The sequence below is a fragment of the Artibeus jamaicensis genome, unplaced genomic scaffold (assembly GCF_021234435.1).
Source record: "Artibeus jamaicensis isolate MK-2021 breed Jamaican fruit bat unplaced genomic scaffold, CSHL_Jam_final scaffold_660, whole genome shotgun sequence".
Lineage (NCBI taxonomy): Eukaryota > Metazoa > Chordata > Mammalia > Chiroptera > Phyllostomidae > Artibeus > Artibeus jamaicensis.
Window position 1 is genome coordinate 6468351 of NW_026522052.1, and position 70036 is coordinate 6538386.

Below are 70036 nucleotides of genomic sequence, written 5' to 3' on the forward strand. Positions count from 1 at the left end.
CTGGCTGCCTGAGGGGGTGTGTACTTACGAACCAGCCCCCAGGGAGGCCTCTCTCCCTACAAGGCAGCTAGCTATTCACAACAGGGCACCGTCTGCACTGGAGTCTTCTGACAGCATATCCATGCTCCTATGTTCCACACCTCGGTAAGAACGGCTAACTCTCCCGTCCCTGGGAGGGAAATGCTTCCATGGGTGTCAAGACACTTCTTCTCCCTCCAGAGTGTAAAACGCTCAGACTAATATAAAGAGGCCCTTCCATGAAGTCTGACCAGATTGCTTCAATCACACTATACCATTCTTTCCCTCGGTTTTGAAAACCCACGGAGGGAAAAAACCATTCACTCCGCAGACATAAATGAGCGCCTCCGAGGAGCCAGGCCTGAGCTGGGGTACAGTGATGAGCAAAGACCACCTGTCTTTCTTGATGACATGGCCCCTTGACTTCTCTGCTTGGCTGGCTGCTTTCCCCCTGCCGCAGCTCATATAACCCCCCCAAACACCCCTTCGAGAACTCCCCAAGCCCCCTAGATTGTTGATATTGTCCCTCTGGGTCACCCCAAGCAGGAGAATATTTTAAATTAATAAGTAAAACTCAGAGGATTGCGGACAGCACCAGAGAACCTGTCAGCAGGCAGCGTGACTCCTCCAAGGCCTCAGGACCCCTTGTGCCAGCAGGTGTGAGCACACACACTCATCACACACCACACACACAACTTCACCAATCACTTCCCCACCCCAAGGAAAGTCCTACTTCCTCCTTTCTTCCGGGAACAAAGCTCCTCCCCCTTCCTAGGGTACCCAGCCCCACAGCTGGGGCACCCTCTCCCCACCCTTCCTGGCAGAGCCCCAGGCCCTGGTCTCAGAAGCTGCAGGTAAGAGCAGAAACTCAGCCCCCATTCCTAGCCTGGTTGCAAGGGCTACACTGAGGGGAATTTAAACCCAGTTTCGTGCAACTGAGGCTAGGAAGGGGAGCCCACCGACTCCAGAAAGATCAAACATACCTAAAAAGAAATAAAGTATTTTACTCATACACACAAATACACACTCTGAACTCCACCCCGAGAGCAGGCAAAACAATTCAGATCGTAGACCTGCCAGTCTTCCAGGGTCCCTCTGACCCAGGTGTCCGGAAGTGTGTGTCCCTAGGAGCCCACAGCGTCCCGCTGGCCCCACCCAGAGGCAGTGTCACAGCTGTTCCTGGGTCAGAGAGGCAGAGGAAGCAGATCTTCAGGAAGAAGCCTCCGCCCAGACTAGGGCTGCAGGGGAGAAGCTCTGCTCCTCAAGCCTCTGCTCCCTGGCCTTGCAGGTATCCTCCCGCCCCCACCCCTGTCCTGGCTTCAGAGGCCGGCAGAGGCGACAGGCTCTGCAGGCGGGTCCTCCATCTCCAGAGTCCTGCAGATTCTGCTCAGTCTGGGCTCTGTGGGTATAGGTCCCGATCCTGTTCTCAGCCCGAAGGGGTGCACGTTGGGGTGGCTGGTGGCTGGTCCCTGCCTCTACACCCCGGTCTGCTCTTTAATCCAGTCCCGCAGTACAGGGATCCTCGTGTACACGCCTGGCTTGTCCCTCTGGGCGCAGCCATCGCCCCAGCTCACCACGCCGGCCTGGAAGATCCTCCCGTCTGCCTCCACGCTGGACAGGGGGCCCCCAGAGTCGCCCTGAGGGGAGACAAGGCTTAGATACCCCGCCCACCTCCCCAGGCCCCGCCCTGGCCCAGGTCCCCAGCACGCACCTGGCAGGCATCCACGCCCCCGCTCAGGTAGCCCACGCACATCATGCGTGGCGTGATCTGCTGTGGCAACAGCTTCTCGCAGGTCGTTTGGTTGATGACGCGGATCTCACCCTTCTGCAGGACCAGCACCACAGTCCCTGGGGGGAGGGCAGCACGCGCTGGCCTGGGCAAGCCAGCTCTGGGCGGCCAGGCCGCACGGGGGCAGCACCCCCGCCCCCAGGGGTCCCCACAGCAATGACTGGACCAGCAAAGCTCTGCAGACACCCGAAGACCAAGGCTGACAAATGTCTAGAGAAGGGACAGCGCATCCCCTGGACAGAGGTGGCAGCTAAACGAGATCGAGTGTCCACCACGGGAAGAGCACGGGAGAGTAAGAAGGCCTGCAGACTGCCCAGGGGGTTTGTCAAATGCCCTAGAGCCCACCCGAAGTCGGGATATTTTCCTTCTTCCTTCCACAGTCTACGAATTCTCAGCAGTGTACTAAGAAATCACTGGAGAGCCGGGTGTTCCGGTACGACATTTACCAACTAATGGCTTTCACATGGAGGGAGGAGAGGGGGCGGCTGGTTCCCACCACCTGCGGAGGCAGGTGCAGCTCGACCGGCCTCTAAATCGGTGTCTCCACAACAGTGTCCCTACGCTCACTGACTACCATTTGGAAGGTGTCTTTATCTTCATTTGACGGGTGAAAAAACAGGCTCAGAGTTTAAGCCCCGCGCCAGAGCCACTCAGCCCAGCGGCACAGCCGGGCCTTCCACCCAAGGCCCGGCCTCCAAATCCCCACTTTTGCCAGAAGCCACATCCGCCAGGGTGGGGACACGGCGCAGCCCAGCTCACCTCCCTCGTAGGTGTGGCCCCAGCCGGTGACCCAGATGGCCTTGCCCACGGGGAAGACGTGCGTGGAGGAGGGCAGGCAGATGGGCCGCACGGTGTTGCTGTACTCCACGGGCTGCTCCAGCTCCAGCACCGCGATGTCGTAGTCGTAGGTGAAGTCGTTGAAGGACGGGTGGCTGATGATGCGCTTCAGCCCACGCTCCTGCACCCCCTCGGCGCTGCGCTGGCTCTGGTCGTGCAGCCCCAGGAAGGCCGTCCACAGGCTGGGGTCCGAGTACCTGCGGAGGGGGGCGGGCACTGAGCCGCAGGCGCGCACGGATCCCGCGGCCTCGGCCCCCGCTGGAAACTGCCCGGTGACCTCGGCACCTCACTCACCCCCATTCCCTCCTTGTTTCCCTTTGTCAATCCATTTTTATCTGATCACCAAAAAGTACCTTATAATATCTTATTAATCTGATCTTTCAAGGAAGAAATAACACAGAACTCAATCCTTTTCTAACACAGCAGCATATATTCTAAGTATCAAAGGAAATGAAAAAGACATTGAACTTGATCTGTGGGGTTGATTGCTGGTAGCAGCATCCATGCAGCAATTCTGAAAGTGCCCCCTGTTTGTTGGAGGACTGAACACAGGAGGACTGAACACAGGAGGACAAAACACTGGCGTTGGGGGCCGATATCTGCTGTGGGAAAAGGGGGCTCCAAGTAAGGAGGGGCGTCCAAGCCAGAGCCCTGTGCTGCTGCAGTGCGGAGGGAGCAGTAAAGGCTGTCTGTCCAACACAAAGGCCTAAAGCAACAAACAGCCCCGATACCGCCCAAATTGGTTTCTAAATACCCTTCTCCATTCAAAGGGGCCACAGCTCCTTGGACAAACGGCCGTTTTCAGGCGCAGCGCAAGGAAAGAGCAAAGCCAACGCAGAACGTTTACGACGCCAGAAGTGAGTGGTGGAGCTGGCAGCACCGGGCTCTCGCAGGCCAAAATCAGGGTCCTCAGAACATTAAAATGAGCAACAGGATTATTTACTGTGCGCGCTGAACAACAGAAGAGGGGGGTGTAGCTCCACAAGTCCATCCCGAGTCTAAAAACTAACTTCAGAAAATATATAAGGGGTGAAGGAAAGCTTTTTACAGAAAAATGCCAGCTAATAAATACAGAAGAAATGGTACAATGATGATCACACTTTGCACCTGCCATAGCCATAACCGATACCTGCAGGAATCACCGAGGAAAGCCGAAACCACGGTGCAGAGGACTGCTGGGGAACAGGATAGCCACACTCTCTCAAAGTGTCATCCGAGGTCACTCGCTCATAACCAAACGGGAAAGTACCTTCATAAAGGGGACACCCCCTTAACCAAGAAATCAGACATCTCTCAGCCATCCGCACTGATGTCAGCTGCTTCCTCAGAGCGATGCACTGTCACCTAGGTAGTGTTTCCTACAAACACGTAGCCTAACTCCAACCAAGAAAAAAACAATCCGAAAAACCCCAAATGAGAGATGTTCCATAAATACCTGGGCTGGACTTTCCAAAAATGTAATGCCATAATAGACCAAAAATTATAAACATGGGGACACTGTTTTGGACTTAAAACAGACTAACAGAAACCAATGACTAAACACAAACATAACCCCTGACAGGATCCTAGATTTAGGGGGAAGCTAGAGTGGACCCCACTGGGAGGACTGGAGGCTCCGAAATGCGGGCAGTCCACTCGCCGGGGCCGGCATTTCTGGAGGTGGTGGCTGTGCTGTGGTTACGTGGCAGTGTCCTTGTTCTTAGATGCAGGCAACGTACTTAGGGAAGAAATGTGGCGGCTGCAGCTCCTTCGAAGACAGTTCGGAAAAGTACACGTGAACATCTGTGGAAGCGGCTTAGTAAACCTACATGATCCAGCCTTTTAAGGAGCTGTGTCCAACAGTGGGAGGCATTTGAGGGGAAGACTTTGGAGTCTGTCACCAAATGGGGACTGGGAAGAGACCAGGGGAAACCCCCTGTGACAGCACAGTGTGACGAGTGTCCTTCAGAGGAATGGGCAGAGGCTACAGAAGAGCACGGCGTGGGAGGCAAGAGTCGAGAGAGGAAGCAGGTCAGGAACTGGAATCAGGCCTTGGAGATCTACCAGGGCGGGGCCGACCCTACCAGCAGATGCAAGCGGCATATTCGAAGAGTACAAATGCGGTTTAGGAAGTGGCCCCAGAACTGAACATCTGGCCACTGTGCGGTCGAGGTAATGGGACAGGCCTGACGATGGGGCACGTCTGCCATGCCGGGGCATTTCCACGCTGCCCTGCGAGCCACGACAGGCACGTATGTAGGGGTTGGCAGGATCGGGCAGCTCTTTGGAAAGGCATCTCCGGCACTGGTGAGTGCACTCTGGAGTGCCGAGAAGGCGGCGACAGGATCAGGCAGGAGGTGCTGAGGCTGCCCAGGCCCAGGGACCTGAGGCAGGAGCAGTGGGAGTGGGAGAGAGGAGAGGAGGCAAGGACCCAGTGGATGGAAGGGTGAGAGAGAGAGCAGAGCCACACTGTCCCCTCATCTCTGTCTCCCTCTGATCCCGTCACCTGTCAGGGACATCCCTTCATCACCCCTGCTGAGCCCTGTGCCCCAAAGACTCCCCACCCTATCCAAGTCTTCCCTGTTAAACCCGAGATAGCGGTCTTTTCCCTAAGTCCCATTCCTCAGCCTCAGACAGTCTTCGGCTCGATGAGCAGACCTACTCTGTTTGAGGTAGGCGCCCCTGCCAGAAATTGAGACCAGCGGGGAAGGGGTGGCCACCCACTTCCGCAGTGACTGCCCGGGCATCAGACAGGCCACTGGAGGTAGTTGTCAGACAGCTTGCCAAGCACTCTGCTCAGTGCCGACACCTTATGGCATTTTATCTCCCAACAGCCCTCCAAGGCAGGGCTGCCTGTTTTAAGGTGAAGACTCACGCACAGAGAGGTTAAGTAGCTTGCCCAAGATCACACAGCTAACAAGTCATGTCCCACAGTCCCAGCCCAGGTAAGCTGCACTCTTAACCACAACCTCACGCCACCTCTCAGTAACAGCCCGTGAGCGCTTGCTGACCTAGAAAAGAGCCCAGAGTAACTGCAGGTCCTCGCACACTTCACACCTGCCCGCCTCTGCTCACAGCCCTCCCTCTGCCTGGAAGGTCTGCGTCACCTTGTCCCGTGACAAACGCTCCCACTCCCAACATTCAAATAGGCCACCCCGGCTCATAAAGGCACTCTGACAGCCGCCCTCCCCATGGCCTGGGCAGAGCCTTGAACTCTACTCGGGGGCCCCAGGAAGCCTGCCCTTCGTTCTAGCCAAGCGCCTACTGTGTGCACATGCGTGCACACACACACGTTCACATGTGTCGGTGCATGTGCACACATAACAGATCTCGTCCCCCTACCCTGGGACCTCTGGTCTCCCCAGACTAATAATAACAGTGGCTGCTGAGTGTACCATTGGCAGAAGACTGACAGTCAAGAGAAGGTGGGGGGAAAGGACACGAGGGACGACGTGGTGAAGCGAGGGAAGCAGGCCCGGTATGTCCTAGCTTGCCCCACTGAGGGCCCTGGAGACGAGGGACGGGAGTGACAACGAGGACACCGAGAGCACAGAGCTTGGTTTCTAATTACCATTCCCCGCTACCATGGCCCCTGGGGAAAGGGCTCATTCTAGGGCTGGGCCAGGGCATGCACAAGAGAGCCCACAGCAGCCGGCAGTGCCAGGACTCAAGAAAGTGGCTCAAAACAGACAAAAGAATGGGGCGTGTCAAAGGGACACAGAACCCACACTCAGCAAGCACCTGGTAGTCAAACCCGAAACCCCGTGAGCAGCGGGGGCAATGACGGGCATTGGGTTATTGCCCGAAACATAAACACCCGGGTCCACAGAAGTAGGGCAGGCGGTTAAATAAAGTGGAGGGGGCGACAAACCTTCCTGACGGAATAATTCCAAATTGACTCACGGCCACAGAAAAGCGTGTGGGAAGTGGGGAAAACAGTCACTCCCGGGGGGCACACTGCATCGAATGACCGAGACTGACGGGACCAGCGATGTCATCTCCCCACTGATGCGATGTGATGTCCCGTAGACCTCGTCACCCCAGTCTCACCATGAGACCAACTCCAGTCCAACCACACGGGGGGCGTTCTCCGAGACGCCTGGCCTCCACACTGCCCAGGTCATGAAAAACAAGCGCAGACAGACTGACAGGCTGTCACAGACCAGAGGAGCCCGGGGAGCCTGGACTCAGACTGCAAAGCGGTGGCCAGGCCCAGCTCTCAGAGCAGAGAGGACGTCCGGGTGGACACTGATGCTCGGCCAGGGGAGCCTGGCTGTGGGTGGGCGGGGACGTCCAGTGTCGACAGCAGGGGGAGGTGGGTGAGGGCCATATGGGGATTCTGATATATTGCAACTTACCTATGTTCCAAAATAAAGTTTACTTTAAAGCATTCCTAAGGAAGCTCCCAACATCCCCAAAAGAAGGAAAATCATTTCTGCCCAGAGTCAACTTAGAGTAAAGTTGACAACACGGGAAGAGAGAGGACAGTCAAGTTGTGGCCCCCGGGACAGCAGCACCAACCCCACGCCCTCCAGACCTTGGCCTTGGCTGTCACCTCCCTCACCTGTGCCACAGGCCCCATCTCCCCTGAAAGCCGTGGCTGTTCTCTCCTCCTGGCAACAGGGCGTCAGGGAGGGCAGAGGGTCCCTCTTGGATTGTGTCAACAGGAAGGCCCCAAAGTGTGGACTCCCCTAGAATGTCTGCTCCCCGAGCCCCTCCTGCAGGAGCAAGCTGTCCCCCCTTGGAGCCTACTGCCAGGGAACCTGAGTGGGCTGGAGCTAAGACACAAAGAGCCCAGCCCTGGGCCACCTGCCCCAACCCCGTGCTGAGACTCCAGCACAGCCCTCCCCTGGTGAGCCTCCCCTGCCAGGCCGGAGTCTGCCCTGGACCTGAAGCTACGATGCACTGAGCACCTACTGTGTGCAGGCACAGGGCTCAGTGTTTCAGCTGTGTTGTCATATTTACATCTCACAACTCTAAGGATAAGAACTCAGCCCTGGCTGGTGTGGCTCAATGGATTAAGTACAGGCCTGGGAACCAAAGTGTCGCTGGTTCAATTCCCAATCAGGGCACATGCCTGGGTTCCAGGCCAGGTCCCCAATAGGGGGCATGCAAGAGACAACCACACATCAATGTTTCTCTCCTCTTTCTCCTTCCCTTCCCCTCTCTCTAAAAATAAATAAAATCTTAAAAAAAAAAAAAGAACTCACACTAACCCCATCACCACTGAAAAACCAGAGCCTAGGAAACCGGAGGTCCGGGAAGTGCGACTGACCTGCCCAAGGCCACCTGGCACACCAGAGCCACGCTGCCACCACAAGGCCCATCTGAACAAACACCCAGGGGTCCCGTGAGCGCAGTGACTAACCACGCAGACTGTGGGATCCCCTCACTGGGTCCGAGGCCAGCTCTGCCACCTAACGGTGGGGCAGCCCTGAGCTAATGTCCTCACCTCTCTGAACCTGCGCTTCTGTGAAATGCAGATACAACCAGACCTGCCTAGCTGGGTTGTTAGGAGAGACGCTGAGATGGTGCTTGACTGAGTTAGAAGCTCCATCCTGGGGCGTCTGCGACCCCTGCAGCCCTGGTCCTGCCCTAGTGCTACCCCACCTTGGCATGACCCACAGACACAGGGCCTTTCCAGCCCCCAAATACACAGAGGAGGCCCCCCGACTTCCCGCCCAGTGGCTCACTTGAATCCTCTGTCGTCCTCAAAGCAGTGCGCTGCGGACACCATCCAGGTGGGAGAGATGAGGGAAGCCCCGCACAGGTGGCCCTGGCCCAGGGCGTGGAGGCTCACCTGCCAGGGCCACTCCCCTTCTTCTGCATCCTTGCCTCCAACCACCCGAGACTGCCTGCTGAACGACCGCAGCCCGCAGTCTGCAGGGACAGAGGACCCAAAGGAAGGACAGTGAGTTGAGGTGAGACCCCACGCCAGGCCCCACAAGAGCCCCGATGGGGCGGTTGCCTTGCAGCGGGCATAGCACTGCTGAAACAGTGGTGCCAGAGGGACCCCTACAAGTGAGGAGCTCTGGGCCTCAGACCCACTGACTCCACAGGGCCCCTCTGCCCTGCTCCCTCACACTCCCGTCCCTACTCCTACACAAATGCATTCAGGGCCCTCCAGACATCGTCTAAGGGTGTCGTTTGCCTTGACTTCCTCACTGAACGCTGAAAGACAGGGTTCTTGCAGAGAACAGTGGGTGGGTGATGCGAAGCACAGAACAGCCACAGCTGTGCTCACATTTAACCTGGGCCGGCGCTTCTGAAACACCCAGGAAGGTGCAATCAGAGCATGGGGCGGGGCCAAACCCTGCGAGGGCTCTGGTAGGCTGTGCCCTCCCTCCCAGCGGGATGGGAAAGCCAGGGCTCGCCACTCTCCCATGGCCAAGGCCAGGTATGAAAGCCCAGGCAAGCCCAGCACCATCGCCAGGACAACAGCCCTCCCCAGGGACACCAGCTGGCCATCTGCCCCAAGCCTTCCCTCGAGGCCCAGAGCACACCCTCGGGACAGAGCCTCGGTGCCAATCGACAAATCAGCACAGTGGCCCTGTCCTCCAGGCAGCCACACCCTCGAGCCAGAGCAGAAGTGGGTGAGGGAGGCGCTGGCGAGATTCCCGCCTCAGTGGGTGCCCGGCCGCCCGGCCCTGCTCACCGCAGTTCTTCTCGTCGGAGCCGTCGCTGCAGTCCTTCACCCCGTCACACTCGGGGTTGCTCTTGCTCAGGCACAGCCCACTTTGGCAGCGGTAGGAGTGCTTGGTGCAGGTGACCACGCTGGCTGTGGAGGAGGGGGCGGGGAGAAAATCAGTCCCTCCTTGCTCTCCGTTGGACGCCTGGCAACCCACCCACTGACGCACCTGGCTCCGGCCTGCCCCACCAGCCACACCGCCACCCACCGGCCTTCCAGCCCTGCCACCAGTTCTCCACCTTCTGGAAGGGTCTCCCCTTACGGAAGCCCCTTCTCGCCACACATCCCACAAGGTGGTTTGTTTATTAAATTCTTGACCTGCTGCCTGTGTGCACGCTCAGGGCTGCTGCCCTGAGGAAGGGTTGGGAGGAAGGACCCCCGAAGTGCGGTGGGCCAGCCGGGCCTTACCTCGGCCACATGCGGCCTCGTCAGACCCGTCCCCACAGCTGTCCTGCCCGTCACACTGCTGGCTCTTCGGGATGCACTTCCCAGTGCCGCACTTGAAGTTCTCGTTTGGACAGCCTGGGAAGCACAAAGCACTCAGCAGGGCTCGAAGCCGCTGCAAAGCTCAGGAGCCCGGAAGCCCCCCGTGGGCACTCACTGCACCCCAGCTCGTCACTGTTGTCCCCACAGTCGTTCACGCTGTCGCAGACCCAATATCGGGGCTTGCAGAACCCGTTCTTGCAGGTGAACTGGTAGGTGGCATTGCATTCTGGGGGGGCGGGGGGAGGGCAGCAGTCAGCTGGCGAGGCTCAGTGACGATGCACGTCCCCAGCCTCCCTCATCACCTGCTGCCCTGAGTCACTGGCTAAGGAAGCTGACCTCCGCCCAGCAGAAAGGCACTGCAGCCCACCCACAGGAGACAAGGCTCTGAACACCAGAGGAGGGGAAGGGGCTAGATGTCTGCACAGGGGGTGGGCACACCCTCCCGCCACCTCAGCTCAGCTGGCAGGCGCCAGGGCACAGCAAGGGCGGGAGAGGACAGCCAGGTGCGGCCTCACTCACGGCAGTGGAGCTCGTCGCTGTGGTCGGCGCAGTCGGCCCAGCCGTCGCAGCGCAGCTCGTTCCTGATGCAGCGGCCCGTTTTACACATGAACTTCCCTGGGCATGCTGCAGGGGGGAGGGTGGGCCTGGAGTCGCGCCACCACCTCTGCCCCGCAGCTGGCTCCCTGCCGCACCTCCCCCCAGAGCCAACCTCCCCGCCACACTGAGGAGGAAAGAGAACGTGCCACCCAGCCCTGCACAGAGAGGAGCTGGGCCGCAGCTGGCTCCCCATTGAGGGCCCCCCCACCCCCGCCCACCACGCCGGGGCACCGACATTCTTAGAGCCGGTGCAGGAAGGCTGGCCCGGGGGCCCTCCTGACTGCCAGTGACCAAACCCCGGAAGCTCCAGGCAAAGTAGAGAGGGGCTGGCTGGGCATGCACGCAGCTCTCCTGCCCCAGGTCCCCAGCCAGCCATGTCCCCTGAGTGCCAGGCTCCCCACTGGCAACACAGAAATGGCAGCTCCACAGGGTGATACTTTGTGTCAAACAGCATCACCACACTCCCACGCTTCTCAAGTGTGAAGGTGTCTGACAACTGGTGTCATCAGGCCAATGATGGAGCTGAGAAGAGGCCACTGTCACTTTCTCTGCAGAGGCAGCCTAGTCACTTAACAAAGGGGCTTGCTCATCCAAGTACAATCACCCTCCCGGGTATCGTCAAACCCGTAGAGCATGATGCTGAGGCGAAGCAGGGCAGGGAGCTCGCCCCAGCCCCTCCCTCCTCCCAGAGAGCCACTCACGGTCACGGGAGTCGTAGGACAGGAACTCGGCCGAGAAGCCCATGTCGGTGTAGGACTGGTCCGAATGAAAGCGCACGGAGATCCTGCTGCTCTGGCTGGCGACCACAAACTGGGACCTCTCGCCGCAAAACCTGCAGTGCGGGGTGACGGCAGGAAGGTGGCATACCCTCCGGCTTGGGCAGCCCACCCGGGCACCAGCAGCAGGCCGGCCCCCAGGCCCCAGTGGGCCCCTGCCGCGGGCACTCACTTCTCCCCGTTGACCTCCACGTAGTCCTTGGGGCATGAGCCCAGGGGCACGCCGGGCTCCAGCAGGTAGAAGACTTTGAAGAGCACCTTGACATTCCGGTTGCTGGGCACCTGCAGGGAGAGATGCTGCTGGTCTCTGCTGCCTCCTTCCCCATTCGCCAGGCCCAGGGGCGTCAGAGGCGGCTGGGAGCAAGGCTGCCGTGTCGCTCTTCTCCAGCCCACGTGGGCAACGTGCCACACGGAGAAGCAGGGGTCGGAGACGTGTGTGGAAGAAGAAAGTCTGGACGCAGAGGCGAGGGACACTGTCACGTGGCTGAAGGAGGCTGGAGAGCTCTCCCGACACATCGAAGGAAGGAGAAAGAGACAGACGGCAGGACTCATTCCACAAGGGCTCTCTCTGCTGCCCATGGACACTGCGACCTCATCCTGACCGCACGGCTGGGACACAGCCACCTGCACCCTCGCATCTCGGAAGCAAGCTGAGCTCTGCCCGAGGGCCCGCCGTCAGCCACGGAGGGGCGAGGACTCAAGTCCGGGTCTGCTGACATTGCAGCAGGTCAGCCCTCACAGCCCTGCCCACTCGGGGTTCTGACCCGCAGCCTCTCCTCCCCTCTCTCCCCCATCTCCCCCACCCCTCCCAGCTCCTCCCCTGCAGCTCCTACCTCGATGTCCCAAGTGCAGTTGATGTTGGGAGGGTAGTGACCCGGATAGTAGGGGCTGCTGAACGTCCCTTGGGCTCCACGTAAGGAGCCTCCACAGCCTGAGTGGAAAGAGGAGACAGAGCATGAAGACTGAGGGCGCTGGGCCAGGCAGGCGGGCGCGCACTGGAGGCCCCACAGCCAGCTGCTGGGAACTCCGAGTGCTGCCTGCTTTCGGGAGGGTGAAGGGCCCTGTGACTTCGAACCTCTGACACAGACCTGGGTCAGTTCACCACAGGCTGTGGCCCATGGCTGCCGGGACTCAGGCCAACCGCTAACTGCTGCCCCTTCTCCGCCCGCCCCGGCCCTCCTTACTGCTCATCTTAGGCAGCTGGAGGAACGTGGCTTCAAAGCCAGGGTGTCGCCGCTCAGTGCTGATGATCAGTGTGATGAGCAGCACGTTCTGGGAGGAGAGGAAGGTCAGGTTGTAGGAGGGGGGGTAGGTGCCACACAGCCTGTGGGGGCAAAAGGGGCAGGCATGAGCAAGAGTGAACAGAACCAATGAAGCAGAGGGGCCCAAGGACCCCTTCCCTAACCCTGGTTCTGGTCCCAAAAGGGTGGGGTCAAAGGCCCCGCCCCACACAAAACCATCAGCCACCTAAGGATTTAGTTATAGGACCGTCACTGTTTAAAGCAGCAAGACTTCGGAAACACTGACGTCCTAACATTAGAGGATTTGTTAACTAGACTACAGGCTAAATAATAACAATAACGGTAGTAACAGCATGCGCCACGAACACTTGGTAAGAACAGGCCAGGCTGTTCTACATGCTTGTATATCTGGTAACTCTGGTGGCTTCGTGATGTCTCCGTGGAGACGACTGACCCCATTTACAGATAAGGGCACTGAGGCAGGGAGAGATGGAACAACATGCCCACGATTCCACAGCCCATAAGCGCCAGGGCAGAAGGTCGAACCCCGGCCGCAGGCCCCAGAGCCCGCACGGCCAGTGACCGCGTCCCCTGCCTCTGAGCTCCACCATGTCGCGCAGCCGTGAAAAACGGTGCCTGGAGACAGAAGGACTGATTCAGAAAGACCGTCACACTCAGGACGGGGCAAAAGGAGGTTTACAGCTGTATGTGAAACACAGTTTATTCTTGTGTTATCACTTACTAGTCACTGTGTTGGCCATACGAGCGACTGTGAACCTACTTTTGCCCCGCCCTGTACACTTCATTTTCAAAAAGCAGATACCAAAATCTAAGGTGCTGTATAATCCTATATTTAAATATAGTCACAAACATACACACAGCACCAAAGTCTGGAAGGATGTGCGCCACAAAACCAACAGTGATCACTTCCAGAAAGTGAGATTGTGCATGATGCTTGTCCTCTGTGTGCGCGTGTTTGTCCACTTTTTCCTTTCAGGAGATATATTTATCTGCTGTGCAATTAGTAAGTTAGAGCCCCGGCTGGTGTGGCTCAGTGGACTGAGTGCCTGCCTGTGAACCGAAGGGTCGCTGGTTTGATTCCCAGTCAGGGCACATGCCTGGGTTGCAGGCCGGGTCCCCAGTAGGAGGCGTGTGAGAGACAACCACACATGATGTGTCTCTCCCTCTCTTTCTCCCTCCCTTCCTCTCTCTCTGAAAATAAATGAATAAATAAAAGAGAGAGAAACCCTGCACACAAACAGTGTGTAGACAGGAGTCCTGACTGCTCAGCTGTGGCAGCAGATGGCTGTCCCTCGGTTTGGCTCGAACACCAGCCCACTGTTAATCACGACCGTCTGCCCGGCTCACTCCCACGGCAGTGAGAGAAGGCTGCGCGCAGGGAGCCACGCAGAGCTGGGGAGGGGCAGTGAGCCCACCCACCGCGCCGCTCTGACAGGCAGCCCGTCCAGAGGGGCAGGTGGGGGTGGCGCTCATCTCGGCACCCCAACCTCCTCGGCAGGAACCCTACGCCTTCCCAGTCCCTGCTGACTCTGGAGAGACCGCCCTGCCAGGGTTGGGCAGTTCCTGGAGACGGTGTAGACTCGCCCTCGCCCAAGCCTTTCACAGCAGCCCAACGACCTGCTCCCTGCGGCTCTTACAGGCCAGGCCACCTTCTACCTGCCTGCTCCACCCCACACCCAAGGCAGCGCCCGAGGGACAGCCCTGTGCCCCAGAGCCCACTGGAACTGTTCAGCAGCGGGCCCCGCCTTGCCTTGCCCTTCCCCAACAACACCGCACCGCCCTGTGTTACACCAGTGTCCTCTGGCCCCTGGCTGACCCCGGGCGCTTCCCCTCATTGCCCCAGGGGGCCCCCCTCACGGGAACTGTGGGTAACAAAGTAACCTCTCCAGTGGCGGCCATCCCCTGCTCTGCTGGCCTCAACAAAACCGCGCTGGACAGCAGCAAAGCTGCGCCTCCGTAGGTGAAGGCAGAATGTCCCACCTATTGGTGTCCAGGGACCGGCGAGCCCTCCCCACTGGCCAGGGTAGACGAGTCTCCCCCGAAGGCCCTGCCAAGGCTCCTGCTGAGGACAGAGCCTCCCCTGCGGGTCTGCAGTGGCCTGTGCCCGACAGTCACACGCCACGTCTGCCACCTGCACTGCGACCCGTCCCAGAGGCCCCACCCCCAGAGGCGGCTGCCGAGCTCTCACAGCCCCTCCTGCTCCCTCCAGACACTCACTGCACCACGGTGCGGGGTTCCACAGGGCTCAGGGTGTCATACACCAGGACCCGGTCATTGCCACGGTCGTCACAGGACGCAACGTCAAAGCTTTGGAAGGTGAGGCTCAGCACGGAGTCGGCGTCCCCCCGCAGCGTCCACTGGCAGCGGGCGAAGGCCGGGTAGGGGCTGTCAGGGAAGCCGGGTGTGGTGAAGCGAGTCGGCTCCCTGCCTCGGGCGTGCAGGGCGAATCTGCATCTGTCTGTGGGGGACACAGGAGGGCTTGGGGCAGAGCTGGGCAGAGCTGGGCAGCGTCAGCAGCCCAGAGCCCTGCGGGGAGGGGTGCCCTGGGGCTGGCCTCTCCGACCCCCCCAATTGTCTGGGACTCAGGAGAGACCAAGCAGAGGGCTTCTCGTGGCCTGGGGCAGGCAAAGGGATGTGCTGGCTATCACCAATGTGTGACTTTTGGGGACACCTCAGTAGAAGGGGCCCCTGGCCACATCCTAACCCTCCTCTAGGAGGAGGGCACGATACTTACTGTCCTGGTTGCTCTGTACTGTTCTGGGGTCAGTGGCTGGAACACAAGAGGGAGAATAAAGTATTTACTGATCTGGTCTATTTCCTCGTTCCTGCTTCCTTATTCCGTTAAGGGAGGGGCCGCCCAGCACGCCGTCCCCTCTTCCGGCAGGTCGGTGGCAGTTCCCCTGCTGTGGTCCCCCGGCTCGCCCGCCCCTGCTGGCGCAGCACTCACGGAAGGCCACCACCGAGGTCAGCACGAAGGAGTGCAGCGCGCGGGCTCGGGGCGGGAGCTTGACGGCGCGCTCCTGGGCCATGGCGCGCTCGGACTCCTCCGCCAGGTGGCTGGGGATGCTGAACTCCGACCAGTAGTAGGCGATGACGCTGCCCTCGCTGGGAAGACAGGGCCGCGTCTGAGAGGCGGGCGGGCCCTGGGCACCGGCTCGTCCCCACTCTCCGAGAGGCCGGCACAACCCCAAACCCAGAGGTGGAAAAATAACAAAGACACACTGCCAATCCCGAGCGGCCCACGTGGCAGGCAGAGTGCACAGCATGCCGCCCACCCAGGTGCCCCTGGTCATCGCCACACCACCCAGACAGGACAGCTGTGTGGGCTACGTCACAGCAAGAAGGGCAGAACAGGACTGGCAACTGGTCCGCCAAGCCAGGACCTTGCAGCTCCGTCGCCCTGCAGGCCACAAGGCCCCTGTCCCACATGTGGCATCACACTGGCACCACCCCCAGCACCACCCCCACCCACCCCCCTCCCTGGCACCCACCTGAAGGCGGTCACTGCGGACTCCTTGTGGAAGGGGCCCAGGACCGGGATCCTACTGTACAACAGCTTCAGCTACGGGAAGGAGACGAGGCTCAGCACAGGCCAGAGAGCAGCGATGGCCCTGGGCGCCGGCCGGTGCCGCCCCCTCCATCCTGGGACCTGGGTGCCCTTCCCACAGTGATAGGTCCCACCCTCACCCAGGGAGCACAGCAGGGACAGGACCCAAGGCCGGTCCTTAGACTCACCGCCTCCTTCACTTTCTTGGCCAGCTCTGCAAACTCAGTGGAGTTTGGGTTCTCATAGGCATCCAGAAAGTTCTCGTTTGTGATCCTCAGGTAGCCATTAAAGATCTTCTGGACCTGCACGTTCCGGTCTGTGAAAGGCCAGGAAGGGAAACAGTCACAGGAAGTGCCATCGCCCCGTCCCACCCCCCAATGTCCACAAGCTGCCCTCAGCAAACCAGGGGGAGCTGTTACGATGAAGGCGCGGAGGTGGTGGGCCAGGCCTCCACCGGCATCCAGATCAGGCCAAGCAACAGGACTGACCGACACAGGAGTGGGTGCAGAGGGGCCATGGACGCATGAGCCCTGTGGCCCAGCTCTGACCAAGTCCCCGCACCACCCGCTGCTGTGGCTGGAAAGGGCCGGGGGAGACAGAACCCTGGACCCCTCCGCGCCCACCGCCGCTGCGCCCTCCGCTCTCGCCCTCACGTCCGTCTGTAAGAGGCGGGCCCTGGTCCGTCCCGTGAGGGAGAAGGTGGAGCACCCCACGCCCCCATCCCACTTGACTCACACTGGAAGTGCCACACCAGGAGGCCGGTCGTGAGGGACAGCAGGAAGATGCCGAGGAGCCCGGCCGCCAGCACTACCCAGAGCCTCGGGCCTCGTTTCTCAACCTTCTTGGCGTTGTTGGCGGGCAGAAACTCCAGGCCCTCCTCGAAGCCGTTCACGTTCTGTGCGGAGAAAGGCGCTGCAGCTCCCAGACTCTCTCACCCGGCCAGCCCGTCCGCGCCCGGGCACCGCAGCTGTGCGGTGACTCACTGAGTCCGCGGGTAGATGCCCAGATGCCGGGGAGGCAGGCCCAGCCCAGGGCCGTGATTGGCCACCCGGTTGGGCCAAAGTTTCTAAAGGCCCCTCCTCTGGCCACCACAGCCCCAGGCCCACAGGCCCCCTGCACCTTCTAGAAGCTTCGGGCTGCAGGCAGCACGAAGACTGCACCCCACCGCACCCAGTGGCCCTGCTTGGCCAGTGTTTAACCCATCAACATAGAAAGGCAGTGGACTGGGAGGCCCCACCACGCCATGGTGGGACCAGCTGCCCTGATTCCAGCCTTGGGTCCAAGTACAGGAGCTCACAGTGAGGTGAGAAGGTCACACTTCTACCGGAATCCACGCCCAGAATCCACGCCCGTGCTCAGACCCAAGTGGTGGAAAGCAACAAACTTCCCCCAAGCAGGATGGAGGCTTCCCTGGCTCCTTCCTGTCACGGGCAGCCGGGAAGGGAGGCCGGGAGGTGGATGGGGCAGGGGCGGCGTCAGCACACCCCGACAGGCAAGCCTCTCAACACACGCTGCCTGCCCGCCTTCAGTCCAGGACGCGGCCGTGGGTCACGGAATGTAAAGGTCGGTAGGCTTAACCACCTCGTACCCAGTGCAGAGGGTCTGTAATAAAAGCGAGAGCCCACAATCCAAATTCTACAGGTGTGCCCACTTTTAACAGTTTCCCGATGTGGTTCTTCTGGTGTTCACCTCTTACCTCAAAAAATGTGTTTTTAAGCTGACATTTCTTGGTTGGTCACATTTAAACATCAGCTATGAAACATCCTCCACACTCCTGCCACTTTGGGATCCTTCTAGCTTAGTTTCCTAATTGGCTGTATTTGTGACTTTATCCAATATCACACAGGAGCACACTCCTGGCCTGGCCGGGTAGCTCAGTTGGTTTGAGCATCGTCCTGATACGCCACGGTTTCGAGTTCGAGCCCCAGTCAGGGCACAAAGAAGAATAAACCAATGAATGCATCAATAAATGGAACAACAAATTGATGTTTCTCTCTCTCCAATCTCCCTTCCTCTCTCTCTAAAAATCAACCAGTCAACCAGTCAATCCATAAATCACTTAAAACACACACACACTCCGCACCTAACCTAACCATACCATGATAATCACACTAAGTATACGAATGTATCAAATCAATAGGCTGTACACCTTAAACTTACACAATATCGTATGTCCATTACATACCATCAAAAATAAATTTTAAAAAAGAAAAGAAACACACCCCAGAGGCAACCACTTAAAATGCTTTCAAACTGCTTATTCTAAAATTTGTCTCCATATTTCTTAATAATATGCCAATACCACTATCTCTTGATTTACCTATTAAAAATATACTAAACTGATTTTCTATTCTCATTCTCATTTTCTATTATGAGAATGTGGATTTTAAAAAGACAAGGGTTTGTCATCCCTCTCTTTCTCAAATCCAATCTCCCAACAGTTATCAGGCTAAAGTGTTTTATTTTTTTAATATGCTATTTATTTATTTTTAGAGAGATGGGAGGGAAACATTGATGTACAAAGGAAACATCCATCAGTTGCCTCTTGCATGTGTCCAGCTGGGGAGCTGGCCCACAACCCAGGCATGTGTCCTGACTGGGAATCGAACCAGCAACCTTTTGGTTCACAGGTCTGCACTCAGTCCACTGAACCACACCAGCCAGGGCTCTGGGTAAGTTTAAAAAAAATTATATCCATACTTTAATGTTTTCATTATTAGTCTTTGAAAATATTGTTATTGTTTCCTTCTCAGTACTACTCGTTTCTTTTTCCTGCTGCAAATATTCTTTTACTTGGGTTTCTTTTTAACATACACCCAAGTCTTCCCATACCATTTAAGAGCTCTGTAATACTCTTCCAATCTTCCGCATCCAAAATCCGTCCAATAACCGCTCATTTCACCTTCGTCCTGGGAGCCTCCCTCCTGCAGACCTTGCTCCTTCCCCACGGCTGTTGTCTTGACCCTCCTTCACCTTCACCCTGGGGGTGCCCTTGCCTCCATCCGGTGTTACCTTCCCTGTTTCCTGGGTTCTCGGTCTTCGTCTCTTGTAGCTCACAGTTGTCGATAGTTTGAGTACAGAACTACAGGTTTCAAATACCTTCCATTTAGAAGTTTGAAGGCTCCATTGTTTTTTAGCTTCTAATTTGGCTGTTGTAAATATTATAATAGTACACATCCATTACTTCTTATTCATAATTTTCATCTTTCTCTGAAAGCCTTCAGCTGGGTCTTTTGATTTTGTAAACTGAGCCCTCCACCTGCCCTTTGAATGCGGAAACCCGTATCTTTCAGCCTAGGAAACTTTCTTGCACTATTTCCTAGGTTATGTCCTCTCCGCCATTTCCTCTGGTCTAACTTTCTGCAATTTCTAATACTTGTACTGACCTCTAACTTATCCTTTTTCTGCTATCATTCATCTCATTTCTTAATCTCTCCGAGGAATTTTCCATTTTTCTATTAAAACTTTAATTTCCAAGAGTTCTTTCTTGTTCCCTGAATTTTGAGTGTACCATCTTCTCATCTTTGAATTTCTACCAAGTACCTTTTCTCTGTTTTTATTTTCTCTTTCAAGCTGAAGGCTTTCCCCCAAAGCCCAAGGGCACCGGGCTGCTCAGATTCGGGACTGAGGTCCGTAAGGCTGCTGGAAGCCCCGTGTGGTGGTTTGGCACGGTGGCTTCACTGCAGGCCACGGCGAAGTCAGCTTTTTGATGGGCACTTCCAACAGTTAAGCTACGTAGAGCTTTTCCGTGAGGTGCTTTAATGCAGGGATCAATTTTCTCACCTCTCAGCTCCTGGATGGAGAGATTCAAACCCAGGCACCAGCATTCCAGAACATGGGAGAGACTGGACCTTTGCCTCTTTTTGCTCCTCGCCATGGCCTTCCCCTGCACCCGGTGTCCTTGGATCTCAAGAAATCAATTTCCCATCCTTTATGGGGGACTGGTGGGCTGGGGGCATTTTTGCTTGGGACAGAGGTGGGGATCTGAGGACTTCTAACAACACTCTTCCCTTCTCATCTCTACTTTTTATGACACCAGAGCCCAGCTGAGGACATTATCAAAGAAATACTTCGAGCCCTGGCCAGTGTGGCTCAGTGGTTGGAGCATCATCCGATAATCTGAAAAGTCCCAGGTTTGATTCCTGGCCAGACCACATGCTTAGGTGCGGGCTTAGTCCCAAGTCAGGGCTGAAAGAGCGGAAACTGATCCGTGTTTCTCTCTCGTATCAGTATCTCTCTCCCTCTCTCTCTCCCTCCCTTCCCCTCTCTCTAAAATCAACGACACATCCTCAGGTGATGATTTTAAAAGAAGAAGAAGAAGAAAGGAAGAAGGGGGAGGGGCAAGGGAGGGGGAGGAGGAAGAAGAGGAGAAGAACAACAACAACTGGGAAAATATTTCCAAAAGCTAAAGAGGAATAGCTCTTTAAATCGAAGGGCTCAGTGAATGGTGTGAAAGGTAAATGAAAAAGGAAGCACAACTAAACACATCGTGAGGGAACTTCAGAAGGACCACAAATAAAGAGCAGTCCTCTCTGCCTCCATCTGGGTTGCCACGCCCACTGCCATAGTTCACATTTTCATCACCTGAGATTCTGGGATTCTTCAACATTCCGGGATTTTTTTAAAACTTACTCTTGTAAACCTATAGAGTTTTTAAAGCTCCACTGAAGTACGCTTGACAAAATAAGTTGTGCACATTTACAGTGTACGATTTGGGTATGTGTATACAATCCACAAAACCATCACCACAATCGAGATAAGGAACATACCCATCACCCTGGAAAGTCGCCTCCTGACCCTTCCCTCCCAGTGCCCCCCATTCCCTTTCCTGTCCCCCAGTGACCACTTATTGCTTCCCATCGGTGAAGACTAGTTTGCTTTTTCTAGAGCATTCAATGGAATCCACAGCATGTACACTTTATTGTCTGGCTTCTTTGCTCAGCACAGTATTGTGAGATCCATCCACATTATTATGTTTATCATGTCAATAGTGCACTCCTTTCTAGCATTAAGTAGTACCCCACTGTATCGGTACACAATCTACTTCCCCAGTCCCCTACTGAGGCACGGTGGGATGTTTCCAGTCTGGGGCTATCACAAACAAAGCTGCTATCAACATCCCCGCACAAGTCCTTGCACTGACCTACGCTTTCATTTCTCTCGGGTAAATACCTGGAAGTAGAATAGCAAGTTCGCATGATAGGTGTGTCTTTGTAAGAAACTGCCAGTTTTCCCAAGTGACTGTGCTATTTTACATTCCCATCAGCAGTGCATGAAGATTCCCCTAGTCCACATCCTGCCCAGCATGTGCATAGTCCATCTTTTAAAATTTAGCTGCTTTTAAAAATATATTTTATTGATTACGCTATTACAGTTGTCCCATTTTCTCCCCTTTATTCCCCTCTGCCCTGCACACCCCGTCCCACCCACATTCCCCTCCTTTAGCGTTCATGTCCATGGGACATGCGTGTAAGTTCTTTGGCTTCTATATTTCCTACACTATTCTTAACCTCCCCCCGTCTATTTTCTACCTGCAGTTTATGCTACTTATTCTCTGCACCTTTTCCCCCTCTTTCCCATTCCCACTCCCCTGTTGATAACCCTCCATGTGATCTCCATTTCTGTGATTTTGTTCCTGTTCTAGTTGTTTGCTTGGTTTGTTTTAGTTTTAGGTGCAGTTGTTAATAACTGTGAGTTTGCTGTCATTTTACTGTTCATATTTTTTATCTTCTTTTTCTTAGATAAATTCCTTTAACATTTCATATAATAAGGGCTTGGTGATGATGAACTCCTTGAATTTGATCTTATCTGAGAAGCACTTTATCTGCTCTTCCATTTTAAAAGAAAGCTTTGCTGGATAAAGTAATCTTGGATGTAGGTCCTTGCCTTTCATGACTTGGAATACTTATTTCCAGCCCCTTCTTACCTGCAAAGACTCTCCCAGAGAAATCAGCTGACTTCCTTTGCCAGATTGGGGAAATTCTTCTTCTTATTTGTTCAAAGAAATTTTCAATTTCTTGTTCTTCTCCTTCTGCTACCCCTATGATTCGGATATTGAAATGTTTAAAGATGTCCTGGAGGTTCCTAAGCCTCTCTTCCTTTTTTTAAATCCTTGTTTCTTCATTCTTTTCTGGTTCAATGTTTTTCTTCCTTCTGATCCACACTGTTGATTTGAGTCCCAGTTTCCTTCCCATCACTGTTGGTTCCCTGTACATTTTCCTTTATTTTACTTAGCATAGCCTTCACTTTTTTCATCTAATTTATGACCATATTCAACCAATTCTGTGAGCATCCTGATTATCTGTGTTTTGAACTGTGCATCTGATAGGTTGGCTACCTCTTCGTCGCTTAGTTGTGTTTTTTCTGAAGTTTTGATCTATTCTTTCATTTGGGACTTTTTTTTTTTTTTTTGTCGTCTTGCCTGTTACATATGAGGGGCGGAGCCTTAGGTATTCACCAGGGTGAGGCAACCGGGTCGCTGGGTTGTGGCACTGTATGTGGGGGAGGGGTCTGAGAGGGAACAATGGCGCTTGCTCTGCTCTCTGCAAGATTTCAGTCACTTCCCCCAAGCAAACTGGGCCTTTCTGGTGCTGATCTCCATGTGGGTGGGCTTATATATGTTCTGGGACCCTGTGGGTCTCTCCAACAAGCTCTCCTGTGAGGCTGGGAGTTTCTTCTGCTGCTGCCTCAACCCCCACAGGTGTTTTCCATCAGAGGTTTGAGGCTTTATTTCCCCCCACTGGGGCCCTGGGTTGCGTGGTCTGTCTCGCTCCCCAGTTATTCCTCCCGATTATTTGCACTCGAATGTGGGACTGCCCGGTCCTCCAGCCACCACCTTGCCGAGCCCTCTCTGCCCTGGCCGCCCATCTCCACCCCTCCTACTGAGCTGGATGGATGTTTCTTTAACTCCTTGGTTGTTGGACTTCCCATACAGTTCGATTTTCTGTTAGTTCTGGTGGTTTTTTGTTGTTAAGTTGTTGTCGTCCTTCTTCTGGTTGTGCGAGGAGGCAGTGTGTCTACCTACACCTCCACCTTGGCTAGATGTCCTCTAAATGTAGCCATTCTGATAGACATACAGTGGTACTCCACTATGGTTCTAAGATGCTTTTCCTTAATGACTAGGGATGTTGCACACCTTTTCATATACTAAGTTGCCATCTGTTTATCTTCTCTGGTGGAGTGTCTTTTCAAATCGGATGACTTTGTACAATTGGTTTGCTTACTTTGTTACTGGGTTTTGAGTCATACGTATACATATTTGGATACAGTCATTTGTCAAAAACTAGCTGTCCCCACATCTGTGGGTCTCTTTGATCTCTTTGTGCTAATACCACAGTCTTCCTGACTACAGATTTGAAAGTCAAAAAAAAGCTACTGAAATAATGAGTTTAGTAGGATCACAGGATACAAAATGAATATATAAAAATTAATTGTATTGTTATATGTTAACAATGACCAACTGGAAATTAAAATTCAAAAAATATCACCTACAATAGCACCAACACCACAAAATACTCAGGGGAACCTGGATGGTATAGTTCAGTGGATTGAGTGCGAGCCTGTGAACCAAAGGATCGCAGTTCAATTCCCAGTCAGGGCACATGCCTGAGTTATAGGCCAGTTCCCAGCAGGGGAGACACAATACATTGTGTGTCCCCAGCAGAAGCAACCGTACATTGATATTTCTCTCCCTCTCTCCTTCCCTTCCCCTCTAAAGATAAATAAATAAAAACTAAAAAAAAAAAAAAATACTCAGGGGCAAATGTGACAGAGGATGCCCCTGCTCTATGCACTGGAAAACACAAAACAAAACAAAAAACAAACAAAAATACAAAACAGTGCTGAGAGAAATTTATAAGCCCATGTTCATGGACAGGAAGCCTCAGTATAGTTCAGATGCCCGTTCTCAAACTTGTCTAGACACTCCATACAACCTTGACCAAAATCCCTGCAGGACTTTTGGAGAAATGGACAAGCTGGTCTGAAATTCACATGGAAGTGCAATGGACCCGCCCCACCCACTGGGAAAAGAACAAACCCAGAGGACTAAAGTCCCCTGATCTCAACACGTATTATAAAGGCAAGGAATAGTTTTCTTTAAATTAAAAAATCATGTAGCATTTCATTTCCAAGAGTGATGTTTTATGCTTCGTGGTTACTTTATTGGGCAATCTTTTCTTATTTTATGAATGCACCACCTTCTGGCTCTTTCTTAAGTTACCAATTAGATTTTCTTTTTTTTAATTATCTTCAGAACTTTGTCTTTCTCTTTCAGGTTGTAAGGTATTCTTTAAATGGCCAATGACCCCTGGTTGTCTAATCATATCTAAAAATTAAAAAAATACAATGTGGTAAAGGCCAGTGAGGGGCTGGGTGGAGGCAGACAAAGGGGTAGGGGGATGGGGGCAACTGTAACAGTGTCAGCAATATAAATAAATAGAATTTTTTTAAATAAAAAAATAGGCTTTAAAGCTAGACTCTCTGAACAGACTGCATATATGTGTTAGAAGACATGTAAGAAAATGATTGTTTATTATGTTTATTTCAACTGACAGTAATTTCCCAACTATTTCCCTACCTGACCCTCCCTAAAGCCCTGGACTCTGGGGGAGAGGTGGGGGGGGGCTGTGGGGGCGGGGGAGGGTTGGTCAGTGGCCACGGAGGAGGCAGGAGAAAGTATGATGTAGTGAGAGCACACTGCCGGTCCGGGTTCTGTCCTGGTTGTGGTCCCGGTTTCTGCCTCCCGGCGCGGTCAGCTCCCACAACTCAAGAAGCAAGTATTCAGGGGAAAAAGAAAACAAGCTCCTTGGGAAAGGGCGGTGGGCGCCAGCTTGGACAGTGCACCCCTGGGGCCACCAGCCCGGCCTTGGCACCAGGCCAGCAGCAGTGGGGCAGAGGTGCCAGCAGGGCCCGGCCGTTCCTGCTGAGTGAAGGCTGGGCTCCACTCACCTGAAAGGCTGTGTAATCAGTAACTAGGCTGTTTCTGTTTATAGCCCTACTCTCGGCTCCATTTTTAGGCTTATTGCAGATTGTGTTGTCCAACTCAAGCAATTTCGTGATAAGGAAACTGAGGCTGAGAGGGAGTGGCTCGTACAAAGTCCCAAAGGCAGTGAGGTCAGCTGGGGCAAGAGCCACACCCTTCCACCCTCTGGGTCCTCCCACCCTCTGGGCGGTCCAGGTGCTCTCCCATGGAGGGGGGAAGGGAGCCCCCACCCATTCAGCTGAACTACACACCTAACCATCCTTCCCCACCTAACAATCTCTCTACGTGCCAGGGAGCCAATGGAACAGAAAGTACACCAGTGCCCACTTTTGCCTCTCCCTCCCCTTCACAGAAGGAACACGTTTGCAGGTGCCCACACGAAACCTAGTGCTGGGAAGCCAGGTGATTGCTGACTCCGACACAGAGGCCGAAAGAGAGACTGATTACAGAGCCCTCACGGCCAACTCTCACCAGCCAGCCAGAGCCCCCAGACGCTCAGCACGGCACAGACAAGACAACGAGGAATGGCTTCCTGGAGGACCAGTGGGCACAAAGAGCTTGGGGTGCCCGCAGAGTAGAGAGCGGAGGGGTAAAGGGCCAGAACCTGAGGTGCAGGGCGCAGGGTCAGATGGTTTCCGTGGCCAGCCAAACCCAGGAGGATGCAGAGACCTGGGACAGTGTCACATTTTCTACTGCGTTAAGCACACTAGTACGAGTGACACACATCCTCCACAAGGTCAGTGGTTGTCCTAAAAAACTGACTTACGAAAGCTATTTGATGATGTAAGAAAGACCCTTGCAGTCACCGACACCCATTCAGAAATAAACTCACCAGATGGAAAACTAAAAACTGAACAAACAAAATGCTGTGTCCAAGTCGACCAAAGAATTCTGTCACTTGAGGGGAGCCTTCTCCGGACCCCGAGTACATGCTAACATACCTAGCACCAGCTCCAAACTCTCCAGGGCCTGCCCTCCTGCTGGCTCTCAGGACCAGCAAATCCAAAGCCAGCTTGTCATCGGTGATTCGGAGTGTGGTCCTCACTAGAGAGAAGCAACTGGTGTGTTGGCATGTTTAAGTGGCAAAAGTAACACTAACTATCCAAAAATCCACGCAAGATTCCAATCAAAGCAGATGAGGAAAAAGTAAATCTTCGTGCCAGACTGCTTGTTTCTTTTTAAGATGGTCACTCATTTGGCTAAGGTTGGGTGGGACCTGCCAGGAAGGGGAAGGAATCCGCAAACAGAAGACGTTACTCAGAGTCCTGGGAGGTACCATGAAAGACCCATCACGTGGCAACTGATTACCTACTTCTACTGCTGAAGATGGAGGTCAAGGGGGGTCAAGGGGCATCGTCCTGCCAATGGCTGGAGATGACAGTGTGTTGCTCAGACCTGAGACTAGAACAAGGGTGGCTGGCTTCATGCGCCATTGCCAAGTCAACCGTTGATGTGGGGCAGGTGCTGTTCACGTATACGTTCGGTGACTCAGTGTACCGGCCACCAGGCAGGACGGATTTCCTTTCGCTGATGTCACCACTGTCACTACAGTCATTAGAGCCATAAAATCTCCCTGAGATTATTCAAGCAAGAAAGAACAGTCTGAGCCTGTGCGATGATTTTCCAAGGAGCGAAGGGGCTCCTGTGGTGCTGGAAGATGCCCGCCTTCCTTTACAAGGAGGAAGACAAGGCCAGTGTACACAGAGCTCATGGCCGCTCCCTGAGGCCGGCAATGAGTGTCAAATCCCGGCCAGAACCCCCAGACACACAGCATGGCTCAAGGTCACCCACAATGACAGTGCAAAAATGAATTCCAGCCCTGGCCAGGGGGCTCAGGTGGTTGGAGCATCGTCTGGTTCACCAAGGAGCTGTGGGTTTGATCCCCAGTCAGGCGCATACAGGAGCCAACCGATTGATGTTTCTCTCACATAAATCTCTCTCTCTCTTTCTCTCTCTATCCCCCCGCCCCTCTGAAAATCAGTAAATATATATATTCTCAGGTGAGGATTTAAAAAAATGAATGTCAAAAACAAAACACTCTACTTGTCCTCCTAGGCAACGCTGAGCACTGAAGACGCGCAGAACATTGAGACGCCAGAGGTGCGGCTGCAGGAAGGCGGGGCCCGCTCTGCCGCGGTGCCCACCCACACGGAGGAGAACTCGGGCCGCGAGCGGCCAGCCCACGGGCAGGTTCTGAGAGCGAGACGTCCCCCGTCCTGCCAGCACTGCAGCCCCGGCCCAGCAGAGTGACCGGCACGAGAACAATTGTTTTCTTCACTACAGAACGATCACAGGGATAAATGGGAAGGGCAAAGGAAGCCGGCATCAGAATCATCTGCCCACCCACCAACCTGGGCCACTGATCTTACAAGAAGCCAGATTCTCAAGACCAAGGGGCTACTGTTCCCACGGATCGTACCCAGCATTTCCCAAACTCGTCTGGGCATGAAAAATAACAATAAAAGAGAAAGTAAAGGGAGCCCAGTGCTTGCTCAGCATCCGGGCTCCCAAGCCGCTCTCCATGGACATGCTGATACCGCAGAAGGAGCCGGGCCCAGCTTATTCTTAGGAACTTAAAGTTCGACAAACTCGGCCTTCGTTTCCAAGAGGCTGCTGGCCCCGCGCGCCCACACGGTGTGACAAGCGCCAGCCGGGCCACATCGCAGTTCCAGTCCGCTGGTTTCAGGCAACCACTTGGACGCAGCGCACCTGCAGCAGGCAGCTGGACTGGGCCTCCACGCCCTGGGGCCCTCCCACAACAGGCGGTGAGCATCTCCGAGAGTCTCCTGGGCGGCCCCCAGAGCTCCACAGGCTCACACACACCCAGCCGAGGTCCGCTCAGTTGGTGGTGGACTTCCTGAACCCTCTGCCTCTTGTTGCTCAACCCTCTCACCCTTGCCCTTTGAACCCATCCCGTCCTCCCACCAGAAGGAGCCCAGAATTACCTGAGATCTGTGACCCCAAGCCATCTAGGGGAACAGAAAGCTGGCACACAGCTTACTAGCTCCCAATGAAGGCATAAAACAAAACTCTGCACACCTGGCCAGAGCAGGAAGAAAAGTCCCCAGGGGCCTGACTCAGCCAACCGCGGGCGCCTCATCGCCACAGAAACCCAGCGGCTGGCCCTCTGCCAGCGGGCCTGCAGGTCCAGCAGGTTCATGCCTGTGTCTCCTCCCCAACGCCCTGCACTGCTCAGGGCCCTGCCCACGCAGCCACGGTCCGGGCACCACACACCTCTGCAACAAGACCCCCAAAGGAAACAAACGACAGACTTGGGGGGGGGGGCCTGGATGCAAGACTCTTCTTTCCCTTCAAAGGGACTGGGGAGGGTGTGATGGAAAAGAGGGGTCGGGCCTGGGAACTCTGGCACTGGGGCAAATGCTGCTGTCTTTATCCTCCCCTCTAAAAACTGGGTTAATAACCCCTTACAGCCCTCTAAGTACAGGTGCTATGAACAAATGAGCTGATTCACACTAATGACAGGGCCTTCCTGTGATCCCCCTTTGATTTTGATTTCTCCACCCGCCACCATCCATCCATCTGCCCAAAGCTAGGCGGGGCCCATTCCCCCCCCCCCCCCCCGGTGGAGCAGCTGGAGTTGAAGTTAAAACATTAAAACCAACCAGACAAACAAAAAACCCTTAACAGCATAAGTCTACCTGGTGGCCTCAAACAGCCAGGCAAGAGCAGACCTGGCAGGTCTTCCAGGAAGCCCCAGGGAGACACAGACCGAGGCCAGCCAGGCCCAGGCCCTCGCCCTGCACCAGGAGGGCCTCCGGGCTCCCGGCTCCCCTCCCTCTCCTCCTCTTCCCTGCACTGAGGGAGGCAGGGACTGCGCTGGGGGGGGTGGGGGGGAGTGAGAGGGAAACCCTCCAAGCCTCCCTGGCGTCTTCCCACCCACCCCGACCCAGAGGCACTGTACCCAGCACAGCCAGCGAGTGTGCCCGACCACACCTACACCCTGGGTCTCAGTTTACACATCAAGTTCCAGTTGTTCCAAAGTTTCTTAAAACATTAAAACCTTATTTCAAGTGCGATTTTTTTTTTGCAACACCTCAAAATAAAAGAAACATACTTGTTGACAGAACAGCAAGTCCCTGGCCTTGAGACCCTGTCCCAAAAGAACACAACAGGTTTCAAAACCTCTGAGTGAGACCACGCCCACCCTGGGAGCCTTGGGGCACAGCCCCTGAAGTCCACAGGCCACAGGTGACCCTAACCGTAGCCAAGGGGCTCTCACAGCCACCATCTCTGACACAGCTCTGGGAGGGGGTGGAGGCCACAAGAAGCATATTTTTCTGTCTCCTGGTGCCACATTAAGTGTTTTTAATGTTTATTATCTCTAATTCTTGCAACCACGTTTCATTTTCAGATGAGAAAATGGGTTAAAAGAAGGTAATGTGTCAAAGCCCCAGAAAACTAAGAAGGGGCAGGACTGAGTTCCAGACCCAGGCCTGTCTGGTGCAAAGCCAGTGCTCTTTTCAGGACACCTGCGGCTTCTCAGGGGACACCTATTGTCCCCGCCCCCTACCCCCAGGACACCAAAACTCAGAGAGGAACTGCCTTGAAGAGTGAGCTGCAAAACTGCCTACGCTAACCCACGTCTTGGGCCCTAGGGGGCAGCACACTGTGCCCAGAACCATTAGGGATTCCTGCCCCTTCACTCTGGCCCAGGGGTGCTGGCCACCCCCCCCACTCCCTGCTGCAGCCAGGAGGCCCCAATCCCATATGAAACTAGCCTGCCCTCGAGAATGCAGCCCAAGCCAAGCCCCTCCTGGAAATCTCAGGGACCCCCTCAAGCCACAAGACTTTCTTCCTGGGACCCGCACCCGCCACTGGGCAGCCACAGCAGCAGGCAGACCAGGCAGTCGAAGAGGTCAGGGCTCCCCAGTTTTTCTCTTCCCGTCCCCTCTGCCTTTGACCTTGCCAGGGTTAGCAACTGACTGATTGATTAATTGATTGAAAGATTTCTCGCTCCACGGCCAGACTTGGGTAGTGTACCCACAGTAAGGTGCCAGGGCCCTCAGCCTCACCCCAGGTTCTTCCTGCAGCGCCCACCCCTGCCCCCAGCTACATTCAGCCTCATTCAAGCCTGGACTCGCTCACCCCCCTTAAAGTTAAAAGCTGCCCCCGGACACATCTTGTGTAATTCCAACCAGAGAAATCATCCCAGCTCCAAGTTCACACACACCCCCACCCCCGCTGCCCCTTGATGGTCTCTCTGATCCCACACAGTGGAGCCAGCCCCGTCCTAATCGGCCAGAGGCGCCCTTCCTGCCCCAAACCTTCCCCCTTTTCTTTAGGGACAGGTCAGCCTGCAGCGCCTCACCAGGCAAGAGCCCCCAGGCTCAGCAAGAGAAACGAGGAGCAAAGGCAGGGCCATGTGACTTCGCTTCTTTCTTCTCCTCTGAGCCCACATCTGATTCCACAGGCTGCGCTTCATCCAATTATTGAGATTTTGGTCGAGCTCATTGTAGAATCACGTGTGATTGTACGACCAAACACTGTGAGATCCCTTGGACACTTTGCCCAGTTCCTGACAGTGCTAACATTGTATAAAACTGTGTTATATGACATTAACATAGCCCCAGACCTTACTTACACTTCCCATTTTCCCTGTATTCATTTGTGTGTAACTACTAAGTTCCATCACTTTCATCACTGATGTGCCTTATATTCACCCACACGGTCAAGGTCACAGTTCTGAGCCCTCCAGCTGCCTGGATGTGGGCATGCTCACCTCCTCCTGGCCCCCTCGCCACTAACCTATCCTCCAGTTCTAAAGCTATGGTTTCCAAAGTTACAGAAATGAGTTATCCAGTATAAACTTTAGGGACACTGGCCTTCTTCACTCACCAAAACTCCCTGGGGCACGATTAAAGTCACGGCAGGCATCATGAGCTTGTTCCTCTTTACTGACCTTTCTCACAGCTGTCCTGGGGAACCCAAGGGTCTGCAGACATTAGGGGGAAGGCCCCAAGCCCGCCTGCCTCCAGAAATTGCCTCCCTTCCGACACACCTCCTCAGCCTCTCAGGTAGCTCTGGGCATGCTGGAGCTGCCGATCTGAGATGCTGTTTGGAAGAGAGGGCTGCATACACAAACAGGAAAGCACCACCCCCGCCCAGGGACCCAAGTCTAAGATTACAGCCCAGAGTCCCAGTGGTGGAAGTAACAGGATCTGGCCGGGAGAGAACGCGGAAATGTATCCCTGGGATCAGATTCTGAGAGCCCGACAGCATGGAGACCTCGTCCACCTCCCGTCCTCCCACGGCCGCCCTTCTTGGGGGAAGGAGGGTTTCCAGCCAGAGTCAACATTACAAATCCCTCCTCCCCCACGTGTGGCCCGCACAATGGCCCCTGCACACCAGCACTGCAGGGAGCCAGCCTCACTTCCGCAGCTCGGGGCGGCTCCTGAAGACCTCCCTCGGCGACTGGCGCGCTCTGAGTCCGCTGCTTCTCTGGCTGAACACACTCCAGTCAACCACTCAGAAGGCACAGTGTATTCTAAGCCTCTGTCCACCCGGTTCGACCTCATGGCCCTGTAGTTAGCAACAGTCCCACGAAGACATGGGACCCAGGACTCGGCAGCTTAACCCAAGGGCGGCCTAACTGGCAGGGGCTCCTGGAAGCGGTTCATCAGTTCCCTCCCTTATCCTGATCACACTATTCCCATTAATACGTTCAATTCAAACACGCAAATACCAAAAAAATTAATAAAGAACAACATCTCCGCTTGATGAAAGCTTATGCAGCCATCAAAACTGGTTTTTAAAAGAGTAGGTGATAATGTGGGAAAGCTATCTAAGATGCAAAGTTAAATGAGAAAAAAGGCAAAAAATACACAGGCCTCTCCAGCCTTCTAAACACCCCAGGTCCCCCTCTGAGAAGTTCCGGAGCAGGGCCCCTCCCACACCATTTAGTGAGAAGACTTCCTCCGGGTTTCCCTAGCGCCCCCATCACACCTCCGCCCCCCTCACTCTCCAGGTAAACCCCCTGCTCCTTAAGAACTGGGGGGGGGGGGGGCGGGAGGAAGCAGGAGGCTGTGTTTGCTCTACAATCTTACCATGGGTTAAGAGGGTGAAAAGTGGGTGACAAATTAAGTACCACCACATCTTCGGCTGCAGATTCCATTTGGAAAGGGTCATGTATTCAAATACGTTAATATCCAAATAAGTACATATTTGTATACGCACAGAAGACTTGTGAGACAAACTATTTATAGAGGTTATGAAATCTGAAAGAATTTCAGAGGAATTTCACCTTCTACTTTGTATATTTCTGTATTGCTTGACTTAAAAAAGGAAAAACAAACAATTAAAAAACCCTTCCTAACTTTTGTAACAGGAAATAAAACAACTTCCTTCAGAAAACATGCATAGGCAAGACACAGTAAAATGCTTCTCTAGGGTACTTCCCCCCATTTTTAAATTCTATTTGTCTGAGCCAAACTGGTGCCGACGCTCCACACAGCACCTGCACTTGCCCTTCACCGGCCTGGCTCACTTCCAGCTCACATGGCCACAGGTGGGAGGTCACGCTCACATCCCCGCGGCAGCAGCGGGAGGGAGGTGGCTTCTGTTCCCATTGTCAGGGCGCTGCGCTTACGCAGCACTTACCCCTAACGTGGAGGGACACGATTCTGCTCTTGGCAGCCTGTCCTGCAGGCTGTCCCTGCATCCTCTGACTCAGCACTAAGTCATCCAAGGTATGGCCTTTCCCTCCCAGGAGGGTGTCATCCATCTATAAAGGTGATAAGCGAGTGTCCTAAGACCTCACCAGGTTGCTACTAAAGAAGAAATGTCGCAGAACCCAGGAAGGAGTCAGGAGCAGCCCAGAGGGACTTAGATCCATAAATGGACAACTTGGGCACAGTCCCTCGGCCAGACAGAAACCTACCAGACCTCACTGTTCCCCAGCACCACCACCTCCGCCCTCACCGCCCTCCACTGCACCCAGCTCATAGAATGCCTTTTCCAGGACACAGGTTGTCATTTGCATAACAAAAAACTAGATAAAACATATGCAAAGGGCAGGAAATGGGAAAGGGCATGAAAATGTATGCAACCTAAGAGTCACACCGGTTTGAATCCTGGTCAAGGCATATGCCTGGGTTTCGGGTCAAGTCCCCAGGTGAGCATGTGAAAGGCAACCACACATCGATGTTTCTTTCCCTCTCTTCCCCTCTCTCTAAAAATAAATAAGTAAAATATCTTTTAACACATTTTCCATGATGACTTTTATGTATGTGCATAATAAACAAAGGTACGTCTTGTTCAAAGCTTTGCTGAAATCGCAGCTCCAGCCGGACTCCTGGTCGACCAGATGAGTAACTGCATCAAAGGGGGAGACCAGACAAGAGGTGTTTGGTGGACTCGCACTGGCGCCTGGCGCTCACCACTGGTAACAGCATGTCCGGGGGTTTGCTGGGAATACACACCAATCACCAGGCGCTGCAGGGAAAAGCTTGGGTTTTGAAGTCTCACAGATCCAGGTGTGAATGAATCTCCTTCTTCCTCTGCCTCTGGGCCATCACTCGAACCCCTGGAGCTCCTGTTCTCCTCTGTGAACCAGGCCTTTTTCCCACACACACAGTTGCTGTGAGGATCCAGATGGTGAACCTAACTGCGCACAGTCAGTGCTGGGTAGGACGACTGCCACCGTATTCTCCGTGTCACCATCCCTGTCGTGTCGGAGGGACAGAGGGGCCAAGATTTCAACCAGTGACTCAGCTGTCACAAGGACTCGAAGGATTCTGTTGCTAAGCCTGGTGTAAATGAACAAATTCTGAAAACAGGAGGTTCCAAGACAGAATTTGTAGCAGGGACCTGCTTCTGGGACCTGGCCCACAACCCAGGCATGTGCCCTGACTGGGAATAGAACCAGCGACCCTTTGGTTCGCAGGCAGGCGCTCAGTCCACTGAGTCACACCAGCCAGGGCTTGCTTCTAGAAAAAGTTCTTAACAAATAAGAGGGCAACTATTGCCCACAGGCTCTGAGGGAACCCCAAACGTGCCTCTCACTACTGCCGGGCGGGGTGAGAATTCTCCGAAAAGCCCAACAGTTCTCATTCTCACCCCATAAAGGCTATTCTAATTTTGCTATGTTCCGGGCATCTCAGAAGCACCCCAAGAAGAGACATCCAGTTTCTTACGGGAATCAAGTCGACGCTCACCCTCAGTGACCCATCCCTTCCTGAGCCGGCTGGGCTGACAGCCCCGTCTTGCGCTAGAGCAGCCCAGGGAAAACACAGCCAAATCAGACTCCCTGGGTTCAAATCCCGCTCCCACTGTCTTGCTCTGTGACCTTAGGCAAGCCTCTCTGTGCTCCGTTTTCCTCACCTCCAGAAGGATGCTGACTATAATAATACTAAGAGGCGCAATACATAATATGTGCTCAGTAAATGCTGGTGATGATTATCAGTTCTCTAAACACTCCAGGAGCAAGTGCACAACGTCAGAAGCAATGTCGCTGGGCCCCGGGCGCCTTGGGGGCGCTGTCGCACTCTTCAGACTTTCCCTCTTAGGAACAACAAAAGCCCAAAACCAGGACAGAACCACAAGCCAAAAAAAGGAACTGACACCAGCGGAATTCTGGGACCACGTCGGCCACAGGCCACAGTGCAGGCAGTCGCATGCCCGCCCCTGGAGCAGAGTGAGAGGACCCGGCGCTGCCACCAACAAGCCTGCTCCAAGCAGGTCCACCCCAGCGGAGTCCCACGGGCAGGAGGCGGCTTTCAGGTGTCTTCTCCTGCGCCTCAGTGTCCCCACCTCCCGAAGGAGCGCCACGAACATCCAGGCCTTCCCAGAACCACAGTGGTCAGAAGGCCCCTGGAGAAGGCACATTCTTGTCCATTTGCAGCGCCTAAGGGTGAGTCCCCACCTCCGTGTTCCCCACCTAAGGAACACTCTGGGTGCCCCACGGCTGACCACCTTCCCTGCTCTTCCTCACCCCTGCACACACCCTCCAGCACATGTCCCTTTGGAGAGCTCCGAGAAAGAAGGAAGTCTTTAAGAGCTTTATTTTTTTATGATGGGAGTGGGAGGGGAATAAGGAGAAAGGGAGGAGTAGCCGGTTGTTATATCCATGGTCTCGGCACTTTTCTTTTCACAGAGGATCATTTTCATAGTAGCTGCGTGAAGGGAGGGGCATGAAAATTGGAACCATAGGAGGAGGGTCTCGGTCACTGGAATTTGTCCACTGCTCAGAGAGACCCCCTGTGTCCAGCAGGGCCAGGTCAGTGCCCCCCAGATAGCCTGGCTGCCAGCCTCTTCCCAGGCATCCATCCTACTAACACGACATCCTTACTGCTTGTCTCAAGTCCTTTTTCAACTCAAAAACTCAAACTGTGGTTTTCACTCCACGCTGCAGCTTACCAATGGCTTTCATGTAAAGTATGCCTTTTAATCCTTCCCGTAAACCTACAACGTATACGTCATCCCATTTCATTGTTGCAGATACCGAGGCTCCCAGAGATTGGGTAACATCTGAGATCACCTGGCAGGAAAGTGGCGGCGCCGGGTCTTGCCTCCACATTGCTCACGCCTGCCGCCACGCCGCAGATGGCCGCTGGTCCCAATTCACCCACTCTGACCCCTCCAGCCTGAAGGCAGGGACTGGGTGCCTGGTTTCTCTCCCAGGGCTGCTGCCCCATTCTGGGCGCATTCTCAGTGGGGGGTACCTGATGTCTGTTCTGTGGGTGAGTGAACGTGTGACCCTTTTCATGGAAAGCCATGAAAAGCCAGAGCTGTCCGGCCTAGCACCACCCCCATCTGCTTCCCAACACTGATTTCCACAGGCCTAGGGCACACCGAGCCTTGCATGGGCCGGTCATGACTTTGGAGGGAACTGATGGATGCCAAAGCAGTTTTAGGGCCAGCATCAAATATTCAGCATAGGCCAGGGCACTCAGTGAGGCAGGCTTCCCAGTTCTTGTTAACAGCCATAATGATGGGCAACTGTGCACCTTCCCTCCTTCGGGCAGGGCTCACACAACCCCTCCACCCTCACGCAGTTGGTCCCCAGGGCTCCAGAGGCAGTGGGGAGCGCAGAGGGGAACAGGTAAGGGTGGGGCAGGGGCTGGAGTCATCAGCTTTGGGAAGGACCTTTCCCAGCAGCCACGGTGCCCTGTGGAGGCTGGCAGGACCCAGCTAGGCGCTGAGGATGCAGAGGACAAACCCAGAGGAGGCACCCACCTCCCGGGCAGGGAACAAGTTAGGGCAGAGTCTGCAGACCCTGACTGCTAATTCTATCAGACAGTCCAGGGAGGCAGATGGCTGGGAGGGCACGGGCGGGAGGGAGAGTGAAGACTTCCTGGAGAAATGGAAATGAGCTGTGGGCAGAGAGGGCCACTTCCTGCAGGGCTCTTCGTGTCCTCTCTATTTTACACACGCCTCTGAGCATGGCTCTCGGGACTGTAAATTCCTTCAGGAAAGCAACCATACCTTACTTGCCTTTAAGAGTCCTCTCAAAACAGTGCCCGGCGCAGAACGAGGCACACAATTGGTTCAGTGGACTGGGCAGGAGAACAGACAGCGGGACCCTGTGCAGGGAAACCGCAGCATCGGAAGCGGAGGGAAGACCACAGGCGGGTGGAGGACGTGTGAGCTTCACAGAGCGTGAGACAAGGAGCAGGCGGCCAAGGGGAAAAGAAAGCCAGGGCAGCGGTCACAGCAGTCAGCGGGCCCTTGGAGCTCTGGGCAGAATGCGGAGCGGAGCCCCAGGACCGGCCCCTGTTGGAGGGCAGGAGCAGGTAGACCAGTGAGGTGATTCAGACGAGACTCCAAGAAGACCCTGCTCTCAGAAAAGGAAGTCCCAGAAAAGGAAGTCACGATAAAAAACCCGCCCTGAAATAACAAATGCCAAACCACAGGCCATCTGCTGAGGCCGGAGTCCAGAGCCCCAGTAGGCAGTTAGCAAGGCTTCGCAAACAGGGTGATTACCGAAAGGAAAATAGAGGCATCCATCCAGGAGAGGGTGCCTCTGGCAGGCGCAGGCACAGCAGAAGCAACTCCTCAGGTCAGGGAGAGAAGAGTGGGCCGATGTGCCACTTGGAGAAAAGGAAGTGATTTTAGAGAGCTCGGAAACTGGGCCGACTCGGGAGTACTGGCCACAGTGTGGGGCAGAGAGGGCGCCCGGGCCCCAGGAACACGGGCCACAGTTCTACCCCTGCTTTGCGGAGCAAAGCTCCCTCCCAGAGCAGCCCCTGCCCTCAGCGTCCACTCAGCGGGGCCCTCACCTGGCCCTCCAGGAAAGCTGGGGACCCGCCGGATAGACAGGAGGAGACCTGGCGGCCAGTCCTGCCAGAGCACTGCCACCTAGGTGTGTCCTTGGAGAAGGTAACTAACGACCTGTCCCCAGCTATGCCTGAATGTAACGTCTTTGCGATCTCTCAGGTCCCTCGTTGTTCTTCCTGCCAAACAAGGGCTCCCGGCTTCAGTGTCTAAAACGCTCAAGACGCACGTTACCACATCCTTTCCCATACAGTCACCTTCCCCAAAAGCTGTGTCCTCTCTCGGAGAAGCCTAGCCGAGCCCCACCCTGGAGTCCTTAGCTCCGCGCTCCAGGACAACCAGAAGCTGTAGTCTCCCGGGCGCCCTCTACAAAGGGCCCAAAGTGCCTCTGACCGGTAAGGAAAAAACAAATTCCTAAGAGGACACGAAGATTATACTACGACTCCAAAGTCCCCTGGAAACCTCCCTTTTCCCGTCCAAATCACTCACTCCAAGCCTCCGCCCCCGGCTCCTTCTGGAGGTAGTTCGATAGCGCCGAATCCACAGAGGGAGCAAGACGGCCCCTTTTTCAGTTGAATATTCGGCTTCTCCGAAGACCCGAGCATTCCCACCTCTCCCGAGTGCAGCACAACACGTACCGAAGATCCTCAGGCCAGGCACCCACCAAACAGGAAATTCCACCTGCCGGGCCAGCGCCCCGGCCACCAAGGGGCAGCGGAGCGGTCCCTCCGCCGAGACAAAGCGCAGCGCGCCGGGGGCCGGGGCGCCCTCTCGGACCGATCGGCTCCCGGCTGCAATCGAGACTCCTCGCCCGGACGGACGGCGCCTATGAAGCCTCGGGCCCCTCGCTGCAGCTCGGAAGGAGCGCGCCCTGGCTACCCCTACGCCGCGCACGCTAGCTCACCTCCAGCCGCGAGTTGTACTTGAGTCCCGCACGGAGGTCCTTGGAGCCCCCTCCGCCCTTGCGGCCCTGATTGCTCTTCATGGTCCGGGTGGCCGGTCGCAGGTCTCAGAGGCTTGGTCCGCGCCAGTGGCCCGCTCCCATCGCCGCGGGGTCAAAGGGTCGCGGGGGAGCGGGCGCGCGCGCGGCACAGGGGGCGCAGGTCGCGGAGAGACCGGGTAACCAGCCCAGTGCCGGCCGCCAGCAGAGTGGCTCTCACCCTCACTCTTCCTGCCCCGCGCAGGTAGTTTCAGGGTGTGGCCTCCGGGGGCCCGCCCCGCCTCCGGCCGCTCTCACAGTGACCGCCCTCGCCTGCACCTTTCCCAGAACTGCCGCCCCTCCGCAGGCTCCCGCCTCCCCCAGAGCTGCTGCCTCCGGGAAACCGCCTCCCCTCCGGTAAAGGGGAAAATAAGGCCGCCAACCTGAAGGCGATGGAGAAGTAAGGTGCGGGGACTCAACTGGTGGTGGCGGTTATCGATAAGTAAGTAAGACACAGTAAGTGCCTGCCGACGGCGTCAACTGAAGGCACCTGCGTGCTTGCCTTCCCTCTGGGAGAGCCCCTCTCCGCTGGAAAACACCCCTTCCGCCGCCTCCGCCGCTGCCTTGATGCCCGCCACGGTTTCTCTCCCTCCCTCTTGCAACTTCAGCCTCCACTGGGCTGTTACTAGGTCTCAATTACAGCCCCTCCAAACCCAAACAAAAACTGCACTGCCCCTGGGCTTAGCCTCCCCCGTGGCCACTAGCTGCCCCTCGTTGTTACAGGCTCTTGCTGGCCTGCTTCATTCACCCTTGGGCCACCAATCTTTCTTTTATCTTTCCCCATCTTTCACATCTGCAACATCGGACACGGATTGATACCATCCTCACATGCCCACCTGCCCTGGATTCTGGTCCTACTTTCTGGCCCCTAAATGTCATGGTTTCCAAGGTTCTCTCTTCAGCCGTCTCCCTATTTCTTTCCACTCTCCTTGCCTCTCAGCTTATGGCTCTCTTCAAATAGGTAAATTTGTCTTCTGAGCAGTGACATTGTGAAGCAGTTCCAATTGTGCATTAACAATTGCTCTCACTGTGGCACAGTGGGGCCACAGTGAGAGCCCCACTGTGGCTCAGTTGGATGGGTATTGCCCGCAAAGCAAAAGATGGCTGGTTCTGTCCCTGGTCAGGGCACGAGGCAATTCAATCCATGTTTCTCACATCAGTGTTTCTCTCCCACTCTTTCTCCTCCTCTTCCCCATTCTAAATAAACAAATAGATAAATAAATAAATCCTAAAAAAAAAACACCAATTGCCCAGGGAACTTCGCCATTTGTGTTCCACCAGTGTTACACAGCCAACAAATATTAGCGAGCACAAACTATATGCCAAGCATTCTTCTAAATGCTGGGAAACAAGGGTAAATAAAGTTAAAATCCCTGCTTTGCAATCCACAAGCCCCAGGCTTCCTTTCCAGACTTGCCCATCTCCACCTTTTTCTCTAGTTATAACTGCATCATTCTTATAGGCTCAGAACTGGGGACTCAGCCCTGGCTGGGTAGCTCAGTTGTTTAGAGCATCATCCTAATACACCAAGGTTGTGGGTAGGAATCAACCAGCGGGCCCTGGCTGGTGTGGCTCAGTGGATTGAGTGTTGGCCTACAAACCAAAAGGTTGCTGGTTTGATTCCCAGTCAGGGCACATGCCTGGGTTGCTGGCCAGGTGCCCAGTAGGGGGTGTGCAAGAGGCAACCAATTGATGTACCTCTCGCACACTGATGTTTCTCTCCCCCTTTCTCCCTCCCTTTAAAAATAAACAAAATCTTTAAAAAAAATAAAAGAGCCAATGAATGCATAAATAAGTGAACAACAAATCTCCCTCTTTCCCTTCTTTTTGCTCTAAAAAAAAAATCAAAAAAAGAAAAATCCTTGGAATCATCTTTGACTCCCCACCTTCCCCTTACATCTTTTGTTTTTAAAGATTTTATTTATTTCTAGAGAGACAGGAAGGGAGGGAGAAAGGGAAAGAAACAACAATGTGTGAGAAACATGCCCACAACCCAGGCATGTGCCCCAACAGGGAATCGAACCAGTGACCTCTCAGTTTGCAGGCCAGCACCCAATTCACTGAGCCACACCAGCCAGGGCTCCCCCTTACATCTTTTTGTTTGTTTGTTTTTAATTAATTTATTTAGAGAGCAAGAGTGAGAAGGGGAGAGAGAGAAATCAATTTGTTGTTCCACTTATTTATGCATTTATTGGTTGATTCTTGTATGTGTCCTGATTGGGAATCAAACCCTCAACCTTGGCACATCAGGATGATGCCCTATCAACAGAGCCACCTGGCAAGGGCTTACGTTTTATATCCAATCAGTCTCAAAGCTGGTCAAGTCTTTCTCTCAAGTAGCTGATACATAGAGTCCATTCTTTCCTCCCCATTTGGAAGACCCCTATTTACACCCTCATCACCCTTTGCCTAGATTTGTGTAAGAAATAAATGGATGTCCTGCCTCCAGTTTGCCTCCCTCCCTGCGATCTCGTCTATATACAGCAACCAGCTTCATCTTTCTCAGCCACAGCTTTTAAAGACTTTGTTTACTTTTAGAGAAAGGGCAGGGAGGGAGAGAAACATCACCGTGCGAGAAAGAGATACACTGATTGGTTGCTTCTCGCACGTCCCCAACCGAGGACCCAGCCCGCAACCCAGGCATGTGCCCTGACTGGGAATCAAACCAGTGACCCCTCAGTTTGCAGGCCAGCGCCAATTCCACTGAGCCACACCAGCCAGGGCAACCAAAGCTTCTTTAAAACCTTCAGTATCTCCTGAGTTAAATCCACCCTTCTTAGTATGGCTTTTCTCAGTGACCTGCCTTCCTCTGCAGCCTTGCTTCCCAGCCCATGCACCTCTCCTAACGCCTCTCACTCACGGGGAAGCCCTCCCCCTTCACGCTCATCTCTGCGTAGTGACAAAAGTCGCCTGGTAGTCATTAGGGGTGTCACTGGGAGTTTCTAGCCCTCTACTTTCTGGGCACAGGCTAGAGTTGCACTCCCTCTCCTCCAAGAGATAAAAGACGATGATGCTCTAGGAACCCAGAGACACCATGAGACCCTCCTCCTTCCGCAGAAGCACGGGTTCTAGTGCCAGGAGTGCCGTCTCATTTATGCTGCCTCAGACCCGGCCACCTTAGTAAACGGCTTCACCACATGTGGAGTCAACAGCCCTAAAGACATCACTGGCTGTTCCTATCCCGCCCACACACACCGACAGACCAACCGTCACCTCTGTCGGTTCTATCTCCAGAATACGTCTGGGGTCTGGCTCCCTGTCTTACATGCCTGCGTCTCCTTTTCCCTCTTCCAAGGCCATTTCCCCGGAGACTGCACATGGCCGCGGAAGCCCCGCCTCCTTCCAACGCAGTCACCACGGAAGATGCGTGGGGGGCACCACTCCCTCTCCAAACAGAGCTCCTGAAGGCGAGGGTCGGTCTGTTGGCTTCCCAGTTCATACTCAGTGTTTGTTGAATTATTAAAAGAATAAATGAGCTCTGCTTGGTGCAGTTCAGTGCACTGAGCGCCAGCCTGTGAACCAAAAGGCCACTGGTTCTATTCCCAGTCCAGGCACATGCCTGGGTTGTGGACCAGGTCCCCAGTTGGGGGCATGTGAGAGGCAATTGATTGATCTATCTCTCACACACTGATATTTCTCTCCCTCTCTTTCTCTCTCTCTAAAAGTAAATAAATAAAATCTTTAGGAAAAAAAGAATAAATGAAAACATAAAGCAAATGTTTTCTGGTTTTCCATTAGCACTTAAAAACTTGCTAGTATTACATGTAACAAAAATATTTAAAAATAGGTTAAAACAGATATACAGCTTACTGGATTACCCAAAGGCAACCCCCCCACCCCCGCCGTCACTGCCACTCATGAGACAGAACCCGGCCGGCCCCCCTCCACGCGTCTGTCCCCAGGCCACCACACTCTGCCCACTAGAAGCAGACACCGGGCTGGCTCAGCAGAGATTACCTCCTCACGTGTTTTCTCTCTGATTTCTTATCCAGTCCTGAGTCTCTACACACTGCGGTTTAGCTTTTTGTTTGGTTTAGATATATCTCTCAGGCCCTGGCCAGTGTGGCTCAGTTGGTTGGAGTGTTGTGCTGTGGACCAAAAGGTCATGGGTTTGATTCCCAGTCAGGGCATGAGCCAGGTTGAAAGTTTGATCTCCTGTTGGGGTGCATGTGGGAAGTCAGCTGATCGATGTTTCTCTCTCTCAAAAAGAAAGCAATGGGGCAAAAATGCCCCCAGGAGAGGAAATAAATAAATAGATCTTTTAGGTCACTTTTAATCCATAGCTTTTCCACTTCACCTTTTTTTCCCCCGATTTACTTACTGAAGAAACCAGATCACTTTTGTCTGTAGACTTCCCACTGCCAGGAATTTGCCGTGCTCTCAAAGCAGGACGTCTACAGTGCAGTCTGTTTGAGCTTCTGGTGGTCCCGAGTGTTGTACGGTGGTGCCTATTTCCAGGTTTGATCAGGTGAAGGGCGTGCTTCAGGAGGGGCGATTACTTCGTAGACGGTGTGGTTTTCAGCACGGGGCTCAGGTCTGACAGCCCCAGGCTGTCTCACTGCTCTGTGCTCAGACTCCCGTTCCAGCAGGATGTGTGAGCACAGCCGCTCAGTTCACCAGCCCTGGTTCATTTGCCTGCCGGAGTCCTGCAGAGAAAGTCCTCACTGGTGTGGCGACCGGCTGTGAAGTCCACACAGGAACGGGCCAGAAAGGCCTGAGTCTTTCTCTTTATTTAGCAGTTTTCAAAATAGTGAATTCCCATAACACCTTCCAGAGAGACCGATTGCCAATTTTTGCTTATTTTTGTGTCCTTATGAACTCTTGCAAGGTTGACATGTTGGGGTCCATGGCCATTTTTGTGTGTCCCCTTTGACCAGTGGGAGCCCCCTCCAGCTGGCTCTGAGTCCCCCGGACCCAACCCCACTTCGCTGCAATGACTTCGCTGTTCTCTGGGAGGAGGAGCCGGGCCGTCGGGTGCGTTTCCTGCGCAGACCTGCGGTTAGACCCGCTTCAGGTCCCTATGGGACGTTAGCGAAAAGTGGTGTCTCGAGACTCTCCTGGGTGCAGGGGTGCTCACGACCGAGCTGGTCATTGTTTCTGGGGCTTTGGGGGGGGGCAAATAGACATTTTTTTTAAAAAATATTTTATTTTTTGAGAGAGGGGAAGGGAGAAAAAGAGGGAGAGAAACATCAACATGTGGTTTCCTCTCGCACATCCCCTACTGGGATCCTGGCCCACAACCCAGGCACGTGCCCCATGTGGGGATCGAACCAGAGATCCTTTGGTTCAAAGGCCTATGCTCAATCCACTGAGCTGTACCTGCTGGGGCTAGACATTTCTAAAAGAGATGAAATATCCCAGTTCGTATTGATACTTCCAATTCAAATGCTGCCTGAGCTTATTCTATTTTCTGTCTGTATTTACTTTTCCCCACACTGAGAGTCCTTGTTCTCACATCACGTTTTTTAGCTCTGTCCCCTTTATTTATGACAGTAACAGGTACAACTTCCTCATTCAAGTTCAGTGAATTCACTCATAATGGCATTTTTGTCAACTTGCCAGCTGAAAAACAACAGGATACTCTAATTTGAGGAAAGACAAAAAGGGAAATTATTAAATTTCTTAGGAAGTTCATAGAATCTCTGGGAGGACCAGAAAGGCGGGAGGGTAGGAGACAAGGCCAGGAAGAAGGCCAGTGGCACCAACCACAACCTGGCTCTCGAAGCTCCGCCCCCTCAAGTCCCAGGGAGACAGACATCCTAGAGCTAGTCTCACTGAGGCTCACTGGGCACCAGCAACGGATACTGCTTCTGTTGGCTCAAAGCCGCAAGCCTCTAGCCAGAGTGCCCTGCGTCCTTTGTTCCCTCTTGAGCCTTCTGTGAGTGCATCTCATTAACCTACTCAGCCTGCTCAGAAGTCAAGTTCTGGTTCTTGCCTTGGGTAGGCGGAATTTACAATGTGAAAATCCTCCAAATATAGTTAAGCCGTTGAAGACAGCCTGGTGTCCATCAGCTGGGCAGATGCAGATGCTCTGAGCTGGTAGTCTGGGAGTATCCTTGGAGCCTTTCTGGAAATGCATTTTATTACCGAGCTACTGTGTCATCAGCATCATTGAAAAATTTCCCTTTCTCTGGCCTCCCTGCCCCGTTCACATCATCAGCACCTCCCGGTTCATCTTTTCTCCCATCTGATACGTGTAGCTACACCCAGCCCACGCACTGGCCCATGGGGCCTACAGGGGCTTTTTAAAAAACAAAGGATGCTGACTTATTTGTTTATATTCTGAGCACAATACTCAAGTGCTAGTCAAAGGAACTCAAGTTTTAAGCAAATAATGTAAATATGTTCGTGTGGATTTAAGATTCTTGCAAAGTGTTACCTTCACTGTGACCAAAAATAGTACTAATACTGCAAGCATGAGACAGGAGTGACCAAGACTGACATTTCTACTCCTAGCAGTTTTTCAACAGCCACATCATCAAATTAAAACAACTATCACCCAGTGAGCTGGAAAAAAGGTTTTAAGTTAGCGAGACCACAAACTTACATTTACTGCCAATAATGATGTCCCTGTCCCTAGTTTATGTTGGGTCTTGAGGTGTGAATGAATAGTAGGACTTATTTAATGAGACCTGAAAAATAAGTGTCAAGTACATGAAGACAAGCCACTACAATTTTTTCAGTGCTTAATGTCATGCAATACTCAGTTTACTAATTTACAACATTACGGAATGCTAATGTACAGCTTGAGGTTTCTTAATTACAAACGTCACAGGCAAAACCTCATAAACCATCATAGAATCACTTCTTCCTGCCACAGTACATATGGCTGAAACAATACACAGATTTGATTTGAAGAACCTAACAAAAACAATGTTATTGGAAGGGCCAGATGAAAGTACAGGTATTTCTATCGTTGATCCCCAAGGAAAAAAAGGTACCTACCAGTAAGGGCTCCTGGTGGCTGAGCTCAAATTTACATCCTGCAATCCTGCCTGCACTGTGGTCCCGCTTTCTGAGCCAACCCTTATAAAGGAGTTCCTACAGTCATATTTCAACCAATAGGACTGAGTCTTTCTCCCTCCAATCAGAGCTGCGCCGCTCTATCCCCATTAGCATCTTCACCAACTGATCAGAGCAGCTCCACTCAATCAGGACAGTGCCTTTGAACCAATCAGACTGAGGATTTGAGGACAGAGTGGTGACAGTATGTGAGCAGAGCAGAGCTGCCTGGCTAGAGGGGCCTTGTCCTAGGACCACCTCACAGCCACGCTCCATCAAAAATGAACTGTGCACTGAGTTTCCGTCTTCGCCACACCTCAAAAGTCAGGTTCCTTTAGCAGTGAGTTGGTGTCAATGACCTCTGGTTGACACTATTAGAACCCAATTTATGGTCTAATGTTTGCCAATGTTATTCACCATGAAGTACAAAATATTTTTTTGTGAGCCCTATGCAGTGGGAAGGTGTGTTTTCAAGTTAAAAATAATACCTGATGTTAACCAAGCACTTGCTCTGGGCTCGGCAGCGGCCTACGTTTGGGAGCTTCACTCACTCCTCACCCAGTGAAGTATCACCAAACCCACTTTTCTCAGGCGGAGAAAAGAAGGAAGAGAGCAATCAGATGAACTTCCTTAAAGTCACCCAACTAGTAAGTAGTCAAATTAGAAAAAGAACCAGGAAATGTGGTTTCAGAATTCCCGCCTATTAACATTATAGCTGATTCTTACATTTTATTCATATTTTATGGAAAAGAATGCATTAAGTAAAACGGGAAAATTGTAATACCAATGGATTGGCCGCTTTGATTGGAGTAAAGAAAATAAATATTTCCAAATAAAATTCTGGTGCTGGCTCACATGGAAACCATAAATGCACAGCATGCTACGAAATAGCTTCAATGTAGTTATTTTTATTATAATCAAGAACTTGAAAAATATGGTAGAATCTCTGCAATATTTTCAGTAAGATTCTAAGAAAGAAAACATTTTACACCACACAGAGACATTCATCTTGTGACAAACTATTTAAAAATTTGTTGATCTTAAAGATATTCTTTTTTGTTTTTTAAGCTAAAAAACACCTGTTTCTGACACAGCTCAGTTGCTTGGGCATCGTCCCGCAAAGCAAAAGGTCACCGGTTCGAGATCCCTGGTCAGGGCACATGCCTGGGTTGCAGGTTCGGTCCTGGGGCAGGCAGCTTATGAGAAGCAACAAACTGATGTTTCTCTCACACATCAATGTTTCTCTCCCTTTCTCCCTCCCTCCTCTTCTCTTTAAAAATATGTATCATATTTTTTCAGACCATAAGACACACCTAGGTTTTAGAAAATAGGAAAAAAATTTTTTGAAGCAAAAACTGTGGTAAAATATTAAATAACATAAATAACATAGTATTTCACCCATGTAAATGTAAACAGAACTCAACAGCAGCATTAACAACCATTATTCCTCCCAAATTTGGGGGCAAGGTAGGGGGGAGGGGCACGCCCAGGAGACTCGTGTCTTATATTCCGAAAAATAGGGTAAGTAAAATCTTTAAAAAAAAAAAAAGTTATGTCTCAACTAAAAGACCTCTCTGCATAAACTTGGGAGAAAGCCATCGGAAATGTAGCACCTGTGCTGGGACAGGCTCAGCCGGTGAGGCGCTTCCTCCACTCCAGCTTGTGACGTGTCTTTCTGGCCCCCCCCCCCCCGTTTTTTAAAGCTTTATTGAGGTATAACTGACATACAATAAAACTGCACATACCGAAAGCGGACAAGCTAAGTTTCACAGAGGTACACGGCAGAGAAATCACTACAGTCCAGAACTCTTTCAGTTTCAAGCCATTAAATACAACAATGAAACAAATAGACCTTCGTACCATACTTCCTCGTTGCCGTCTCAATGTTAAAACCCAATTAAAAAATGATAAGGTAAAAATAACTAACTAAATAAGGTGTGGGGGAGCGTGACTCTCCTCTCCTTAAGTCGGGGGGCACACAATGACCCCCTTCCAAAGACAAGGCGGGCAGCAACTTCCCAGCGCAGACACTAACACCGTACCCAGGACGGACTGGCCTCGGTCACCTGGCTGAGGTGATCTCTGTTTAACTAAGACTAGTAATATTTTACCGGACCCCAAAAGCTTGGTACCCTTCATAAACTTCAAGTGGAAAAATCATCTTTTTATATTCCTCAAGTTTTTATTTATGGTAGGACACATACATATTTTTAAAATAAGTGTACATGTAAGGTATGTGCTAAAAACGTTCTCTCAATGGAGGCTGTTGCTCTAATCATAAGGAGCCACTGATCTTCGTATTTTAACTTTACCCAGACCTGGATGAACTTGGCCAGAGGAACATACGAAGATTTCTCAAGAAGCCATGCCCCATCCATTTCTAGGGAAAACATTAAGTTCAACTACGCCCCGGCCCCATTCTCTGCAGCCAGGGCCACTGCCTAGTGGGAACGCACTCCTAGTCTGCGACTGTTGAGGTTCACGCGGTGTAAGTACCCACCGAGGACAGTTTCTCCATTTCCATAGTAGGTAACAAGGCAAGAGTTCTCCTTGCTTTGTTTTTTAAGGTTTTTATTTATTTTTAGAGAGAGGGGGGAGGGAGAGAGAGAGAACCATCAATGTGTGGTTGCCTCCTGTGCGCCCCCAACTGGGGACCTGGCCCACGGCCCAGGCATGTGCCCTGACTGGGAATCGAGCTGGTGATCCTTCAGTTTGCAGGCCAGAACTCAAGCCACCGAGCCACACCAGTGAGGGCCGTTCTCCTTGTTTTAAAAGAACTTTCTCTTTAGTCCCAGTAAAGAACCTGTTGTTGCACACGCCACAGACTTTGGCTCTGCACTGAACAGTCTGGGACTTTGTTACCACGTTACAACTGTAAAATGACAGGACAAGCCATAAGGGCCCTTCTGGTTCCTCTCATCCACTTTGTGTCCCTGGCTTCTAATGAGTGTAACACAAAAGTCAGTATATTCCTTTGAAGTGGACCCCTGGACCTGCCTGAATCTTATGGACTTACCACATCCCTATCTGGGTCCCCTAAAATAAGAATGCGACTCTGGTTTCAGTGTCACAGCAACTGAAACCAGAGTGGACTACCAGGACACCTGAGCCACCTCCGATTTGTAACTGCGAGCAGACAGGGGGGTAGGAGAGCTTTGTACAAAGTCAGCCGGCACCTGGGGCTGATAGCAAGGTGGGCAGGGCCGCATTCCACAGGCAGCAGAGCTGTATCACCAAGGCCGAAACCAGATGAGTGAGTTTCTCTCTGTACCTGATGAGGGGACAGTGTGGTGCTGGTGGAGGGCCAGGCCTGCTCACCAGCCCGACTTACATAATCTCCGTGGCATTTTCTTTAAAAATTAAAAAACAAAAAAACCTTTCCCTGTAACGTAGCTACCGTATCCACAGACGTCTGTGAATCTAGGGTGAGAGAGCTATGCAAGCCTGGTTGCCAAGACCTGCAACTCTAACCCTGAACGCCTTGCCAATGCCCCCACTGGGTAACGAGCATGTAAGCAAGAGCCCCATGCGAGGTCACCAGCCCCGCATTTCTCCCAACAGGAGTGTTGGCGTCGGAGCAAAGTTCCAACGCTGCCCCGTGCACACACAGGTCCTACCGGCCCTCCGCAGCTCACAAGATGACCTGGTCCTCCAGGGCCGGCACACGCGTGCTGAACAAGGGGCTGACTGACAGAGCTGGGGCGGGCCCTCTGGGGAAACCTCAGCGCCCCACACCAGGAGAAAAGCCATGCGACGAAGGTTAGCACGATGAAGCGAGGCACTGCCTGGAAAGCGGCTGGCAGGGGGCAGGCACTGCAATCAGCGAAGCCAGTCTGTTGCACTTGGAACAACAAATGCTAGAGCCATCCTTCCAGCTGATTTTGCACATGGTTAAGTGCAACACACATTCTGGCAGAAAGTGGATCCAAAAAAATTTTTAAGTTTCATCTCTACCTTCCTGCCAGCACCTTGACTGGCCATTGCAAGGAGGAAGAGGTAGATGAGGAAGTGCTGACGGTTACAGAGAAACGGCCTGCAGAACTGGTTCGTCCCAATGTGCTTCCTGGTCAGGGGCTCTTAAAATGCACACTCCCTGCTGCAGTATTCCAGGGAAGATACACCACATATGTGCACACACAACAGACACACATGTACACGCAGACATACGCAATGTTAACTGGACCATGTGTGAACTGGCATTACACTGAACAATACTGAAGACTGTGAGATTAGCTCCTGATTTCACTCTTGCATGCATGGCGGGACATGAAGGACTCAGATCTCCAGTAGAAACCTCCTGTGTACACAGTGCTGTGAGCAGTGGGCAGGTGACCCTCCTCCAGTGAGAACACATCGCCCCCTAGTGACAGGTTATTTCAGACACAAATGGAAATACTGAATGTCAACTCTAACTGAAAATTTAAAAGCAAGCAAGCAACTCAGAAAGGAAGGCTGCAAACATGTCTCTGAAAAATTCAGCCACAAGCTCTACTCACTGTTTCCAGCAACAGTAAATCTCATATTAATAAATTTTGCTGAACAAAACTCTTGGCTGACTTTCTGTCTTCTATTTTTTTGGCAAACTTGTACTTTATTCTTAAGTTTGATCAAACAAATGACCACTACACATTTATAGGAGATCAATAACTCAGAAAAAAACAGGTAATTTAGAAAAATATTTAAAGATTTATTTATTTTTAGAGACAGGGGAAAAGATAAAGAAGAGAAAGAGAGAGAGAAACATCGATCGGTTGCCTCTCACACATGCCCCGCCTGGGGACCAAACCCACACCACAGGCACGTGCCCCGACCAGGAGTCAAACCTTTTACTTTTGTGAGACAATGACCTACCAACTAAGCCACGCTAGTCAGGGCAAGAGAAGAAATCTTTAAAAACTCTAATGTATCAACTCTGATGGATTTACCATCATAAAAAGAAATGTTAAAAGAAAGCAGCTCTTATGGAATTTTCAAATAATTACAAAATGCCCTAGAAACGCTGGAAGATAAAGGAAAAGCAATCATTCGGGTTCAAGGTCAAACCAATTAGAATGTTATAAAATATAAATTCAAACTCAAGAGTCCACCCTGCTCGAGCAGACCAACTCCCGCTCTGCCCGCACGCAGCCCGGCGACCCCTCGGGGAAGGAAGATGCCCGCCTTCGCGGAGGCAGGGGGCTGAACCACCACCAGGGGGCAGCGCCGGGACAATGAAACAAGGAGTCATGGTGGAAGTTAGAGTATTTATTGATGTGTTTAAACTCTGTACATTCTCCACAGATCAGATTACGGAGTCTGTAGGTGAAATCTACCTGTGCATAGTGGGTGACTATGGATCTTTAAAGAGAGACATGGATAAGGGGAAGGGGAGGAAAGAAAAACAAAACAGTCACAGGGAAATAGAAAAAAATACACCACAGGTTACCAGAACCTTCAGAATAAAAAAAAGCAAAAGCCGTGAGCATCAACATCAACTATACAAGCATTACAGAGATTCGTGTGAAGGGAGGGAAGCTCTCCAACGCTCCGCGTGGTGTCTACAGGCCGTCTCAGTGCTCTCCCGCCACGCAACGCGAGCCTCCCCTGGTCTCTCCTGGGCCACCAGCCTCCTGCAACCGCCGTCTTGAGTGCACACCAACATAAGGCTGGTGACAGGAGAGGGAGGGCAGGAAAGGCAAGGTACAATGGGGAGGGACGAGGGTCAGTGCCTTCAGAGGGGAACGTCCAGAAAGGTGAAGACTGCACATTCGGACACTACCTGGGAGGGAAGCGAGCTGTAAAAAGCTGTGGTAAGTAAACGGTGGACAGCGAAGAAGGTCATACACAAACTACTGGCTACTATCTGTGGAAGAACTGGCTTGAGCAGGGAAGCGGCAGTGGACGCCCTACTCTGTATACATCAGGCTAAAGGTGCTGGGAGGCGCGTGCTTTCGACCTCCTTGGTGCCGGGGCTCGTGTGGAGACACCCAGGCACCCAGCAGTGGGAACACCGGACTCCCAAGAAACTGGTCCTTTAAAATGATTTCGAGAGGGTATCAAGCTGTGCTTCAATGGTCTTACCGTTCCCTGTCTCCCTCAGTTTCTCAGCCGCCTTCTGAGAGCTCCTTTAGGAAAGAAATACTGCCTTTTTACTTATGTTTAAAGAAAAACCAGGACAGTGAGTGAGCCTCAGTTGACTTATGCAACGCAAGCAGGAGGACCGGCCTGCAGAGCCAGCCTATCACTGCACGCGGACACGCCCGAGTCCACGGAGAGCTCGGGTAGGACCACGTGAGAGAGGGGGGGTGGCCAATTCACTTAAAAAAGAAACTACGGCAGTCAAGTATCTGCAATAGACCACTTTCTCATTTAAGGTTTATATATCATATATTGTTATATTAACATTTTCTTCGCCCACTTAAAAGAACAGAAATTGTGACTCTACAGTAGTGCTTGACAGTCTCGGTGGTCCCAGAGGCCTGGGTGGAAGGCGAAGTCCTCCGGGAGGAACTGCTGGTCAGCAGTCGATCCGAAACGCGGGCCCTCTCCGGCCCTCCGCACCCCCACTGAGGCGGGGAGGGAGGAGCTGCGCCTTCTCCCACTTACACCTGCATCTGCTCGAGATATTTGTAGGTCGGGTTTTCGTAACCGTGGTTCTGCATCTTGTTCAGGTGACGCTCCTCGGGGGTGAGCATTGGGTCGACCTGGAGGGGCGCAGACTGTGTATCACTGCAGGGCCCCCGGAGAATGGCACAGTGCTCAGGGGACCTGAGCCGTTTGCTGTGCAATCCCCTAGGGACTGAAACCAGCCCGGTGTCCTATTTCCAAGTTGGAATTTCCCAGTCCAAGTTGGAGAAAACAGTGAGCTGGATTTCCTAGCTCCACAGTAACAAGCACGTCTCAGTCCTGCCACCTGCCACCTAGGACAGTCCAGGTGAGTGTCCCTACAAAACACAGAACGGGGCCGGATGACCTGCAGTGTGCCAGCCAGCCCTGGAATTCTAAAACTAGGTCTGTGTCCAACAGGGAATAAAACCAAATACCTAAGGCGAGCATCTGAACTAACTCTCCAGAGCACACTACACTGTTTACTGTATTCATTTTCTAGAATCAGGAGACTCTGGACATTTCTACTGCCCATCAACGATGAGTGCTAAGCAGTTCTAATTACAAATCAGCAGAAAATAAAAGAGAAACAGCCTCCTCCAGTTCTTTCTAAACTTCCTGTTGCTTTTCCCCTTGATTAAAAAACAGTAATATTAGTCCTGGCTCCTATCTCGAAGACTTAATTCACTGCTGGTTGCCGCTGTTGCCTGATGTGTCACAGACCTGGTTTGTTCCTTAGCAAACAAGTCAACGACAACAAAGAAGGGGAGTATTATAGTCCTCTGTCCTCAAGTACCTAATATAACTTAAAAAAGAAAACGCTGAGGAGCTCAGAAAAAGCTTTCAGCCTCTGCAAACATAAAATGCCCTTACGATTCTACGAAGCTCAAATTAATGTTGGAAGTCAGCAACAGCCCCTCGTCATAGAATCAACAGAACCCGGCTGGGGCTGACTTACAAAACGGGGCCCCGGGGAGCAATGTAACTGAAGTGGCACACCCAGAAGTACCACATGTGAATTCCACAAAGCTCCTGCCAGCAGCAAGGAAACCCTCGCTCAGGGCCAAGTCGGAAGAAGACCCAGCTACTCACCTCCACGATCCCATGGCTGATGGTGCCATACTGCCTCTTCCTCAGCATCACCAGGCTGATGACTATGACCGTAGCAATGGCCACCGCAATGACCAACAGGCCAATGAGGGCGCTGCTGCTCAGACTGAAGTCATCTCGCAGTGGCGCCACAGATTCCTAAAATAACAAAGCAGATGTGCAACAAAGCACAGTGACCACGTGCACGATGTGAACACCAGCAACTGAGAGACAAGCAACTCAATCAGGGCCAAGGTCCCTCAGTCGTGTCTCTCAAACCCGAGGGAACTCCCAGCGCCACCTTTCCCAGTAACCATCAATGGGGGGGAGCCCCCACTTTCCCAGTCTCCATGGAGATTAGCCTGGCATGAGGTTCGGGAGCTGCACACATACCGGCTCTTCCTCAAGGCCGCCAACTCTCTCGGAATTTAAAATCATTTCCTTAACATCCAGAGTCTCATCAATGACCTGGAACAGTACGAACATGTCAGTTACTGGGTGGAAGAGGAATTTAGTGTAACTACAACTCCTTTTACTACTTGGAGGAGGGATGCAGACACCCGACAGACATCAACAACCCCGGCAGTTCTGTCACATTTCCCCAGACCCAGTCACCAAAGCCCCCAGGAAGGAGACCCTGTGGACGCACGGCCACTGCAACGCAACAGGGGGTCCTTTAAGGGCCTTTACCTGCACTTTCGTCAGGTGGCTGTCATGAAAAAAGATCTTAGGGCAGATTACCAAGAAGCCAAGCTGAACTATCAAACTCAGTTAGGACTAGTCCAGAAATGTGATAGACAGAGCTAGAATAGTAACTATTTAGGAGGTATAAACCTGAGGCTGTGTAAGAACCAAAGCCAGCTCTACTCCAAGTTATGAAATTTCTACTCACTCGAAAATGGCCTCTCGCATTTTAGTCATCTCGTAAGCTGCAAACATATTTTCCCACTGCATAGCAAAAAATAAGCTACTGCCGAAAAATAGTTCTTTACTCCATCTTATACCCAGATGCTAAACAGTACGGCAAGCCTGTGGGAGCAGCTGGAGCCCCCCCCCCATACAGCGGTTCATCTGGAAAGCATCTGAAACAACGCCACTCACTCTGATCTTCCTCAAAATCAAAGCAGGGCAGGAGAGAAGAGAGAAGGGGCTCACCATGTTTTCGTCCACTTTGTTCTTACTGTTAATCACCTTCTCCTCAGCACCTATCAGCCCTCCATCCTGCTCACCCAATCCAGAGCCTGTGAGGAGAGAGACCGAGGCTGAACTTCCCAGCACAGGCTGACCTCATGCTTCTGGGTGAGGCAGCGAACTCCCTCCGGGGGGCAGAGAACCCCCACTGAATTCTCTATGGATGGATGAAACAGGCATTTTTCAGAGTGCCGATGGGACTAACGAAGCAGAGCTGTACTGCGCTTGCTTGTATCCACTTGGAGAGATGGGATGCAAGGCTTCGGCAGACAGTGTTTATTGTAAGTGACAGGGAAGCTGAGTCCGAAGGCGGTCTAGCGTGGGACATGTGCAGTGCCCTAGCTGACATGACTGAGCACCCCGCTATTACCCTGCCAGTCACTCCTTCGACGCTCCGGGCTTGCTTCGAGTGGACAACGGTCAGACCAGCAATGAATCGGCATATCTGCCTTGAGCGTGACATTTTATCCCAGAGGCCAGCCATTCTTTCTGCCTGAAATAACCTCCCTGACCTTGAACCCAATTTGTCCTTCAAGCTACAGCTGCTCTTGGAGACAGCCCCGGGTTATAACACTGAAAACCACCATCTGGAATTACTGATTTCCCACTGCGTTTCCCACTAGGCTATAACCCTCTCAGGGCCCAGATCAGAGATGGCCACATCCTCGATGCTTATCAGAGAATAAACAGGAAGGACACATTTCACATAAACGCAGAATCCCAACACCAGGATGGAAGGTACCTTTCTATGTATACGGGCAAGAACAGCAATTCGCCTCTTGGCAAGGTCAGGTGTGGCCTGAGCCGACGTCACGGGTGCGTGGCCCTCTAAAGACGCAGCGTGACTGAAGCCAGCACTACCCCAGCAAGAGGAAAGTGAGGAGCAATCCTCTTTATTTTTAGCTCCAAAGCGTGTGACTTCCAGCTTTCCTACACTTCATTTTCTTGTTAATAATAACCTATACAGCCCTATGCAAACATCTATGATTCGAACCTCTTATAAACAGATCAACCTGACAGGATACTTGGCATTCAAAGGGACCACCTGCAAGTGAGCGGCATTCAGACACGAGCGTGTGCAAAGCGCTGCTATGCCTGGCTTGCCAAGGGCAGGCAATGAGATGACACCAGCCAGCCACAGCGGAGCATCCGGCTCACAACCAGACTTGTTCTCAACACGGAGCAATTCCTAACAGCCACTGCAGTTGCTGGCCCTGCAGGCCAGGTGATGCAGCCCCTCATTAGATCGCAACCAACAATGACGCCATTTTTTCTAAAGCTTTTGTTTTAAAAAATTATCTCTTTTCTTGACCTAATGCTAGGGCAAGTTAAACCAGGGCTGGCATTTATAGTCTCAAATGCCACGCGGCAACCCAACTGTCTGAGGGGGAGGCACGGGGCTGCTGCAGCAAGGGTGCGGCACCCACGTGCAAGCCCGATGCACCGCAGGCCCGGGCGCCCTCCCTCCATTTTTCTCAGGAGAAGGGCAGGATCCTATCTGATAAGTGATGTGGCACTGGACCTACTCCTAGTCTGGATGGTTCTAATACTTTTTTAGTTCTATAACCCACATGTTTCTTAAACACTAACCAAAAACATTTTCATTGTAAACAATACATAAACCAGTGGTTTAAGAAACCGAAAGTTAATGTTTAAATTATCCCAACTAATCATAGTTGAGGTATGAGAGTAAAAGGCAGTTAACCTAAAAATTTCATCTTGATCTACAAACATATTAAACTTGATCTGTAAACATAGTAAGATGTGCTGTTTGGAGAAATGTTAACACAGTGACGAAGAGCGACATCCTAGTAGAAGATGACAGAGCATTAGCATAAAAGCAAGTGTGAGAGGATTTCAATCGTACTCTTGGGTTCTGAGAAGCAGCTGTGGCACAGCCACCGCCACATTCTCCGCCAGAGGACACCACCTAGACTGGCCACCACCTGCCTGCAAAGCCAAGAGCAGGCCTGTAGGACACACACTCAGAACACAAAACATCTGAACCGACTCCAGGGACTGGACAACCCAACCCCCCCCACCCCCCGGGGAAGCCCGGCAGCCAACACCAGCATCTTGTCTAACACAAACAGCGTGAGCTCTGAAGACAGAGGGAGCTGGGCTCAAATTCTCACTTCTCCGCCCACGAAGTGCACTGCTTGAGCGAGTTCTGTCACCTCTAAGGCTTCTTCCACTGCCTCAAATACAGAAGAGCAAACCCCCACCGACAGTGGTGTCAGCGGGCGAGCGAGAGCAAGGAGGCCGGGGCGCCGAGCACAGCACTCACGTGATGCCAGCCCCGAAAGCCGCACGCACTACAGCGAGTTCACCCGTCTTGGCCATCAACTTTTAGTGCGTTTGAATCAATGCTGTAACTTGGGACATGAGACAACCGGCAATAGACACATGGGTACAGACAAAGGGCAAGGGACAGCTAAAAAAGGCAAAGATGTAAGTGGGAGCAGCAGCAAAGAAATAAAGGGGAGATTAGGGGACAGAAACTTTTCCACCTGACTGGAAATTAAGCATATTTGTTTGCATACGAGCCATTCCCAACCAGCCTTTTACACTGGATACACTTCTGAAAGTCCACCCAGAGTAAAAAGACTCAGGAAGGACCCACTGTGGTTACTTGGGTATCTCTGGACATCAGAGGAAAGCTCAGCGGCCACCGTGTAGCCGCATCACAGACACTGGATTCTGGAGGCTGGGGACGGGGCTGCTCGGGCCCCACCCACAGCTGCGTCTGAGGAAATGAGGTGGGAAAAAGGTCGGTGATGTTATGAAACAGAACATGAGACTTCGGACACATGGGGAAGTGACAGGAATGAAGGTCTTAGAGGGAACATTGCTGACAAACCAACCTTTTTTCATTGGGTGGTACAACTCCGGCTGGGTGTCTAGCAGAAAGGAAAACAATAAAAACAAAATAGCACAAAAGGAGATTAAGAAAAAAAATGGCGTCTTTCAAATTTCCTATTTTAGAATTCTTCTATAATGTGAACAAAAAATATTCTTCCTTAAAAGCCTTGCCTGAAATATCCCATAAACAAACCAGCAGTGATGACTGGACGGTAGGAGGGAAAGAAGTCTGTCTTGGGTCTTTCGGGGAAATTTTTGTCAGACTCCCAAATTATTCAGCTTAGCCACGAAGTTTCTTCTCTTAGAAAATAACACACTCAAAAGTTAGTGGTTTTCTGAACGGGAGGCAGAGCCCTGGCTCAGACAGGCCCAGACCAGCTGGGCAGGCCTGGCCCCCAGACAGCCGCACAGAGGCCGGGCCCGTAAGAGCGGCGTTAGGGAAGCACCGTCTTTGTTACCCTCCTTCCTCAGACTCTGCTATGTCACTGCAGGCACACCTGGTTCAGAAGGCCATTAAGGTCTGAAGACTAAGCTGGAGGCCTCCCCCGTCCCCAAGCGGTGCCTTCCTGGGTCCAGCACTGAGGCATCAGTTAGAGGCAAGTGATTACACAGAACCACAGCACCAAATCAGCCTGGGTTCAGACCCTTACTCTCTACCTACATACAAGCTACAGGACCCTGGGCAGACTTAACCTCTTTAAACCTTGGAACCCCCACATGAGAGAACTCCAGTAGAGTGTTCTTTTGAGGATTCACTGAGAGCATTCATAAAGCTGGCCCTCGACAGGACCTGAAACCACAGTGAGCCACGCCGTTCCTGCGGCCAGCCGCTCCATTCCCCAACTCCCAAGGCTGTTGTGAAAAGATGCGGGTGTAATTTAACATGACGGCGCTATTTAAACTGTAAGGTGACTTCCACATGTAAGATTTTATACATGCTGGAGGTGGCTAACGGACCAGGAAAACGGGTCTTTAAGCCAACCATCTATAAAATGTGAGGGAGAGGGCTAACCTCATGGTGACACTGAAACCAAAGATCTGAGAGTGCCCACTGCAATGCCTGCACTTAGTAGGTGCTCAATGAATCAAGTTTCCCTTTCCCTGTCCAATTTTCACGAGGCACACAGCCTCCCCAACACAATCCGGGTTCAAAAAGTTGACTTCAATTTAACTGCAGTGTTCTCCCCCCCACCCCAAAGCAGTCGCACCGTGGATCATACGCACCTTCGCTCTCAGGTAAGGACGGGAAGGGGTGGAAGGGGTGGAACGGCGGGATCTCATCGCTTTCTTCGGAGCTCACCCGGATGTCCACAGGGGTCTCGGAGATAGAGGAAGTGAACTGGTCCATGTCTGCACGCTGTTCTTGAAGCAGCTCATCTGACAAACAGACACGGCAGGGCTGTCAGAAGGATCTAGATTCTAGGCGCAGGACCAACAGTCTGAACGAGACTAATTCATGGCATTAGAGAACGTGAGATCTGCAAGAGGAGCGTCCGGCCAGGTCACAACACAGTCAACCATGCCCGCAACGCCTCCCAATTCTGCGGCACTGGGAACCCCTGGGCTCCATCCTGCGCACCTCCTCCTCTCTATTAACTCACTGTTTTAGTAATTCCATGTCACAGCACATTTTTTAAGCCACCACCCACGCATCAAGACTCCCAGATCCGTCACCTTATGCCCACCACCGGAGCTCTGGCGCACAATCTAACAGCCCGCCTCGGCCTCCCTCCGCATCCAACAGCCACTTCTGTTTCAGGTGTGCGACAACGACGCTTTCGTCAGGAAAACACGGCACCAACCCCCACTCATTTGCTCCTGGTGAAAACCTGGGCGCTGATTAACCTGATGCCTTTCTCTCCCTCACCCCCCGCCCAACCCGCAGCACGCCCATTCGCCTTCTAAAACGCCTCCCTCCTGCCCCCGTATCCCTCTCAGTGCACAACCGTCATCTTTCTCCTCCATTTTTATTCTTGGGTGGTTTCCAATTCTAATCAACTTTCCACAAAGCAGCCAAGTAATTTTTAAAAAAATTTCACCTTCTTTTTAAAAGCATAATCCAGACCTAATCACTCACTAGTTTAAAAGCCTCAAACAGCATTCCCTTTATTCTAGAATAAAAGCCAAACCCCTTGATTTTGCTAAAAATCCCTTAACAAATTGGCCTCTGCCTACTTTGGCCTCATTTCTCATGACGTTCTGGCCTCCGTGAGCTGCTCGAAGGTGCTCATTTGATTCAAACAGGCCTCAGCAGCAGTCATTGCCTGTGGTGACAATGTTTCCTCCCCTTGAGACTGCAGGTGACGGCCCCCAAGACAAGCCTCCCTGGCTGCCCAGCCACTCACCACCAGCCTCCCCCAGTTTAACCTTCCCCCACAGCTCTCACCACCATCTGGTCTCATCTTCCTGTTTCTCTCCTATATAACATGAGCAGACACAATAAATATTTGTTCAATAAATGGGGGCAATAGCGACCAGAGGAGGAAAAGGAAGTGAGAACATGTGTAAAGCAGGTGCCTTGAGATATATCAACAATCAAGGGTGTGTGCGGTGGGGGGGGGGGGTAGGTAAAAGGAGACTTCCCCCTGTAGCTTGCAATTTTACACCCTCAATTTTTCTTCCGGTAACACAGTGAAGGTCAATGAAACTCAAGGCTCTGTGGCTCGTAGCCAGTAGTACTTGACCTTGACACATGAATTGTAGACTTCTGAAACCACGGGGTGCTAACGCCCAGCTTCACGGCCTCACTCATCCTGTTTCTCTAACGGCCTGGACCCTTAGCAAGAACCCCACCCGACTTTGATAGAAACAGTGTCAGCACCCACCAATCTCCTCTTGGATTTCTTGGGCTACATAAGGGACTTTGTAGAGCAGAGAGAGGCTCTGGTTCCTTCTTTCTTCGATCACGTGGAGATGTGTCATCACCTGGAAGCACAGTACAGTGGAGACTCATCAAAACAACCAGGCCGGGAGGGGCATCGACACGCACGCTCCTGCAAAGGCCAGCTGAAAAGGCACGTCTCTACAATGTCCAGCAAAGCAGCTGGTCAGGATGTATTAACCCCACGCCGTATTTGCTGACCAGTGAAGTGTGAGAATGTGTTCAGACTGTGCAATACCCCTCAGTGATCTGGGAATTTATCCAGAGTACTCCACGTTAAAAGAAAACTGAAAAATTCTCAATGGCCACCTACTGATTTGATTGTCACACGAGGAACTTACTAACCATACTGAATGAGTTAAGAAGAACCTAGCTTGTACAATGCCAGATACTCAGTAAGGTTTCTGAGTGCAAATGGGAAGGAGGTGACCAACTTTGTTTTAAAACCACTGGTCAGATTAGATGGGGTAGAGAGAATGAAATCACCGGTTAGAAAGTAGATTTGGTGAGTGAGGGGACCGCCCAGAGTTTGCTTAGTGAAGTAACCGCTTCAGAAGATTATCATGGTGACAACTAGTGTATTATTCCTCTTTAAATCAGCTATTCTTTCAACAATTTATGCAAAGTACACAAAACCTGATTTTAAGGGTTAACTATTAAAGACTTTCCTACCATCCGTCTTCCATAGTTCACTATCCTTTCTGAATGCAAAACTTCCAGGCTTGTTCACTTTTCTAAAAAAGCCTTTAAAACTGCTCCCTTACTTTCGAAGCGCTTCGGGGTGAAAGGAAAGGTGACTTAGGCTTCCACCCCAGCAGCACAGTGAGGCAGACAGGCTATTGGAAAAGGCTGTGCTGGCCAGCCACACACGCAGAGATCAAGCTCTTCCTAAAGGGGGCGATCTAAACCAACAGATTAACTCTGTGGACTCAACTCCATTAACACAAAGGGTCAAAGGTGGGGGGGGGGGCAGAGTTAAATGGAAAGATGCCTTTATTGTATACAGATTGATAGCTTTCTGACCTGTAAAAGGATGGAGCAATTTAATTTTGTATCTGCCATTCTTTCAATCAAGTAAATGGATGGAAAAGCACAAGAGTAAATCCTCTGGGAAACAATGCAAATAGAAACCAAAACATGAACCACGCACCGTCTCAGTGTGTGCTGACGTTATTATACTTCTTCAGGTGAAGTAATAAGGAGCGTCCTGGGAGAGGAAGGTCCACACCCCCACATGAGGACGCGGGCCCCAGGGCGAGAATTACTGGACACCAGCATCCGTGTGGTGACCCTCTGAGCCGCAGCGCTCACCCCCAAACCAAACCCGTGCGGTCAGCAGGCTGAACACGCTCAGGGCGCCCTGGAGCTTACACAGCAGCACAGGGAACCAAAGGTTAGTGGGATTCGGCAGCGGAGCTTCACTAGAATGAAGGGCTCAGAGCGGACAGTAAGCATCACAGCACAGCTGGGTTTCTCCCTGAGATTTTCTTAGGAGGGTTCTACTTCCTGTGAGACTTGGTGGGCACTTTGACCTTGCTTGCAGGTTAACTCATGCCCTAGCTATTAATTTCACATACTGATCAGGTCTCTCCTATTCTAATCACACAGAGCAGGCCATTTTTTTTTTCTGTGAAGTTCTACACAATAGTTTTTCCACACACACACACAACCACCACCACCACCACCAAATAATAATAATAATAATAGTAATAGTAACAACAACAACAGCAGCAGCAGCAACAGCAACTTTAAATAAAATCAAGCAAGACTAGAGAAACCTAACTGCAGTCCAGATGCATGCACTGCTCCACTGAAGCTTCCTGGAAGCCTGTCTAGGAGAAGCCTGGCCTTTCCCCTCTTTCACTCCATCCAGCTTGAAGAGGGGGAGCTCCAGCTCTGCACCAGAGTCCCCAGACCTGGCCCCTTTCATTCTTCCCACCATTTAGGGGCCCAAGCTCTTTCATTCCACCAAGCATCCAACTGCTAAGGCAAACCTATGTTTAAGGACAATTACTCTTCATCTTTATCGTTTATATAATTAATTCTGTTCCAGACCGGGAGCTGCCCAAGGGCACTCTGGGGTTTGACTCTGGAAGCACCCAAACATGCACTCGACGAACGGAGCAGTAACCTCACCACACCGTTCTGGGACAGCTGGGAAGATCACCTTCCAATCATAACACACACGTGACAAAGGGCTGGGAGGGGGACGCACGGACACCCACAATCAACACAGTGCTACGTTTGTAAAATGGAGGAAACACAGTAAGATCGGCCATGTCACCACGAGGCCCTCTAGGACAATTAATAGGCTGTACTATTAGCCTCTGTGGGTTAAGAGGGAGCTGGCAGTACTGCAGCAAGTGCACTTTCTATCACAATGACAGTAAAAAAGCTAATACATGGACAATATCAAAATCAGAAAAAGGGTCCAGACACAAACTTTCATGAATGACTGTAAAAAAAAAACCTAGACCCACCCTGACTGGGCGGCCCAACTGGTTGGGCACGGTCCCTGCAAAGTGGAAGAACGCAGGTTCTATTCCTGGTCAGGGCACATGCCTGGGCTGTGGGTTTGGTCCCCGGTCAGGGTGTGTATGAGAGGCAGTCAACTGTGTGTCTCTCACATCGATGTTACTCTCCCTCTCTTTCTCCCTCCCCACCTCTAAAAATTCAATAATTAATTTGAAAGAAAAAAGACAAGCTGGACACAGCATGAGGACAACATCTAGGAATGTGAAAGTGTCTGTCTGAACAAAAAGTGTAAAGTACACAAGATGCCGATTTTAAAGACCTGCTTGATATAGCTGCCCAGAAAAAGATTTCGAATATTAATTCTGGTGGTGCCCTAAATCAGACATGAACTGTCAGATGCTGATTTACCTCTTCAGTGTAACCATGCATTTCCAGACTTTCAGAAACTGTTTAAATAGAAAGTACTTCATGTAAAAAAGTATGGGAAATACATTTTTAAAATAGTACCTTTTCAAAAACCAACTCTTGTACCTAATATATCTTTGAAAATCGACACTCGTTTCTAAGGACTGACACGGAGCAGAGCTACTGGTGCTGTCCACCCGGCGGGCAAGGCGGCGCCCCCCCCCCAGAAGTCCTCCCCCAGAGCAGTCTCCACTCCGTCTGGTGCACCTGGGACTTCATCTGGGCCGCCTTTTCTGGGTCCACGGCCAGCACGTGCTGGTAGTGACGGACGGTGTGCAGGCGGTCTTTGTTCTCTGCGCGGACGTAACGCCGCAAGGCCTGGAGAATGCGATGAGGCTGCGGGACAGAAGAGCTGTTTTAATACCCGGAGACCGAGGGAACTGAAAACAGAAAAACGAGGCTTTAAAAATCCCCTTAGGAATGTTAAACTCAGCAAGGCACAAGAATGAAAGCTGTACTTTCCAAAGTTCTTATCACCACGAACAAGAAGCCACCTTTCTCAGCACCAAAATCTAAGTCCCAAAGTTCCATGGGCTCCTTCGCAAACACTGTTTTCCAAGTCCTCCTCCAGTGTACGCTTTTGCTGGCTCAGCTCCACCACCGTAATTACAAACTGGGCAGCCCCCGTGTCACCCAGAAACGACTCTACTTGCTTACCTAAGAAGGATACAAATACCCTCTTTTCCAATACTTTCCATCTCCCCAGAGCAAGGCAGGTCAGAGAGAGTGAAGGAATAAAGAAGTCAGACTGTTGGCACGAAAGGGTTTCTACAGAAACTACCCCTTTCTTCACAACAGCTCAAAAGCTTTGTCCACAGAAGGCATGTTTTTAGTCTTTGAAAGTCAGGCTATTACAAAAATCCAGTAATTGGAAAACTACCAACCAATATGCCAAGGTTATGCTTTCTCTGTGTCGGGTACTTCCACATCACAGGTGGTACACGCAGGCCTGAGTGCAATGCTAAGCTAACAGAAGCAGGTACTATTCAGTACAACATAACACCTTTTCCTCCCTTCTCTTCTCTCCTTACTTCCAGCCTTGCCAGAACTTGTCATAAAAATGCCATTCTACTGACCTGAGTGTCATACATGGGTTCTATACAAACAGTACTTCAGGGCAGGCCACACTGAGGACGCCTTTTGCCAGCAACCTGCTCTGCGCATGACTCACCCGTGGCGGGTCGGACTGCAGGGCGGCCAGGTAGTTCTCTAAAGCCACGCGGCGGCGGTCATTCAGCATAGCTTCCACGCGGGCCAGGTGGGTTTCCACCAGCTGCTGCTTCTCGCTGGCTGCTTCCTTCTCTAAGGCTTTCACCATAGCTTGGAAGTGCTAAACTCAGGAAGCAGACGACATGTAATTAATGGCACCCAAAAGTCTCGGCAAATAACTTTGGAGCCCAATGCTGGCTTCTCCCTGCCCAGGGCCTGTGTGAGCCGGCAACAGGTTGAGAAAGTGGGGCACAGTTAAGACCCCAGTGCTGTGTACAGTAAGTCCTCACTTATCATCAATGGCTTCTGTGACTTTAAGCATAAGCAAAACGACGTACAATGAAACCAATTTTACCATAGGCTAATTGATATGAACAAGAGTGAAGTTGCGATGGCATCTCATCAACATCACAAAACGACAGCCAACGAAATGGCGTGATTTGAAAAGCTGTTACTTTATCTGATGTGATAGGATCATTGCTTCCTTGCCTAATGACAGCATGGTAAAGCAAATGTCAGAAGGACCCCTCAGCATTTCCCTGACATTACTGGTTCTTCCATGTGCACTGCAAGGGAAGAAAATGCTCCGTTTTCCACACTGTAGCACAGCCAGCATCGACTTACAAATCCTGAAGCCACCCCCTAACAGGAGATGTATATGGAAAGGAATCCCAGTAACATGCTGAGTTCTGCGGAGCCATTCACACCGAAGTCCTGAAGGGCAAGCTGTTGTTATCTGTGGAGCACCTGGCCACACTTAATGGTATAGTTTCAGCCCTGGCTGGTGTGGCTCAGTGGACCGAGTGCAGACTGAGAACCAAAGGGTCGCTGGTTTGATTCCCAGCCCGAGCACATGCCTGGGTTGCAGGCCAGGTCCCCAGTGGGGGCCACGTGACAGGCAACCACACATTGCTATTTCTCTCCCTCTCTCTCTCCCTCCCCTCTCTAAAAATAAATAAAATCTTTAAAAAATTTAATAATAAAAAAGCGAAGGTACAGTTTCAAGCTGGTGCATCAAGGGCTGCACTGGCTATGTAGAAAGGAACACTCGGGGTCTCCAGATGCTCTGAGAAAGGGCAACCATGAGAAGAGAAGTTTCTCATAAACGTAAATACCAACTACTTTAAAATGTTTATGGAACCCAAACCTATCTTGTAGATCGCTATCCCTATTCCCATCAGCACCCTCTTCTATTCGAGGAGGACACGGCTGTGGCTATGATTCTAAAGTGATGTTCTTACAAAGTTAGAGATGGACTGGTATCAGAGCTTTTTTTAATGCTTTTTGATTTTCCAGTAAGTCTATTGGAAAAAAAAAAATCCAGCCCTGACCGGTGTGGCTCATTTGGTTGGAGCATTACCCTGTAAACAGAAATGTCACTGGTTCAATTCCTGGTCAGAGCACATACCTGGGCTGCAGGCTTGGTTGTGGCTCATGTGAGAGGCAACCAATCGATGTTTCTCTCTCACACGCATATCTCTCTCTCCCTTACCCACTCTCTAAAATCAATAAGCATGTCCTTGGGTGAGGAGGACAGGCAAGAAAAAAAAAAGATAGCTGAAAAATAAGACACAGCCTAAGAATGAGGACGACTGAGGACTTTTGCCAGGAAAGAATAATTAACAAACGCAGCTGAGCTAAGGTTACTTTCTGGCAAGAGTTTGGTGCACTCTGGCTAGGGATTTGCTCTCCATCTACCATAGGTGAGCTACGCTAGACAACACCAGCTGGGAGGTTTCATTTATAAAAAAAAAAAAAAAAGGCAGGCCAGCTAAAACTTCCTTGTAACATAAGCTCTTGCTGAAAGGAGGTGTCCAGCTCTAACTTCCTGAGAGGAGGCTCTGACCACCTCTCAGAGGGTCAGGCCGGAGCTCCAGGCCTGAGGAGGGCGTCTCACCTGGATCAGAGTCTGCCTCTCCGCTTTAGGGAGGTTCTTTGCTTGAAGCTCAGCCTCTTCCCATTCCTTCTTTACCTAGAACAGAGGTCAGCGCACTCTAACCAGAGTAATCTCTAGAACAATACCCTCGTTTTCTAAAAATACTGCCAGGCCCTGCATCTCACGTAGGAAACTGTGCAAAAGGAAACCACACACACGATGCACTGTGGGGCTCGTGTTGCTCTCACACAGCCCTTTTGAGGAAAAGTGAACATCCCTGAGACTCAGAACCTCAGACAGGCGACGGTAACTAGCTAGCCTCTCACTTTCATTTCATACATTTTTACACTTACCTTTTTCTAGTGGCACATGATACTAGCTATTTACAGCTGCAACATAAAGTTTCTGTCTTTAAAATAAAATGTTTGGCCCTGGCTGGTGTAGCTCAGTGGATTGAGCACAGGCCTGTGAAGCAAAGGGTCGCCGATTTGATTCCCAGTCAGGGCACATGCCTGGGTTGCAGGCCAGGTTCCCAGTAGGGGACACATGAGAGGCAACCACACATCTATGTTTCTCTCCCCCTCTTTCTCTTTCCTTTCTCCTCTCTCTAAAAGTAAATAAAATATTAAAAAATAATAAGAATAAGATAAAATAAAATTTTTGAGCTAGTTAATGTAAAAAAATAAAATAAATAAATAACAGCAGCAAGAATATAACAGCTCACCAGAACGTGAAACCCAAGTAGGCAGAGGGTGGAGGGGTGAAGGACCAGTCACGCCAAGAAGGCCCGCTTCCACTCTCGCACCTCACCTGTCCTAGGCGACATGTTAGCATGACAATCTAGGGAGATGGTGTCCCTTTTCTTCAACTATGAAAGCCATGTCACCCAATGCTGAACACCACAGAGATAAGGAAAGTGCTGTGGTTTACCCTGTCCATCCGGTTGCGGTGGCGAATTTCTAGCTGTTCCTTAGCCTTCTGGAAGCGGGCATGCTCATTATCATCTGCAGAGGTCTCGAAATACACATCGACATCAGTGGTTGGCAGCGGAGTCGGGGGAACTGAAACGAAACGATAGAGGTTGTTCTCCTGGGGGTGAGGCCACACAGGGAAACAGCGCTGTGCTCGGGGAGGAAAACCGAGCCCAGTACCACAGTGGACTTGCTTGTCCATACCACACCCGACGGGCCGGGCGCTCCTGTCTGCCAGTGCTGTCAGGTGACACTGGTCGCCTTCCCCTCCATGACACTCACCTAGGCCACGCCAGGCTCCCTGGTAACTGTGGTACCAGGAAGGCACTTAACTTAGCACTTCAGGAGCAGAAGAAAGAAATCACTGCCTCTGTACTGTCCCTCAGTTCTCAAAATCTTGAAACCTAAAAGAACAGCTTCCTTGCTGCTGTCAGTGACAGCAGCTGACAAGAGATAAGCAGAAGCGCTTCCACAGATTCTCTATTTCGAAAGAAACTTCAGGGCTCAGGTTTTTTCCTTCCTTCTTGTTGTTCTTAGGCTAGAACCTAATTTGGGAAGCTGATTTAACAGAATGTTCTTTGCATACAGACTGAGTACGGAAAAGTCTCAACTGCTCTAGCTACGGTTTTCCAGTTTTGGGACTCACTGGGGGACTCTTAGCCCCACCCCCAATAACAGAAACCACAGGTATAAAACTAAGTTGCTGGATGTGACGGACAACGTTGCTGTACTTGACAATTCACTAGCCTTCAGGCATCACCCAGACAACAAACCATTAGAAGAAGCACTCCTCACTGCCAGACAAGCACTGATTCAGAAGGCACCCAGGCAAGGGAATATCAATCTGCACATTGGAGCCTGATCTCATAAAGGAAGAGACTGAGACGGCAGGCTGCTCAGGCAACCTCTCCAGCAATACGCAGGGAAACGCTCGTTAGCCTGATTCCCTCAAGATTTCCCAGACTAGGAAGACTCACACACAACTTGCTGGAGCATGACATGTTGGAGCTAAGTGGGTAGCAAACGCCCAAATGCAACAAGTTTTATTCAGGAACCAATCCACCTAACTTCCAGAATTGCGTCACTTCAATGGAACTTTAAAACAAATGTGTAACTGACAAATGTAACTACAAATGCATCAGCCACTCCAAAGTTTTCTTCTATCAGAACACCTTTTTCTGTTTTTCTAAATAAATAAATATTTTATTTATTTCTAGAGAGAGGGGAAGGGAGGGAGGAAGGGGGAGAGAAAAAAACAGCAATGTGTGGTTACCTCTTGCTTGACCCACACCGGGGACATGGCCTGCAACTCAGGTATGTGCCCTGACTGGGAATCAAACCAGCGACCCTTTGGTTCGCAGGCCGGCACTCAATCCACTGAGCCACACCCGCCAGGGCCCATCAGAACACCTTTTATTTGTAAACCTAAAAATAAAATCTTCTGAAGAATTATCTAGCTCCTACATACATATAAACAGGATCTCAACAGCAATTTCCAAATTAAATAAATTAGAGTACACAGGGCTTCACAAACCACATTCCCTCTGATGCTCAAAACTTTCAGCTGGGAGAACCTCCAAGCACTGAAGTCCCTCTGTGCCACCAAGCACACTGTGCCAAGCAACGCAGGCCTGCAGCTTAAAGGCTGCTGTGCTAGAAGCCGAGTCTTTGGCTCCTCTCACGGGGCTGGAAACAGACAACACAAGCCGCTGCCACCCTCTGAAGACAGGAAGGGAAAGGCGTGGCAGCCTAGAGGTTTGGTTCTGCAGACAGACGGGCTCGCGCCTAGAGCCACAGCCCTCTGTCCCAATGGAATTCCTTGTGAGGAGGGACACAAACTTGACCACCACAACAGTGATGTTGCTGGGCTTTCAAAGTACTCCAGCCAGGGGCCCCCCCAAAGCACACGAGCACAGCTGCTCCTCGGCAGGTCTCCCCGCCCTAACCAACAGGGAGCTACAATTCTGCAGACCTAGAGACTGCTCTGAAGAACTGCCACTCCAGACGAACAGAGATCTGACTGGGGTGGTGAACACACCATACAATATACAGATGGTATATCATGGAATTGTACATCTGAAACCTACATAATTTATTAACCGCTATCCTGATAAATTCAATTAAAAAATAATAAAAATGAAAAAAGAACTGCTGTTCCACGGTGTCTTTAAGCACAACCTCTCTGATCCCTGGGGAGAGATTACCTACCACCTGCGACAAGAACTCACAGGATCCTGGGTTCCTCCCTCGGACTTCCACCCAAAACAGTGTTTTCTTGCCTCTTCATTCAAGCAGTTTTACAAAGCAGAAACTATCCATTTCTATCTCTACATCTTTCCTGAATAAAAAAATCTCTACCAAAGGATTCAGATTTTTTTCACGTTTTCGATTGTATCCAATAAAAATAGCCTGCCCACAGAGTGGCAGCTGGAGGGGAAGTGCAGAAAGCACACCCACCACGTTACATCAAGGTTCGGGAGCCTTGGGGGGGGGGGGCAGAGGGACCAAGCAGGTGTTTGCACGAAAACTTCCAGAAGCTACAACCAAACACCAGGAACAGGCAGCACCTCTTTATTCTTACAAATTCCAGGACAGAACCAAGAAAAGACTGCTCGGATGGAGGACTTTCCAAATCAAGTAAGAGAAAGAGGGTGGATGTGTAGAAAAACTAAATTTTACCTAAATGAACCCAACTCAACGAATCCAAGTTTCCTTTGCGACCAAAAAAACTCATAAAGTAAAATTCCTTCACTACCTCCATTTCTCCATAACACAATGTTGCCAAAATACAGAGGTAACTGCTCCCTCCCTTGAGCACATAAAGCAAGATATTCCAATATTCTGCGTCCCCACGGTAACCCCGTTAGCACTGTTTTGGAGAGCGCACATCACAGGGGCCGGCAACAGGACAGGTTGGGGACAAGAATGAGGGGCAAAGCCTGGAAATGACCATGTGCAGGACTCATGGCCAATCTTCTTCCCCTTTTGTGCCTTTCAACAGATACAACCGAGGACGTGGCTGCCTTCCAAACCAACACAAAGCACCCTGGGAGCCTGCAGTCTACGTGGAGGAATGAGAAAGAACAAGCTCCAGGGCGCACCCACAGTACCAGGGAGGAAACACAGCACCGCCACCAGACCCACAGAGAGCACAGGACACGGAGAACTCAGCTGACAACGGCCCACAGCAAAGCAAGCCTAGATCTAGAAAGCACAAGATGAGGAAACACAACCAACAGCGAACACCCACGCGGGCGG

At 51.9% G+C, this 70036-nt stretch overlaps 2 protein-coding genes across 6 annotated transcripts in view; both read right to left on the minus strand.

Annotated features, from left to right (window-relative positions):
• Window positions 1-1002: 1002 nt before the first annotated feature.
• Window positions 1003-38373, minus strand: ST14 (ST14 transmembrane serine protease matriptase). 2 transcript variants are annotated; one of them, XM_037134230.2, is made up of 19 exons: window positions 38098-38373; window positions 16715-16874; window positions 16168-16295; window positions 15924-15994; window positions 15380-15537; window positions 15167-15202; window positions 14650-14890; window positions 12355-12494; window positions 12004-12101; window positions 11343-11452; window positions 11096-11226; window positions 10317-10421; window positions 9913-10023; window positions 9720-9833; window positions 9279-9401; window positions 8317-8503; window positions 2567-2841; window positions 1730-1866; window positions 1003-1655 (listed from the first exon to the last, which is right to left on the minus strand). In XM_037134230.2, exons 1-19 carry the CDS (start codon window positions 38176-38178, stop codon window positions 1494-1496), a joined length of 2568 nt encoding a protein of 855 aa, XP_036990125.2. In that variant the 5' UTR covers window positions 38179-38373; the 3' UTR covers window positions 1003-1493. The 2 variants fall into 2 exon arrangements, with proteins under 2 accessions (XP_036990125.2, XP_053515462.1); XM_053659487.1 differs by lacking the exon at window positions 38098-38373 and adding an exon at window positions 27908-28011.
• A 12030-nt stretch (window positions 38374-50403) lies between these two features.
• Window positions 50404-70036, minus strand: part of APLP2 (amyloid beta precursor like protein 2) — a 68665-nt gene continuing 49032 nt past the window's right edge. For 2 of the 4 annotated variants that reach the window (XM_053659412.1, XM_037134165.2), the window contains 11 exons: window positions 66738-66868; window positions 65829-65903; window positions 63894-64052; window positions 62930-63058; window positions 59727-59826; window positions 58126-58278; window positions 56904-56939; window positions 54004-54089; window positions 53242-53316; window positions 52852-53007; window positions 50404-51857 (listed from right to left, as the gene is read on the minus strand). In XM_053659412.1, the coding sequence (XP_053515387.1) occupies window positions 51756-51857; window positions 52852-53007; window positions 53242-53316; window positions 54004-54089; window positions 56904-56939; window positions 58126-58278; window positions 59727-59826; window positions 62930-63058; window positions 63894-64052; window positions 65829-65903; window positions 66738-66868 (1202 nt within the window). In that variant the 3' untranslated portion in view covers window positions 50404-51755. The remainder of the gene's footprint in view (window positions 51858-52851; window positions 53008-53241; window positions 53317-54003; window positions 54090-56903; window positions 56940-58125; window positions 58279-59726; window positions 59827-62929; window positions 63059-63893; window positions 64053-65828; window positions 65904-66737; window positions 66869-70036) is intronic. The other 2 variants (XM_053659413.1, XM_037134166.2) reach the window with 1 other exon arrangement.

Bases quoted from the DNA above. Each gene is read 5' to 3' on its own strand.
- ST14 (XM_037134230.2), bottom strand. From the start codon at position 38,178: ATGAAGAGCAATCAGGGCCGCAAGGGCGGAGGGGGCTCCAAGGACCTC. The intron at 10,422-11,095 runs GTGAGTGGCTCT...TCCCCCCTGCAG, and splicing joins GTCCTACGACTCCCGTGACC to CATGCCCAGGGAAGTTCATG. The intron at 10,024-10,316 runs GTGAGTGAGGCC...CCGCCCCCCCAG, and splicing joins CAGCGACGAGCTCCACTGCC to AATGCAATGCCACCTACCAG.